Source organism: Arvicola amphibius, chromosome 10 (assembly GCF_903992535.2).
Source record: "Arvicola amphibius chromosome 10, mArvAmp1.2, whole genome shotgun sequence".
Classification (NCBI taxonomy): Eukaryota; Metazoa; Chordata; class Mammalia; order Rodentia; family Cricetidae; genus Arvicola; species Arvicola amphibius.
The window spans coordinates 9,256,619-9,328,707 of NC_052056.1; the positions used below are offsets into that span (position 1 = coordinate 9,256,619).

General features: G+C 37.6%; 6 protein-coding genes across 8 annotated transcripts in view; 4 read left to right on the plus strand and 2 right to left on the minus strand.

The window, feature by feature from the left end:
• Positions 1-46, plus strand: part of LOC119824185 (keratin-associated protein 16-3-like) — a 273-nt gene extending 227 nt beyond the window's left edge. For both annotated transcript variants that reach the window (XM_038344325.1, XM_038344326.1), the window contains one exon: positions 1-46. This exon is cut by the window's left edge. In XM_038344325.1, coding sequence (XP_038200253.1) covers positions 1-46 — 46 coding nt within the window.
• A 3,363-nt stretch (positions 47-3,409) lies between these two features.
• On the plus strand, positions 3,410-3,661 carry LOC119824485 (keratin-associated protein 16-3-like). 2 transcript variants are annotated; one of them, XM_038344627.1, is made up of 2 exons: positions 3,410-3,473; positions 3,543-3,661. In XM_038344627.1, exons 1-2 carry the CDS (start codon positions 3,410-3,412, stop codon positions 3,659-3,661), a joined length of 183 nt encoding a protein of 60 aa, XP_038200555.1. The 2 variants fall into 2 exon arrangements, with proteins under 2 accessions (XP_038200555.1, XP_038200554.1); XM_038344626.1 differs by having other exon boundaries at positions 3,410-3,661.
• Positions 3,662-50,366: 46,705 nt separating this feature from the next.
• On the minus strand, positions 50,367-50,813 carry LOC119825024 (keratin-associated protein 15-1-like). Its single transcript, XM_038345624.1, has one exon. It carries the CDS (start codon positions 50,811-50,813, stop codon positions 50,367-50,369), a length of 447 nt encoding a protein of 148 aa, XP_038201552.1.
• A 2,928-nt stretch (positions 50,814-53,741) lies between these two features.
• LOC119824520 (keratin-associated protein 14-like) lies at positions 53,742-54,248 on the plus strand. The gene has a single exon (XM_038344699.1). The coding sequence runs from the start codon at positions 53,742-53,744 to the stop codon at positions 54,246-54,248; it is 507 nt and encodes a 168-aa protein (XP_038200627.1).
• A 3,319-nt stretch (positions 54,249-57,567) lies between these two features.
• LOC119824432 (keratin-associated protein 13-1-like) lies at positions 57,568-58,077 on the minus strand. The gene has a single exon (XM_038344549.1). It carries the CDS (start codon positions 58,075-58,077, stop codon positions 57,568-57,570), a length of 510 nt encoding a protein of 169 aa, XP_038200477.1.
• A 7,090-nt stretch (positions 58,078-65,167) lies between these two features.
• On the plus strand, positions 65,168-65,854 carry LOC119825025 (keratin-associated protein 13-1-like). Its single transcript, XM_038345625.1, has one exon. It carries the CDS (start codon positions 65,168-65,170, stop codon positions 65,852-65,854), a length of 687 nt encoding a protein of 228 aa, XP_038201553.1.
• Positions 65,855-72,089: the final 6,235 nt, after the last annotated feature.

Sequence of the window (72,089 nt, forward strand, 5' to 3'; positions counted from 1 at the left end):
CCGCCCATCATGCTACGGAAGTTATGGGTTCTCCAGCTTCTACTGAAATCCTGTTCTAGTAACTCAGCATTTGATACTTTGACTAGATGTTCTGAGAAATCCTAGTCAAGTAGCTGCGACTGACCTAAGCCAACTGGGCAGGTGAAATCATAGAATGGTAAAGACTCCATCTATAAAATGTGCCCACATTTTAAGTTTGAAGACTAAGAGCGTATTTATGTTCAATCGCCAATAAATGATTAAATAAGAAAGTGAAATTTGATTCTTGTTTGGCTCATTTCATTTAAATGTTGATATCTGTTAAGTACAAAAAATGTATATAATAATATATATGTAAATAAATACACAAACACAAAAATATACATAGAGAGATAGATAGATAGATGATAGACAGACAGACAGACAGACAGACAGATAACAAGAGAGAGACAGAAGGGATAATACTTTAATATTAATGAAATCATAAGGAAATAGAAATATGATCACCTTGACTTAACCAGCACATGCTAAACACAAGTCCTAAAGCAATATTACCATCTTCCTAAGTTTGTAACTTTTCTCAGATCATGACCTGTGTAGACACTTGCCTCATTAAAAAGTTTATTTTGTTGAAATGGAGAATTGAATTAACCAATCGACAGGTTATCTACTTGGGAACGTAACTAACCAATCAGCAATGTTAAAACCTATCTCTTCAGTGAAAACTTGCTATGACCTGAACTTTCAGTTTATGCTGTTATAAGTCAGAATGGACCACCACTGTGGGCTGAGCCAATGAAATGGCACTCAGCAATGCTGTTGAGGGCTTAGTTGGGTAGCCTGTTCCAGTATCATAGAATTTCCCAGGAGACATTTTCTTTCTAAATAGGATAATACCCTCTTTTGAATAGTTACCACAAGGCTGTAAAGAAGAAAAATAAATTATTACTAATGTTGACATTCTTCATTTAGTCAATATTATAACAATTCTGTTTTCTTTAAGATTTATTATCAGTTTCTAAGTTGAGAAGAAACATTTTGCATTTTAAAAGATTTAACACTTCTACAAACAGTGATAGTATTTTTCACCCTCTATTCATGAAAATGAATATAAACTTATGTAAGTCAGGAGTTGATACTTCTAAACAAGTAATAACAGCATAATTATTCTTTTGATCCAATGAATGGATAGAAAAAGTATCTGATTCTCAACAAATATTGCAAAAGGTATTTCTCTTATCTTGTGTTCATAGGAAAACAGTGGTATATTTTTATAATTTCTTCAAAGTACTTTTATTGTTTTAATGGAGAAATAAATTTTGCATAGCACAGTTTTACATCTACTTCCACAAAATATGCTTCATGTTTTTCAAAGGACTGAAGGGCTTGTCATTTGTATCACATACTGTTTCCACACATAGGATGATCTTATACCTCAACATATTGGGAAAGTATATTTAACAAGTTACACTATTAGATAGAGTTCCAGAACAGTGATGTGAAATTCTTAGCTGTGATTTAGTTAGAGTTCTAAACCATCACATGAGTTAGCCTGTCATAAAATTATAAACTTACTTAGAACATTATGAAAATAAAGGGGAGAGTTCATAACTCTAGTATGTGGTTCATGACCATGAACGTGAGAGATGTCACTATCTTGCTGTCGTTTCAAAAGGCTATACCTGCCTTAGAATGAGGTTTGGCTGGAGTGGCTCATACACTAAGAGAAAGGTTAGTGTTGGTGTATTGCTGGGTCAATCATGGAAACATGGGTGGAGTTCATGCTTAGCTGAAAATATTTCTCAAGTTACTTGAGTTATTCTTTGAGTGGTCCATGCTTTATCATGGATAGTCATATATTCTATTCATATTGATCCATGTTTTGATGTCACCAATAGTCATATTCTCCATTCATATAATTTTCAAGTGCCAACTGACTATGAAGCTTTAACACTAGGTAAGGTCAAATAAACATTCCTACTAGAACAAAGAATGTGTTCCTTCATAAATGGAATAGTACAGTCTTAAAAACTGTGTCATTCAAAAATTATAATAAGTACCAAGAAAAATTTAACAGTGTAATTATAGTCATAAAATAAATTATACGAGACTCAGCTTTTAAGATGTGGCTACATGTGGGTGAGGTTTGGGAAACTTCAAATTCAGCCTTGGGCATTGCCACCTCACTGGGATGAGCCAAAGGAAGACTGAACACCAAGCCTTCAACATTCTTAAAGAGTATCTTATTACACACTCCCCTTTTCTGGTTGAATCTTAGTTATTGAATTTAATACCTTTTTGAGTTTGACATGTCTTTTTAAATGTTCAGAGTTTTATGTGTTAAAGTATGCTTTAAGTAATAAATAATTATTAATATTTTGGAAAGGTTCGGTTGCTATTGTAAGAAACATTACCTCAAAATAATACCTAAAAGCAACTACAACAACAGAAAAACACAAACAGGGAAAGCGGTGTGAAGGGTGCATGCCTTATTCTGAGTGTGGAGAACTAAGCAGTATTGACTTGGGCGAGTAGGCTATAGCCCAGCCCATTTTACCAACTCATTCCTTAGCCTGGGTAGAGATAAACAGTGGGAAATTGAAGTTAAAAGATATTTGAAATGAGACTTGACAACCACAAATCACAAATAGCAGCTCAAGGAAGAAAGAAACAAGATAATAGAGCAGACACATATGTCATCTGTGGGGCACCTGAAGCTAGATTTCCCATGGAGCGAGGTGAAGGAGTTAGGGGGAGTTTGCCAAGAAGCTCAGTGGATTTTTAACCACTGTCACTGGAAGCTCAATTGTGGTGTGTTGCTAAACAAAAATAAATATTGTATAATTGATTTTTATAAATCCTCAAATAAATATGAAAATCACACATACTCAAAATCTTATGCTTCTAGAAATCAGGTGACAATTCATGAGTCAAGTTCTTGCCTCACATGACACAACATATGTTATTCTCTTGAAAATGTTACATTTCAATCTCGATCTAAGCTATTTTGCAAATTTTTTAGACTTAAAATACAACAATGCCCCCCCCAGAAATGCTCTAGAAAAATTTTAATTTCTATTCAAGAATACTTAATGTGTTTGGTATTGTCTAATAATAGCAATTTTTCTTATGGTCTATTTTCTTTGTACTTGGAAGGTATAATGACTCTGTCTAATAAGGTTAAGGCTGTCAGTACTGAGACAAACTCACTAGGTAGCCAAAGAAAGCTTAAATATTCTTAACAGATGTTGGTCAGATGACAGGGATGAATGCGCTGTCTCAGCTAATTACAATTCATGGAATGGCACAAAGGAGGGGCACATGCTTTTGCAATCCTCTGCCCAGAGTATATAAGCTTTGCTGTAGGTGTTGTTTCTCACATCCACAATCCCTCCTTAAACAGCAGAACAAACCTACTACTCCACGCACCATGAGCTACTACAGCGGCTACTTTGGAGGCCTGGGCTACGGCTACGGAGGCTACGGCTGTGGATGTAACAGCATCCGCAGACTGGGCTATGGCTGTGGCTTTGGAGGCTATGGATTTGGCTCTGGCTACGGAGGCTATGGATTTGGCTCTGGCTACGGAGGCTACGGATTTGGCTCTGGCTATGGGGGCTACGGATATGGCTGCTGCCGCCCTTCATGCTGTGGAAGATATGGGTTCTCCAGCTTCTACTGAGTGAATTGATGAAATCAGAAGGAACCAGTACACTTCCAAGTACATGTCGTCATGTTCTTGGCTCTTATTCGAGAAACATGCATCCCATTTTCTCTGACACCAATAGGACTGTTTAAGAAGTTTCTGTGACCATTTTTTTAATCTTTAACCTCTGTAACCCATTACCAAAATGCATTTTAGTATGGATTGTCCTTTAATTTACTCTTCTTGCTTTGGTTTGGTTTTTAATTACTATTGCCATGCTATCTTTCTAGCAAATTCTTCGAGAAACTTTATGCTTTGTTGTCATCTAATAAATATTTGAAATGTTTGCCATTGCTTCAGCATCTTATTTTGCAACTAAAAGAACAAATTTTATTGGGAGGTGTTGATATCTAGCTGTACACTATGTTTTGATGAAAATGGCTCTAAGCCTCTTTGCTACAGAAGCATAAAATATACACAATGACTACTAAGAATGAACAGAAATGACTTTCTTCCTTGGTCATTTAAGACATAAACCCTCTCAAATGCCTCTGTTAAATAGAGTAGCCTCTTGCATTCTGCTATGGAGTACTGTCATTTGCTGTATCTTCTTTGGTAATGCTGCTCTAAACAATCACAACATTGCCTTTTCCTATTTTTTGTCTTGGGGATTAGTAGGCATAAGTGAGTCTTCCTTCCCTTGGTGTCTGCTGAGAGCAACAATGCCCGTGGCAAACACACTTTGTCAGAAGCACAAACAGTACCAGAACTTCTTACATTACAGTAAGGTCACATGGTGATGGAGATTCAGTGGCACTAATTTACAAGATAATCTGCTTTTCTTGGGTATTGTGGTGGAGGGGAACACAGATTCTCTATGTTTAAGATTTATCATTTTATTTGTGTCTATATATGGCTGTGTATTTGTGTGTCTTCTAGTGAGTACACGTAGGTGAGTCAATTTACCACAGAAGCCAGAGGCTTCTGATTCCACTGGAGTTGAAATTATTGGTGGTTGTGTGTTGCCTGACCTATGTGCTAGAAACTGAACCTGGGTCCTCTGCAAGATCAGTATGAACTCTTAACTACTGAGCCATCTCTCCAGCCCCATGAACACAAGTTCTTTTTTTAACTCCAATGGTAATTACTAATATTAACTCACAAATCAAACATCCATGCTCACACACATGTGCACACGAAAGCACATACATGCACACAAGGATATGAACACACTCATTTGGATGCTACAAAGTGAATGTTATGAGTAAAAGACAGAAGTTTAAGAAGTCGGCTGATGGAAATGAAAATTGTACTGATGGAATCAGGGAAGGAACTGAATCAGCTTCAAGGTAGGAGCTGAAGCAGCACTTGTTGACATGAGTGTTACTTGTGTAGGAGTTGAGTGCAGGCTTGCTTTCAGCTGTAGAGATGGGAGGACCGAAGCCGGTTTATATCCTTATTAAAGGATAGAAGGCAGTTCTACATTTATAGACAGAGAGGCATAAATGGGGCCAAACTAGGGTGAAGCTCAGGGATAGTTCTAAGTTCTCTGCTTCTTGGTCTTTGATGCATATTCCAGGTGGTCAAGTGACAGGTCTCTTGGAGTCAACACCATCAGACTCCTAGGGGCACACATTTGCTTTATATGGTGTTTACATGAGGTAATTATACCTTTTCCTTGGTATGGTATGTCCAATACTTATGCCTGATTTTCTTTGATGTAATATTAATAAGCACACATGCCCTTATGTTTTCAACCTGTACCAATAAAGTAGCACAATGGCATTCTGCCTACTCCTAGGAATGATTTATTAGTGCTACACGAGTGGATCCAAATGTATTTCAAATGCCCATCCAGGCTTAGAGTTGTCTTCCATCCTTAAAATGGAGCCAAAAGGTGTAGGCAGAAGTTTCTGTCCCACCTGCAGCTCTCAAACAAACACACCAAGGCTTAAATTAATTATAAATGCTTAACCAATAGCTCAGGCTTGTTACATTTAAATTAACCCTTATTTATTTGTTGGAGGGGGCCTTTTGTTGGCTTCTGGCCACATAGCCCTGAAATAATATCACAGAAACTGTATTAATTAAATCATTGCTTGGCCCATTAGCTCTAGCTTCTTATTGGCTAACTTTTACATATGAATTTAACCCATTTCTATTAATCTGTGTATTGCAACATGGCTGTGGCCACATGGCCAACTAAAATTCACTTACAAACCTGAGAAAGCTTACAAAGGAATCCTAGACACAAAACATGGTTTGGTAGTGGCATTTTCTTGAATGGGCTCTGTTTGCTAGAAGCAAGCAGAGGCATGGCTTCTTTAAGATAGATTTTCCTGATTCAGCCAAATCAGGAAAAAAGGCATGATTTTGAAATGCCAGCTTTCTGAGTTGTGCTGTCAGCATGAACTCTGATGAGGTCTGGCTATCAAGCATTTAAATGGGTTTTGTGAGTAGAGTGTTACAGCTGTTCAATGTAGATGTGCTGCATACTTGGAACTGGGGCAAAGTGCACAGCTTGCAGAGGTGGTGAACGGACCTTTTCCACCATGTTGTACTGGGCAGAGCAAGCAGACAAGGCCATATTTGACCTAGTAATGCGGCACCTTAATGTAAGCCACAGTCACATGGCGATACATAGATTAATAGAAATGGGTTAAATTAAGATGTAAGAATTAGCCAATAAGAAACTAGAGCTAATGGGCCAACCAGTGTTTTAATGAATGCCATATCTGTGTGGTTATTTCGGGTACAAGCTAGCTGGGCAGCCAGGACAAACAAGGGGCTGCCTCTCCTTGTAACAATTGGTGGCCCAACGTGGACAACTAACTCCACATAAAACCTAAGAAGGCCGGGTGGCGGTGGCACACGCCTTTAATCCCAGCACTCGGGAGGCAGAGGCAGGCGGATCTCTGTGAGTTCGAGGCCAGCCTGGTCTACAAGAGCTAGTTCCAGGACAGTCTCCAAAGCTACAGAGAAACCCTGTCTCTCAAAAAACCAAAAAAACCAAAAAAAAAAAAAAAAAAAAAAAAAAAAAAAAAAAAAAAAAAAAAAAAAAAACCTAAGAAGGCTGAAAAAGGAATCTAGAAAAAAAAAATTACAGAGTTTAACACAGATTTTTGCTGTTTGCTGGGAGCATGCCAAAGAGAGATTTTCCTGACTCAGCAGTAGCAGCAGAAAAAAAGTCACACCGTTTTAAAACAAGGCTTCCTGGGCCCTGCCACTGGTGCAAACTCTGGCTGTGGAGCATTTGTGGATCTGGGTGTTTGTGTGTCCAATGGGGGCCTGGAAGAAAGTAGCTGAGACCATGCTCTTGACCCAGCTTTTCCTGCCTGGGCAGGTGGTGGGATCAGGTCTACTAGGCTTGGGCAGGCGTGGCCTATTCCTGCCTTCATACAGAGAGACGTTTCTAGGCTGTACAGTGCTCTGCATGGCAGATTTGGCAGTAACTCAGATAAGAAGGGTTTATGTGCTACAAGCTCATTCTCAGGGTTGGACTGCTGAGCGTGGCTTCTGCCTGGCAGCCCCAGAGCTAGCACTGGTGGTACTTCTACCATTTTAAAATTGGAGACAGGTGGAACTGTCTTTGAAATTTCCTGTTTCATGGAAAAGTCTGTTGGATACCATGGGCCTGTTGGCTGAAGATGGATGCCCCAACAGTACAGAAGAACTTTGAGCAAGATATCTCTGTCAATTCTAGAGTTTTGGAGGTTGTTTATAATGCACTTCCAGTTCACATAGGTAATATTATATCCTTCTGGAGTCTTTGATGATATTGAAGAATTGATACTTATATTTTTCCTTAGTTATGATAAAAGATAAAGTAGATATAAATATTATAACTTTAATTCTTGCTTGATAACTGTTTTGTTATATGTAATTTTACTATGCTAAAGTTAAAACCTTCCTTTTTGTTTAAACAGAAAAGGGAAATAGTGTAGGAGGTCCTTCTGTTCATGTGTTGCTTTCATTGGTAAATGAATAATGAAACTTTTGGGGGCCTGATAGGGCAGAACTTAAGTAGGCAGAGAAAACAGAATGGAATGCTTGGAAGAAGGGCAGAGTGAGAGACACCATGGATCTTCCTGAGATGAACACTGGTTAGAATCTTGCCAGTAAGCCACAGTCACGTGGCGATATACAGATTAATAGAAATGGGTTAACTTAATATGTTAACAATAAGAAACTAGTGCTAATGGACTAAGCAGTGTTTTAAATAATCGTTTCTGTATGGTAATTTTGGTTCTGGGTTGCCAGGATGAATAAGCGGCCACCTCCAACATTTCTTATCCACGTTTTGCCGTGTGGCTTGATACCTTTTTCTCAGGATAGCCTGCCCATCTCTCTTTTCTCTGCAACTGTTTGTGATTTCTCAGGACTCCTCTAACTCCACCCTTCTTCCCAGCATTCTCTGTTTGGCTCTCTGCTAACCTTATCCTGTCCAGCTATTTGCCAGTCAGCTTCTTTATTAAACCAACCATGGTGACATATAATTATACTGTATAAAGAAATATGCCACATTTACCCCATTTTTTTCTAACTTAAAAGAAAGGTGTTTACTTTGGTAAAATTATATATGACAAACCAATTATTAAGTAAGAATTACTGTTACAATATTAAGTTCATTTGTATTTGGCAAATTTAGAGAAAATACTCTGTATTTAACTTATCTTTATGACTCTAAAGTTTTATACATAATTTACCTTTTATCATAAGTAAGGAAAACTTTAACTGTGACTATCTAGTCTTCAACTCTGTCAAAGACCCCAGAAGGGTAAAATGTTACCAAATGACAGGGACATCTGGCTGTCTGTACAGTCACCCTAGGTTCTTCTGTAATGTTGGGGCATCCAACTTTGGCCTAAAGGTCTGGTACATCTGACAGACATTTTTTGAGAAGCAGGGCATTTTGAAAGACTGTCCTACCTTTTCTTGACAGTTTGACAGTTACCTTTTTTTGCATCCTATTGGTCAAGTTTGGACAGTATACTGTTAGCAATTGAGGCAAAGGCAATTTCTTTGCCCAAATGGATAGCTTGTGCTGTAAAGAATGCAAACTCCCAGAACATAGTGGACAATGAGGGCTGCTGAGAAGCCAAGGACAATGGTACTGGGTTTTGATCCTACTGCATGTACTGGCTTTGGAGGGGCCTAGCCTGTTTGGATGCTCACCTTCCTAGACCTGGATGGAGGGGGGAGGAACTTGGACTTTCTGCAGGGCAGGGAGCCCTTACTGCTCTTCGGACTGGAGAGGGAGGGGAAGGGGTGTGGGGAGAGAGGGAGAGAAATGGGAGGCGGGGAGGAGGCGGGGAGGAGGCAGAAATTTTTAATAGAAAATACAGTATGTTATAACAAAATTAATCTCGTATTTGTATCAATATACAAAATTTGTATACAATACACAAAAAGTCCAATCCTCCCAAAAAAAGAATGCAAACTCTATATGGAGTTTCTTAGATACTTATTTTCTTCTCTGAAGTATATTGGTGCTGCCAGGAGCAGACATGTCTTACTGTCATGAAAATACTTAGGTTATTAAATATATTAAATACCATATTCTATAGATTTTTGAATTATTTGAAGACCATTTATCTATCTAAATATATCTGTGTATGACTTTGAAAACATACCTAATATGACTGTAAGTCTGACTATTATAGATGACTATTAATCTGTATTTCTTAATTATATGCAATAATTTTTAATGAGTTGAAAAAGAACAGTACCTCAAAGAAGAGTATATATATATATATATATATATATATATATATATATATATATATGTGTGTGTGTGTGTGTGTGTGTGTGTGTGTGTGTAGTATAGGAAAAGTAAGTTTAAATTTGTATCCATAAACTGAATCTATACTAATGTAAAATATTTTGAGATTAATATTTTGGGGGTTAATGTAGATTCAATAATCTACTCTTTTATTCTTTCATTTCCATATCTCACCTTTTTCTTTCCAAAATAAGATTCCTGAAACTAATCTCTTTTGTTCAGCTAATCTCTTTTTTTCTGACCATTACTAATAACAACTTGTAACCAATCCCCTTAAATGATAACAAACATCTATAACCAATATTTTGAGATTGTGAGTGCCATTCTTGATACTTCTTCCTATTGTCTAGGGGTGCCAGTATCTATCGGGAAACATTGAGAAAACTGGGATAATAATGAAATCCCAAGTGGAGTAATCTATGAGGTTGAATCTTCTGAGCCAGTAGCCATGAAACTGTTTAGGATGCAGAATTTTGAAGAGACTGTAACAGAGGCATTTTGAAATGCTTAATCACCTTGGCCATCCGTTTTCATTGGTGTATGGTCCACTTGTTCATAAACTTTATAAGTAACATACATAAACTTTTAAAGATAACATACCTTACAAATAAACACATTGAAGCTTACATTAATCAATATAAATGCTTAGTCAATAGCTCAGGCTTCTTACTAGTTAATCCTTTCATTTAAAATAACCCATATTTCTTATTTATGCTTTGCCACATGGCTTAATACCTTTTCTAAGTATGGCATGCTCATCTTGCTTCTCTCTGTGTCTGCTTGTGACTACTCTAACTCTGTCATTCTACTTTTTAGTATTCTCTACCTGGCTTTCCCACTAACCTTGTCCTGTCCAGCTATTGGTCAGTCAGCTTCTTTATCAAACCAACCACAGTGACATATATCCACAGTGTAAAGGATTATTCTACAAAAAGGATTTTTCAAAATAGTCTATAAGCAATGTACAATCTGAGAAACCAGCATTTCATAGATTACCAAGTAACTTAGAGTTGAGCACAGCCTGTTTTCAATGGTCCCTAATAGAGACTATCTATTTGGCACCACCGTTAAACAAGAAACACAAGGGTCACAACATTCTTCAAAACATGGCAGGGAGCAGGTGTGCAGGAGGAAGCATTTCTTATTTGTTTATCATTTATTGAGAAACATTTAATGTTCAGTAGAAAATTCTACATTGGAAGACACAAAGTAAAATGTTAATAGCATGCAAGACTTTTTTTTTTTTTTTTTTTTTTTTTTTTTTTTTTTTTACTGATGAGAGCTTTTCGTGGTTGACAAGACTTTTCTTATTATTCAACTAAGACTAGGGACCCTGATTTTTTCTTCCCAGACATTTTCTACCCAAAAATTTCAGGCCATACAGAAAAAAATTGCCTTCATTCTTGCTCTACAATTTATCATTCCTGGTTCAGCACCTAGGATCTCAACAGTGAATCTGGACTGGATATTTCTGCAACAAGTTTATTAGCCAACTTATAAAGTGGCAAGGAAGCCTATTCTACTAGTTCACTGGTCATGAATGGACATGTGTGAATCCAATTAACTCATGTTTGACCCCTTGCTATTGATGTCAGAGTTCTTTAAACATGTCTATACACTTAAAAGAGAATAGTAGTTTTAACAAATTTCATTTTACATAAATTACTTTTACCTATACACACACACACACACACACACACATATATATATATATATACATATTTTTATTTCAAATCAGAAAATTAAAAAAGAATAAATAAAGCAAGACAAGAAGGAAGGATGACAAAGGGAAAGAAGGAGGCAAAAAAAGAAAATGGAAGAAAGGCAGGAAACGTTTTGGCAATTATAATCACTTCACAATTAAACTTGCTCTGGTAACAAAAAATTATTGAATAAATAAAAAATATTTATTTAGAGAGAAGAAAATGGAATAAAGGATATTTTTCTCTTTTAAATGTAGAGGAAGGGCTGCATAACTTATACACATACCCTCTGAATTTTCATAATTAATGGGGAAACAAAGATAATGTGTGCCCAAGTGTTGTCATACTGAAATAAATGGATAGGAAGACTTTCCTGTGAATTCCTTTTGCAAGTAGTGTAATTAATTTTGTCATTGAAAGTTTGAAATCTAAAGTTTCTGGTGTTCTAAATACCCTGGACAGAGTTATTCCACAGCTTATGATTTAACTAGAGGGACCCTAGAATGCTCCCTTTGTATTAATGGCTGTGGTTACCATTCAGTATGATTTATGTCCTTGAGTTTTCATCTTTTATTGCTATCTCTAAAATTTAATGACATGTAAACACACTTTTACATTTGCTCTCTAAGGGATTCTGTTATGTGTGGAGATTGCCCTGTTAACACATTTTTCAAATGGTGGGTGTTTTTATCCTTTAGAACATATAACATGTGATTGCTCACCATAATTTTCTGCAGACAGGCAATGCACTGACTAAACATGACCTTGTCTCACATCTACATTTGGTTTAAATGCTGTCTGCATTTAAAGACTTATTTATTTCTGTTCAGAACTGTACAAATGCTATTAAAGTTGACTTTTACCCTATGTAATTAATGCTTCTGAATGGCATAGTTTTTAGGAACAGATTTTCAAAGCTACGTTTACATTCTTCGTCTCATTGTCAAAAATTTGGAAGCAAGAAACCTGAAATACATTTCCAAATTGTGCTCTTTAAAATAGTTCTGTTATGGGGGCCCAAACTTTAGTGCATCAGTTCTCAACCTTGCTAATGCTCTGATTCTAATATAGCTTCACATCTAGTAACCCCTGACCATAAAATTATTCGATTGTTACTTTATAACTATAATAATTTTGCTACTGTTATGGATTGTAATGTAAAAAATCTTGATTTGAGAATATCTGATATGTGATCTCCAAAGATGTTGCAACCCACTGTGTGAGAATGGCTGATATAGTACACCATTCACAGATTAAAATGTTTCTTCTAATGTGAACAAGAAGGCTATTTACAGATGGAAGGTAAACATACTTCTTTCAGGAGAAGCTAGAACTTAAACAATGGTGTTGTAATGTTGGGAAGGATAGTGTCTTATTGCTTATTAATGCCTTAGTCATGCCATCTACTTCAACTTTAACCTCTTGTTAGGACCCCAAAGAAGCACTAAAGCCATTACTAGACCTCATTTTCATTCTTCTGAGTGTATTTACACTGAATACATCTCCTTTTCTGCTGAGAGGAGGGAGAGAAGAACAAAACCTGCAGGTCATAGTTTTTTATTATTGTTATGGAAGGGTGCATCAGTGTACTTGTGAAGGTCAGAGAACAAGGTACAAAAGTTAATTAGAGACTCTCCTTCCCTTTCCACCAGGTGGGTCTGGGTCTCCAAACTTGATTTAAGTTGAACTAAGGCTTAATATTAAGTGCCTTTACCAACTGACCCATCTCACAGGTGTAGTAAGGAGCTGCGGGCAGGCCTGCTTTTCATCCCGCCCGGCCCCTGCATAGCTAGCTTATGCCCTGAAATAACAACTCACAAACTGTATTCATTTAAACACTGCCTGGCCCATTAGTTCCAGCCTCTTATTATCTAATTCTCACATCTTGATTAACCCAATTTTAGTAATCTGTGTAGCACCACGAGGGGTGGCTTACTGGGAAGATTCTAGCCTGCATCCATCTTGGAGAGGAGAGTTATGGCGACTGCTTGAGGCATCTGACTAACTTCCCTCTTTCCCAGCATTCTGTTCTGTCCACTTTACCTATCTAAATCCTGCCCTATCAAAAAGCCAAGTCAGTTTCTTTTTTTTTAATGTGGATTTTATGTTTATTTTGTATGTTTAAAGCCTTGTAAACATCATGTCTGATGTCCTAAAGTACACTATGATACATCATGCAAGACAGCAGGCTGGGAACAGGGACATACAAGTTTTGTCACTACTCCTCTCCAGACCCATGTTTTTTTTTATTAAAAATTTCTGCCTCCTCCCTGCCTCCCATTAACACCCCTCCCACTTACAATCCCCCTCCCTCTCCTGTCCAGAGAACAGTAAGGGTTCCCTGCCCTGTGGGAAGTCCAAGTTCCTCCCCCCTCCATCCAGGTCTAGGAAGGTGAGCATCCAAACAGGCCAGGCCCCCTCAAAGCCAGTATGCGTAGTAGGATCCAAATCCAATGTCATTGTCCTTGGATTCTCAGCAGCCCTCATTGTCCGCCATGTTCAGAGAGTCTGGTTTTATCCCGTGCTTTTTCAGTCCCAGTCCAGGTGGGCTTGGTGAGCTCCGAATAGATCAGCCCCACCATCTCAGTGGGTGGGGGGACCCCTCGCAGTCCAGACTTCCTTGCTCATGTTTTCCCTCCTTCTGCTCCTCATTTGGACCTTGGGAGTTCAGTGTGGTATACCAATGTGTGGCTCTGTCTCTATCTCCATCCATCGCCAGATGAAGGCTCCCTCATGGTCCTGACTTTCTTTCTCATGTTCTCCTTCCTTCTGCTCCTTGTCAGGACCTTGGGAGCTCAGTCCAGTGCACCAATGTGGAGCTCTGTCTCTATCTCCCTCTATCGCCAGGTGAAGGTTCTATGGTGATATGCAAGATATTCATGAGTATGGCTGTAAGATCTGACCTTTTCCAGCTCCCTCTCCTCAGCTGCCCATGGAACTATCTGGGGGCATCTCCCTGGATAGCTGGGAACCCCTTTAGTGTCAAGTCTCTTAATAATCTTAAGATGGCTCCCTTAATTAGGATATATGCTTCCCTGCTCCCATATCCATCCTTCCTATATCCCAATCATCCCATTCCCCAAGCTCTCCCCATCCTTCCCTTCATGCTTTTCTCTACCATCTCCCCTTGCCCCCAACCCACCCCACCCCAAAAAGCATTTGTTCAACTATGTTCATAGCAGCATTATTTGTAATAGCCAGAACCTGGAAACAACCTAGATGCCCTTCAGTGGAAGAATGGATGAAGAAACTGGAATATATACATGTATATAGAGTACTACTCAGTGGTAAAAAACAATAACATCTTGAATTTTGCATGCACATGAGTGGAAATAGAAAACACTATTCTGAGTGAGGTAACCCAGACCCAAAAAGATGAACATGGGATGTACTCACTCATAATTGGTTTTTAGCCATAAAAAAAGGACATCCAGCCTATAATTCATGATCCTTGAGAAGACAATAAGAAGGTGAAACCAAAGAAAAACATATAGTTTTCCTCCTGGATATTGGAAGTAGTCAAGTTTGCCGGGCAGTTTCTTTATTAACCAATGAGAGTCCTCCATCACACAGGCCTTATACGTCTCAATTTTGAAGGATTTTAAATTTTCATAGTACTAATGATAACCAACCTTCCAGTGAACTGTGATTGCATGGCTTAAGATCTAATACTAATATTAAAGGAAGAAATAAGAATATAATATAAACCTAAGAAACATGATTTTTTTTCTTACCTTCATTCCAAGTTATTTGTAAGAAATAAATCACAGAAACTGCTTTTCATTCAAACTGTCTGGACCTTCTTCATTTATTGATGTTTGGCCCTGTGAGCTCTATGCCTGTCATTTTTCCTAGCCCCTTTGTTGAAAGTCCCTTGTATAAGATGACTCCATCTTATTGGTGTGACAAGTGTTCCTGCTATAAACTGCAGATTTCCATGTTCTGGAATAAAAAAAGTTCTCAGAAAAATTTAACTCAAGTCTAATGCGAGATTTCCTTCTGAATATATGTTGCCTTTATTGGTTGATGAATAAAGTTGTTTCCTTCAGTGGCTTAGCAGAGTAAATTCAGGTAAAATATCTGAACAGAGATGAGACAATCGGGGCAGTGAAGGAGATACCCTGAAGCTGCTAAAAGAGAAGATACCAGACATTACTAGCAAGCCACATCATCATAGCAATACATATATTAATAGAAATGGGTTAATTTAAGTTAGAAGAGCTAGGAATAAGCTTGAGCTATTGACCAATCAGTGTTTGGTTAATTAATATAGTTTTTGTGTGGTTATTCAGGTCTGGATAGCACAGTCTCACTGTTTATAAAATGGAGCTTTTATTTGGCAACATACATCCACATAAAGCCTAAGAAAGCTTAAAAACGTGCTTCTAGACCCACACAAATGGGAGTCAATTGCATCTTCTTGGCAGCTGCTTTTTTTCAGATAGGCTCTGCTTGATGGCGGCAAGCAGAGGCATGGCTCTTTTAAGAGACAGCCTCCTAGTTCCTGCTGGCAACATGAAGAGCTCTGGCTCTTTTGAGAGGTCCTGCTATGGAGCAGTTAAATTGGATTTGTGAGCAGTGTATTACTAGTTGCTTAATGGTGACATAGACGCACTACATCCCTGGAGCTGGGCCAGTGAGCATGGCTCATAGAGATTGCCATGTTGGACAGGGAGGAGTCAAAAGGTAAGGCAACAGTGTTATCCTAGCCACACCTGCTTAGCATTTTAAAAATGTTTCTGGTCAGAAAAAGATTGCAGATACACATTAAAGACAGATTCTGATGTGGGAGATCTCTCTGTGTGCTGTAATTATCATTAATGAATAAAGAAACTTCCTGGGCCTATTCATAGGCAGAAGTTAGGTATGTAGGAATCAGGGAATGCCATGGATCTACTGACAAAGATAGACATGTTGAAACTTTGCTGGCAAACCACGACCTCTTGGTGATGCACAGATTAATGGCGATGGGTTAAATTAATATGTAACAGTTAACCAATAAGAACTTAGAGCTAATGGACCAAGCAGAGTTTTAATTAATACAGTTTCTATGTGATTATTTCAGGTGTAAGCTAGCTGGGTGGCTGGGAAGAACAAGCAGCTCATCCCCCAACAAGATTCAGACAACAAAGGCTTCTAAACAGGCCATAGTAAGTTTAATAAAATGTGCATGGCCTTCAGACTGAGAGATTAAAAGTTAAATTCATAGATAAAAATATAATTTAAGAATATTAAACTGAGGTTCTAAAGAAAAAGGGAATAAAATTTTATAATGGGCCATGAAAAGATGGAAAATACATAAAGAGTCTGGATTATGTATATTATTGTGTTTTATTTAATTTTTTTGACTACATAGAGACATTTGATTCTGTCAGTTGCTAAGCTAAACAAACATATTCATTTTAAAGGTATATTCACTTCAAAATTTGAGTCTAAATACATATTAATATGGAAAAGAGGTTCTGCTTTTGTTTCCACAAAGGATGGAAACCTGTAGATTTCTTCCTGGATAATGTGGTTTGATGGAATCTGACCCTTGAAAGGTCTCATGAACTCTAAAAGTACTTCATCCAACAAATAGCATGAAGCAGTTTGGAAAAAAAAAAAAACTATGCCCAAATTCTCAAATATATTATTTATGTTTGTTTACATTTAAAAGGGGTTGGATATAAATGGTTAATTGTCACAGTCAATCACTTTCTAAAAAAGGGAGGATATGACATAGAAATGAATACATTGTATGGATTTTGGTTTAATGATACAAATTTAAGGTCAAATTTATTCTATTTTAAGGTCTTATGCTTATGCAGCTCTATTACAAATGTAATTTATAGATAAAATACAGACTAATAGATAATTGTCTATAATAATCAAACTTTTGACTATGTTAGTCAGATTTTATAGATATACAGAGGTATATTTAAGTTAGATAATTTTCAACACTTCAAAGACCTACAAAATTTAGCATTTAAAATGTTTTAAGAACTTAGACTTTTCTCAACAGTGAGTCATGTTGGGCATCAAAGAGGCTCCTTATGGAGTCTCCTAGCTATTTGGACAAGAAAATATTCTTGCCCATACTGCTTGATAGTATGCTGTATAAACTGGACATGCAGGACCCACAGAAAAATGACGGCTAAAGTTGTCAAATAAAAAAGTGAGATAATCCTGTGGGGTTCCTGATTCATGAAAGAGTCTGGCAGACATTCTGCAGGACACAGAAGAAAGTGACTGACAGACTGCCAATATAGGCAAAACAGTCTTTCAGATTTCCTGCTTCATAGAAAAGTCTACTGGATACTATGGGCCTGTAGACTTAAGATTGGATGCCCCAATGTTACAGGAGAACTATGGGTGACTGTCCAGGCAATTCTAAAACTTTGGAAGTTGCTTATAGTGCATTTCCTGTTTACTTAGGTAATATTATATCCTTCTGGTGTCTATGATGAAGTTGAAGACAGTAATAATTATAGTTTTTCTTAGTTATAATAAAAGATAAATTAGATACAAAACTTTAGATTCACAAAGATAGATGATAGAATTTATTTTTTGCTTAATACAAATAGACTAAATATTTTAACTGTAATTCTTGCTTGATGTTAAAGTTAAAATCTAGCTTTTTATTTAGACAGAAAAAGGGAGATGATGTGGAATATACTTTTGTATATATGTTTATTGATTGATTAATGAAGCTGCTTCCACCAGTGGCTTAGCAGAGTAAAGCCAGGTAGGAAATCCAAACAGAGGTAAAGAAAGAGAGTAGGTGGAGTTGAGAAAGATGCCAGAACATTACCAGAAAGCCACAGTTTCATAGAGATATGTAGATTAATAGAATGTGCTACTTTAGGATGTAAGAGCTAGCTAAAAATAGGCCTGCACCATTGGCCAAACAGTATTGTGATTAATATAGTTTCTGTGTGATTATTTGGGTCTGGGTGACAGGGAAATGAAAGTGCTGTCTTCGTTTACACAAGTCCCATAGTATTATTACAGAGTTCATGTATCAGATATGATACTCAATGAAAAATCAAATGCAGCAATACATACACTTGCCTAAATGAGTCATGACCACTGTCTTTACATTAGCTTTCTCACATCAGATTACACGCTCCACTTTTGATTTCTCATCTAAGAAGGCGAAGTTAAAGCACTAACCACTGTGTTACGTTCCTGGACCACAACAAAAAGGCAGCACCAGGTACAAATATTACTTCTTCACAAAGGTGGAAGACTCTAGGACAACATTGGTCTCTCATCTCTCAGCTAACAATTTCTTCAAGGCCCTCATCACCACTCGAGGTTATACATTGCCTTACTCAGATATTTTCCATAAAGTTTTACTGTGCTTGCTTAGAGACATTTTGTTCATCTTATCATCTAAAAGACTTATAAAAATGCCTGCCATGCCAACAATATCTAAAAAAAAAACTTGCCCTGAATAAAATTTTTATAGCACATACTGATTGGTTGCTTGTCTACATATAAATCAGTTTCCTCATCTAGAATTTTATTTTTAGCATAATGGAATGATTTCAGTATTGAAATCAAAATCTTTATTATCAAGTTTAAAATACATGTTATGCTTGGGGCTGAGAATGGAGACAAGTTGGCACAATGTTTACATAAAATGTGCAAGGCCCTAACATCAATATCCAGTACTGCAATAAATAAATAAATAAATAACTGCATATATTCATTAAGAATTTAAGATGTGCTGGATACTATGAGCCAACTTCACCGTAACTAATAAAGTAGTCCTTATTTTCTGAGATTTTACCTAGTGCATATGCTATTATTATCTATATAGTAAGTATAATAGGCATGATGTCTTAGAGATAGTTTTACTTACTATTTTGAAGGTACGTTGATTTCAAGGGCTGTTATGGTAGAAAGGTAGGAATGAGGCATGGACTGATTATGTCATACTGTGAGATCTGGCTTCTTAAAGTACCCAGTGTCTTAAAAGGAATGACCTAAGATGTAATAATCACAGTGATGCCTCCCTTGAGACCAGGGGTCAAGTCTCCAAGCTAGGAACCTTTGTGGGGCATTCAAATGAAAACTCAGTTCAACTGTGTCTAAATAACATATTTTTTTTTCTTTTAGGATATTCTTGTAACAGTAGACACCCATTTTCCCTTCATCATCTTCTTGATCATTTGGGTGCTGTGTAATCTACCATTTCTTCTCACCATCTTTGTATTCCCTCATCGTATGAAAGAACCTGGAACTGATCTGCTTGGTACCACAATCTGTCTTCCAGGAAGCTGTACTTCATGCTTTTAAAACCTCATGCAATATTTCAATGCTGCAAAAATAAAGCTGATAAAATTTTAAAAATCATTTACATCAAATCATTTTACAGCCAAACTGTATCTTTAATTCAGGAATCCTGAGAAAAAACAGCATGGTCTTCAGACACAAAATCTCTGTCAAAAACAAACATAAAAGTAACAAGCTTAGACGTCAGATGCACAGCAGTCTGTCCCTAAAGAATTCTCCTCCCCTCTTTCCTCCTCCCTCCCTCTCTGTTTTTACCCTAGAACCTAAGAGAATAAAGGCACCTGTCTACCTTACTTCACAACCCCCATACTTGCATTTCAATTTGGTCTTCCGTCCTCCCTCACACTGCCTCTCAGTTGTAGATGACATAGCAAAGGCTCTAAAACCTTCAACTGTCAAGTCCAGACATGTCCTTGTACTTGTATTGACACACAGTATCATCAGCTGTAGGCAGGAATTGTCTGAAAGAACACTTACTTAGAAAAAAAAAATAAAAGAAAGAACACTTACTTAGGTTAGATGGCAAGCTCTGCCACTTCCCACTGTGACAGTGGCTACGTTATTCAACTTTGTTGTGCTTCAGTTCTATCAGCAGTAAGATTGAGGTAATAGTAAGACATTCACAGGGGCCTTATGGTGCTTAACAGAATAGCACAGCCCTTACTCCATTACTTGTCATATCACATAATATCAGTATGTGTAAATTATCACTCCTTTGATTTATATGGGTTGCATTCAGTTTCATGTCTGTTTCCTACTAACCATGTGTTGCCAGGAAACACAGTTCAGCAAATCTCCGTACCATCTATTGACTATACGATAGTAAAGTCCTTGCTTATTTATATAGTTATCACTTGGGGAAAGCAAGAGAACCTTTCTGGATTTAACCACATTGAGGGTTGTTGAACATGTGCTGGGGTGAACTGAAGGTTGGGATCTGTGCTGTTTCTCTCACTCTTTAGTTAGTCTAGATCATCTGTGTTCTTATGGGACAGCAGTTGCAAGACTGACAAGGATATTTGCACAAGGGCACTCATCCCAGAACTCACACATCAAAAATATATACACTCTCAGGACACACTGTATAACAGAGTGGAGTCCCCCAAAAAAGGTACACAAAAGGGTTAAGGTTTTGAATTCTGCCACATTGCCCACTATTTTATTATGGGAAGCCTGGCACAGAGCAATTGATTATCTCTCCTCTTCAAGTTGATAAAATTCAAGTTTGCTTTGGCAGTCTATATAGATGCTACAAAACAATAAAAGGTGTCCTTCCAATATTAGGTTTCAGATAAATAACAAAAATTGCTATAGCAGAAGAATGTCCAAAAACAGCACACAAAATATGATCAGGTATTGTCGGGGTCTATCCCCAAGATAAACTATCTCTCTGGACCAGCGTGGAGACGTGGGAATAATTGAGATACAGTTCACATAGCTATATTGGAAGGGAGTCTCAGGGTTCATTAAAATCCTGAGGATCATTGGCATTTATTTTGAAAACAGCTTTTCTTTCCCAAGGTAAACTGAGGGGGAAGTTCATTAGCATTCTGTTTCCGGGGTAGCAGGACTAAATTAACATCCGCAGCTCTGTCCCTAGCTTGGAATTAACACCTCTTCCCAGGTGGTCCTCATAGTTCCAAAGAAGGAGCAGAACAACATCAGCATATCCTGAGATGAGGAGACAACCAGTCTAAAAGTGCTTCTAGCACTTCAGTTGCTATTGTGGCTCAAGAGCCTGGCTGCTAATATAAGGCAGAGATATGTGACCTGTATAATATTGTCCCACAAGATATGTAAAATTCAAGTGTAACCAGGCATTCAACAGTTCTTGACGCTAACGGTAGAGCTTCTCACAGTCTGACTTGTCTTCTTATATCCAGTCATCTGATGAATGAATCCAAATGTGTATGGGTGTGACAGCAAGCCTTAGCGTGCTTTCACCAGCAGCTAACTCCTTTCATACAAGTAGCCCTTCTTTCTCTCCACATCCCTACCTTCCCAGACTGCTTGCTATTCACTCATTGCTCTAATACTAAACAGTCAAGCCATAACAATAATTAGCCATTTATTTGTCTCATATTATTCACTGGTTACTAAATTATCTTTAATCTTGTGTTTAATGTTTTTTTAAAAGAGGCCATTTCTGTCATCACCCATTCTCCCTGTTCCCATTCTAGTGTCTCATTTCATCATGTTCTTCTCAACTGAGGGTTTTTAAATTCCTATTTTCTAATTGTTTTTATTGCACTATACATTTTTCTCCTCTCTCTTCCCTTCTTCCCCTCTCCTCTTCTATTGTCTCAACTTTAGCTCATATCCCATCATAAGATGCTGTTCCTCTTGACTAGAGGCCAAAAGTTTAAGCCATACTGCTTCGATTCTAGTATGAACTGGATGCTATTAATACCCTATGTGTCTTCTGCACATTGAAAATAATAATATTAAAATGTGATTAATAATAAAGGAACCAAAAAGCTCCCCTGATACCATGATCTATAAAATACAAATATAAATACATAGTATATCGAGTCCATTTACACACTTTCTTTTTTCACAATCAATCTTGCTGTATAATGTGATATTTTTGAATCTTTCATTCTCATTCAATTATGAGCTCCTTCACTGAGGCCTAAATTTGCTCAGCTTTAATGATTCCAAATTGAAATTCATTTCAGACTCACACAGTTAAATGTCTCACTTCCTTTCTTCCCTCATGGCTGTGATACTGGTTGGCTGTTAAACTTCATGTTCCCATCTTTGCAAGAATTTCCTTTATGCTGAGTTTTCATATTGAAGCATTAACTGAAATATTTTACAAAAAAGATTTCTATATTAAATAGAAAATTGCTTGCTAGGAATATTGTAAAAGTGTAATACAAGTATAATCAACTGTTAGGAGCTTATTCCAAAAGTCACACATAGCATATGAAGAGGTCCACTCCCATACACTATACACCAAGCCTCTTGCATTTTTCTTTCCTTCAAGGCTTAATTCACCAATCTTTTTAAAAACTGATTAATCAATTAATTATATTTGTTTGCACACACATACATGTTGCAATGTACACTTGGAGGTCAGAGAACAGCCCATGAGACTACACTCCTTCCACCTTGTAAGTTTCAAGATCAAATTAATGTCATCAATTTTTGAAGTAAGTACATTTGCCCACTGAGTCACTTCAATGATCTTAAGATAAAAATATTCAAAACTTGAGGAAGTTGTTATTGGAAAGATCATCAAACTTCCTGAGCTGTATCCTTAATTTACATTCATTTTAGAAGTAATGAATGTAAGGAGGAATAGAATATATCAGTTGTGGTTTCTGATGAAAGGGTACAAATCATTGACACAGAAGAGAATAAGGACATGCTAGGAGCTTGGGTTGACACATTTCATGGCAGTCAGCGTTGTCAAGATACCTGCAATTTCATGTAAACCAATGAAACAGCAGGAATATGAGTAGAATATTATTTTTGTCATTACTGCCATTGTTGCTTCTTGCTACCATTGGAATAGGTTGTGTTAACGGTAGTAACAGACCCTAGGACCCATGTCCTTTACTTGTGGAGACCTCCCTTCAAACTACCCTATCATTCTCGGGTCATTTTGTCCATTACCCAACATCAGGTGCAATACTTTACCATAACAATCTAATTCACACACTGAAGATACTACTAGTGAGAGAAATGTAAGAAACTATTTCAGTCTCCTGGAGTTCTGCAGTCGGAAGTATGATATTCTGCCCTCTTAAATACAAACAGGGCAGAGGTACAGGCATACATAGACACATGGAAAAAATAGATCAGTTAGCCAGAGCTGAGTAAGACTAAAACTATCTTTTCTTATATACCAAATTCAGTACAGAATTCAAATAATATAAATACATGCTTGGCCACCTTAGCTAAGTGATGTGATAACTATTGAAGGTTATTTGTCTATTTTTACTCTTAAACAGTTCCACCAGTTTACTAAAATGATGAAAATCCCTTGAACAAAATCTTCCTCCAGTACTTAGGGTAATGTTTATGTCTGTGGTTAGAAACTAAATCCATTTCTCAAGGAATGAGGATTAGATTTCTGTACATTGTTGCTATCTACTCTAAAATATCAGACACCAGAAAGTGTAGTAAGGAAATGAGATGGGGGATAAAGTGAAGGGATTATTTGGACTCAGAAATGTAGTGTTGAAGGGAACCAGGTCACTGAGCAACACTCAAGAAGAACATCAGCTCTCTGGAGGTATCACGAAGTAGTGACCTGTAGAAGATACATGTGATATCAGGGTGAGGCAGAAATCCAAAGGGACCATGAAGTCCCCAAACAGCAAATCACAGGTACAGCACTTGTGCCACCAGCTTTTAGGGGATCTAAATGTACGAAGGCAAAGATAGTCACAGGGTGTCTGACCACCTCTCCTTTTTGGGGTAGCTTTCCAAATCCACAGTGCAGTAAGTGGAGAAAACACAGGACCTGGGGTCAGCTTCCCTTTGTTCTAGTGCAACTTGTCCATGTGATAGATGTATGACCTTGAAGAAGCCTTTGATTTTAGCAGTCTGCAACATCTGGAAAATGAATTAAATACTGGAACACAGTATTGTTCCAGTTCAACACAGAGTGGTTGAGTTTGGTAAATGAATACATCTAAATTCCCTGGTATGTAATAACTTTTAATGAACACAGATGATTCTTACTATTATTTTTGCCAAGTTGAGGGATTTGTGTATTCCAGCCACTTAGTTCAAGTGGTTAACCATTTAATGGATGTTGGTTTTGGATAATGGTGAACAAACCACAATGTTTACATAAAATGTCTTCTTATGGGGAATGTCAGAAGCTTCCGTGTGTAATTAGTGAACCAAAACAATCTTTTGAAATTCAGTTGGAGTGTTACCTCATGTCCTGGAGTACATTTATGAGAATTTCAATCAGGATCAGATAAAAGCCAAGGCTTTGAGGATGGAAAAATTACCTCTAATAGGCACAAAGGTGATTAAAGGTTATACTAAATTAAAACATGTTAATATACAAGAGACCGCCCTTATTGGGACTAGAGAATATTAAAGGGCTCAGGGGGCTCCAGTGCTTTTGAGATGTAAAGGCTTTGGGCTTTGCCAGCCCCACTTCTGAGGGTTTGTAAATTCTCTGTGCAGAGAGTGTAACAGGTAACACAGCTTTTACTACCGGGCAGAATTCATGCCTTTGTAGACAGGAAGCAAGTGCTGTGACCTTCGTGGGGAAGTCACCATTCTTGTTTTCCTTAAGGGGATGAGACTTAGAGAAAACAGGGTAAAAACCCATATTTGCTCACAATTCTGTCCTGGGAGGAAGATAGTCTCAGGAATCATTTCAAAATCCAAACAAAATATTTTTAGACTGCATTCTGTCAAGGTTTGGAATATTCTCAGCTGGGATTGTTAAAGCATGGTATGAATTTTCTCAGACTGTTTTGTTTGGCTATATAAAATTTGAATCAACTCTTAGGTAATTTTGTTTGTGTTCATAATTCAGAGTTACCACCCTTACCATCCACTCATATCTCCTATTACCCTTGTCCATATCCCTTCCTACCCAACATCTCTCTCTCATATCCATGCCTATGGCTTTTGTTTTGTTATTCACTGTGTTTAACCAGGGATGCCTGTATGAATTTTGGTTTATAAGTACCCTTTGAGCTTCCCCCCACCACGGTGGGTCAGTCAGTGATGGATATACTATTAATCCAGAATCTTTTAGCAGCCTATAGTTCAGTGGTGAAATTTAGGTTCCTGTGAGTGTTTCTCCTTCCCACTAGTGTTTATTAGCAGGCCCAGTATAGACAACCACAACTGTGAGCAATGATTACAGTGGTTGTATTGGGTCCAGAAGTTAGCATTTTGCCACCCTTCAGCCTACAGTGGATTGTTATTTCTTTCTCTTTTCTTTTTGGTTTTTTGAGACAGGGTTTATCTGTAGCTTTAGGGCCTGTCCTGAAAGTAGCTCTTGTAGACCAGGCTCTCTTCAAACTCACAGAGCTCTGCCTGCCTCTGCCTCCCGAGTGTTGGAATTAAAGGCCCTACAGTGAATTTTTACAGTGGTTGTTTTTGTTCTGTGATAAGAGTAGTTCCTTACTTTTTTTTTTTCTTTTTTGTTTTTGCTTTTGTTATCATTGTTGATCCAGGTGAAAATACCTATAAAACACCAAGTAATAATATTAAAATCAAAACCACAAGTATAATTAATAACCAATAACAGTATGTAAAGCTACTTCGTAACTAATTTTGCTGTTTTGTTTGTTCATTTGTTTGGATTTCAAGCCACGGTTTCTCAGTAACTTAGGAGCCAGTCCTGGAAATAACTCTGCAGCCCAGGTTGGCCTCAAACTCACAAAGATACACCTGCCTCTGCCTCCTGAATTTTGGGATTAAAGGCGTACACTATCTTCACCCAGCTGAATGAAACTAATTAATCAATCCAAGTAAATGATCCATTGCACTGATGTTGTACCATGTGTAACAATATTGCTATTTATGTTAAATTTTCTCCTGTATTTTGGATATATGAAAGCTTCGATATGTAGCAAAACAACAACACTCCCATTTTTATTTCAAAACACTTGGATGAAGAAGCAAATCAGTCTGAGAAAAGGTTGACAGCACGACGGTCTAGCTTGTGTTGTCTCAGCCAGTTTGGCCATTGTGTTATTCTAGTTCTCTGACCTGAAGAATCAGTCTTGTTCAACAGTTATTTTCCCCGGTGGTCATGCATCTGACATCATTTCCATAAACTTTGCTAAGTTTTGATCCAATTTTCCATTCATATCTTGTACAATAGTATTGTTTTTCCCTATGTATTTTTGCTTTGAATCTAGTTAGTGTAGTGTTAATGAAGTGTGATTTCTGAAAAATCCTGCTTCTCAGAATCATCAGTGATTTTTGTGTTGTCTTTACTAAGATATGGTGTTTCCGTAGACACCTGATTGTAATGGCTGAGCATGTTTGTTTTGCCTAAAGAAGAGTTAGATAGTCTTTGTAACTCTTGACAGAAACATACCCCTTCCTTCATTTTAGAAACATCAGCAAACAGTCTAATGTCATTAGTGGTGACTTTATCTTTGGCTTTCCACTTGTAACCATTTATTCCAGAGAACAGCACAGTACAGACATTACAACTCACTCACATAGCACGTGTCACTCTTAGGTTCTGTGGTTGATCAAGCTCACACTCTGCCTCTGTAAAATGTGTGAACTCAACAAGCTCTGTGTCCAAGACACCTTTGATGAAGTGGCCCTGCTCTTACTGTCACTGCTGAGAACTCTTTCTAAATGTTTACATTATATTTGAAGAATATAACTCCTATTAGATAAGACAAGTGGCTTAGTAACTTCATATTTTTAGTTTCTTAACCTAGTGCTGCTGTCTATGGCCGATTTTTCTTACAGAATATTTATTATGAGGATTGTCTATCAATAGTATTTATATAGCTAACTGGTAGGTGAATTATGAATCAATAGGGAAAAATGCTCCAACATTATAACAAATATGATGCTTCCAGGATCATGTAAAACCCAGAACCTTAAAAATAACAATTAGTCAATAATCCTTAGTTTCCAGTGAATGTTTGCATTCACAGCTTGAAAATCCCTTGGAGCTTCACTTTTAAGAAGCTTCACTTATTTACTTATATACCCAATATATTTTTTTCTGCATCTAGGTTACCTCACTGAGGATACGTTTTTCTAGTTCCATACACTTGTCTACAAATTTCATGACTTTATTTTTTAACAACTAGGTAATAATCCATTGTGCAAATATACCATATTTTCTTTATGTATTCATCACTTGAGGGGCATCTAAATTGTAACCAGTTTCTGGCTATTATGAATAATGAATAATGCTGCTGTGAACATAGTTGAGCAAGTGTCCTTGCAGTAGGATGGAGCGTCCCTTGGGTATATGCCCAAGACTGACATAGCTAGGACTTAAAGAAGACTGATTTCCAGTTTTTTGAGGAACTGCTACATTGATTTCCATAGTGGCTGTTCACTCACGCCAGCAGTGGAGGGGTGCCCCCCCTTACTCCACATTCCTCACCAGCATGAGCTGTCATTGCTTTTTATTGATCTTGGCTATTCTGACATGTATAAGATGGAATCTCAAAGTAATTTTTGATCTGCATTTCCCTGATGGCTAAGGATATTGAACATTTCTTTAAGTGTTTCTCAGCCATTTGCAATTCCTCTATTGAGAATTCTGTTTATCTGTACCCCATTTTTAAAACAGGATTATTTCACTTTGAAATCAAGTTTCTTGAGTTCTTTCTGTATTTTGACCTCTGTTGGATGTGGAGTTCATAATAATATTATCCTGTTCTGTGGGCTGCTGCTTTGTGCCTTTTGCCCTACAGAAACTTTCATAAGATCCCATTTATTAATGGTTGATCTTAGTGCCTGGTGATAAGTGTTTTGCTCAGAGAGTTGTCTCCTGTGCTGATGTGTTCAGAGCTATTCCATACTTTCTCTTCTATCAGGTTCAGTGTATTATATATCAGATTTGATATTGAGGTCTTTGATTCTCTTGATCTTGAGTTTTGTGCATGGTGATAAATATGGGTCTATTTGCATTCTTCTGGGAGTAGGTATGTCTCTGAATCTGTCTGCTCTTAGGACTCTTTCCCTCATATTGGGTTGCCCCTTTCCAGCCTGGAAAGGAGGTCTCTTGCTTTGTTTTGTTGTATGTTGTACCTTGTTGCATCATGTTTGACTGTTGTCTCTGGGAGGCCTGCTCTTTACTGAAGATAAATGGAGGGGGTGGATCTGGGGAAGAGGAGAGGTAGTGGTGGTGTACTGCATGAGAGAAGAACATAGTCTCAATTTAAAAACAATTATTTTCTTTAGTAAAGTCATCTTTATTCCTAAAATTAAAAACAAGAAAACATGTTCATTTTGATTTTAGAATTATAATTTAGCCTATCTAGACTCAAGCACCTAGAATCTGAATAAACCTTAAAATCATCAACTTTAATTTTTAAAATCCCATGTTTCATTGTCATTATATATAATTCAGGTTGCTGCCATAGGTTTTTGTGGAAATTTATGTTAGTTCTAAACGCTTCGTTAAACACTATTCCTCCTCAAACAAAAATCTCCTTCTAGCTTGCATGCCTGCCTCTCTAAACATGTCTTATACTGTAGCCTCTAATTGGCAAAGGATGACAGAGGAAGGTACACATCTACAAAGCATCTCTCTCAGGAAATTACACAGAAGTATGAGTGCTATGAATGTCTTTCATCATTAATTCCACCCAGGGATCTCTGCATGAACAAATGTTATGGGTGCTTGTGCATGAATTTATCTTTTTCTAAATGTAAAGAGTGCCCTTGTGTGGTATTTTGAATAGGTATGAGGCCTTTTTGGAGTAGGTGTGGCCCATGGAGAGAGGCAATATTAGGAGATGTGGCCTTATTGGAGGAAGTTTGTCACTGTGAGGGTAGGCTTTGAGATATCATATATGTTCAAACCATATATATGTGATACACATTTCAGTTCCTGTTGCCTGTAGATCAAGATGTATAACTCTCAATTCCTTCCCCAGCACCATGTCTGCATGCATGCTGTCATGCTTGTTACAATGATAATAATGGGCTAAACCTCAGAAATTGTAAACCAGCCCCCAATTAAAGCTTTTCGTTTATAAGAGTTGCTGTGGTCATGTTGTCTCTTCACAGCAATAGAAACCCTAACTAGGACACATTGCAAGGCACTTAGAGAATGGGTATCAGTTTTTGTTTGCACTAGCACTGAAAGGAATAGTTATTAGAAGACAATATTGCAGCCTGTGCAATTTTAGATACCCTGACCTAAGAGAAAACTGCTCCTTATAGGAGACTATCAAGCATTAAATTTGACTGTTTGGTTGAAGTGTTCATTGGCTTTTGCCACAGAAAACTTGCAAACAGTTTCAGACATATATCCTCCTTTGTGGACCACTGTGCATCCAAAGAAGGACAGTCAAATCAAACTGAGAACAGCAGAGAAAATAGAAGAAATATTTTTGCTAACTTGCTCTCTTTTTTATGGCACATTGTCTTCACATAGGGTGCTGTATAGTTTGCCATGTACGTCTGATTACTTACTGGAGGTTAATAGCCAAATTTATCATTGCTGGAGTGAAGAACCCAGCATCTGGTAAATCAAACAAGGATCTGCTTGCTCATTCTAGCATAAACATCAAAGTGCCAAGGCCAGGGCAGTGGAATGCTTAGTCGTTCTTAGACATGGGTCACTTTTGTATAGTTGAGTCAGTTCTTATTTGATATGAGAATTTCATTACTTTCTGCTTCTATTTTGAGAGGAAGGTATCAATATTTTGTCAATGACTTCACAAAATCTTGGTCCTACAACAGAAAAACACTATGGAGGAAGATATAGTTTCACAGACTCTCAGAAACATGACTAAATATAAGTAAGGCTATTAGGTCCTCTCCAAGTGGTACACTTAGGAAAGCAAGTGTTCCACACATCGAAATATCTACAGTCATCATTTACTCCCTTTCTAGGTTGAGGCAACCCTGATAACCTTACAGAAATCTCAAAGGCAGAATTACCTTCTGGGCAGGGGTATTAACACTGAATCTGAAAGATTAAACAAGATTCCAAAGTGAGTTAGTGGTAAGATTTTAGTCTCGATTTCAAGCCTCTCAAACTCTTCCTGTTGTGGCAGCAAACGAGCATCACCTGTGAGACTAGGTTTACACTGTGTGCTGAGAGGGTGGCAGTGGAGTCATGAAGACAGAATGCAAGCTGATGGAAGTCCATGGAGAGTTGCAGAATCCAGAATAACTACAGAATGTCTTTCATTGTATCTAGTCTTTCAGTGTATCTAGCAATTACAAGTTTTTGGTTGTGGCTATTTAACAAGACTCTGAATTCTAAGTAGGAAATGGACATAAAGATCACTCTTTAGAGGAAAACTGTTGTGTTCATGACTATAGCAGAGAGCAAAGACAATACATTTGGGCAAACAATAGCAACTGACTAACAAATAGCTCTCATTTTCTGTCATTCACCTTTTATGTATTTCTCTTTCTCTCTCCCCCCACCCCCATGTTTGTTTGTGTGTGCTGGACCATATCCTTTCTGGGTAAATGACTGTGGGAATGGATCACTTCTCTACTACTACCATATGGATCTCTAGTACTGAAATCAGGTCATTAGCCTGGGCAGCAAGCATTCTATCTGCTGAACCATTGAGGTTGTCCTCTCGCATCCTTTTGTGCTCCTATACCTCTCCTGGAATGTTACCATTCCTCAAATCCCATCTGAAACCTTTTAAATAAGGTGAATTGTGAAGTAATGTCTAAGAGAGAACAAAGCATTTCATTAAAGGTAGACTGTGTGTTAGGGAAGAGAACATGTTTAAAGGTTATTCAGAAGAAAGGTATTTCCAAAAGTAAGGGGAAAACAACCTTGCCTTCACATAATGTCTTTCCGAATGTGTGGTATTATTTAATACATACTAGCCAAATTCTGTCTGTGTTAAAAGAACTTGGGCACACTAGAGGAAGCCAAAATATTTAGGATGGACAGGCAACTTACAAACTGCTAAAGAAAGCATTACTTGAGTTTATAAACAGTCATGGATATGATAAAAGATAGATAATTTCTTTTTAATTCAAGTGTATAAATTCTAGGCAGAGGTGTGTTACAGTTTCTGCATCATGAGATGCAGTTACAACTTCTGAACACAAGGGGGCAGGTTATAGTTGTTCCTATTTTGTTTTTGAAATTTTTGTTTATTTATTTATTAAAAATTTCCACCTCCTCACCTCCTCCCATTTCTGTCGCACTCCCCCCCCACTCCTCCTCCCCTCTCCCTCTCCAGTCCTAAGAGAAGTCAGGGTGCCCTGCCCTGTGAGATATCCAAGGCCCTTTCCCCTCCATCCAGGTCTAGGAAGGTATGCATCCAAACAGACAAGGCTCCCAAAAAGCCAGTACATGCAGTAGAATCAAACCCAGTGCCATTTTCCTTGGCTTCTCAGTCAGCCCCCATTGTCAGCCACATTCAGAGAGTCCAGTCTGATCACATGCTCGTTCAGTGCCAGTCCAGCTGGCCTTGGTGAGCTCCCATTAGATCACTTACACCGTCTCCATGGGTGGACGCACCCATCGTGGTCCTGACTTTCTTGCTCATGTTCTCCCTCCTTCTGCTCTTCATCTGGACCTTGGGAGCTCAGGTTATATTTGTTCCTATTCTTAAAAATTAATGTCCCATCATTTATTTTGTGGCTGGTTTTCCAGACTGTTTATATTTTTCTGTATTTTTATATACTGATATATGTTTTAAATATTCATATTTATTCTATTTTATTATATTTGTGTTTATTGTATTATATATTAATTACAGTTATCATATTATAGCTATATATTTATATATTTTATATAAATAAAAATATTTATACTTTTCTGTATTTTAATATATTTATAGATATTTATATTTTCTGTATATTTTTACATATTTCATCTTTATATTTTTTTATCTTTATATTTTTTTGAAGTTCAAACCTGAAATCATTTGAAAATTCCCACTTTAAGGTTCACTTATAGGGCCACTGAGAGCCATTTTAAGACTGAAATTAAATTCTTCCAACTTTGTATTCACCACATCTAAGCATAAACTCTGTTCTTTGGAGCCTGACAACTTCTACTGAGGCAGAGACAAAGTAGGCTGGGCGGGACCTAGTTTTCCAAGACTTACGTCTCCCTCTGAGTGTGCTTAGTTTTGTCTCTAAGACAGTTCCCATTAAATCAGACAGATCGAAAGCAACTACAGAAGCATGGGGAAAAAGAGTCTTAGAACACTGTTCATTTGGTCTACAAAACCATTCAGATATTGAAAATGTTTTCCTTTAGTTACTAACATATCTAAAAATTTTGGAACCACTGTAGCTTATACCTTGGTGTCAAGAAGACACATTGTAGTATTTCTACCTTAACAAGAATCAGAGAAAGAAATAAACATGGAACAGTTTTAGACAATGTGACACACACAAGCTGAACACAAGGACGCCTCTTCCTATTCATCTTGAAGCATCATGTCAGTTTTCCTGTGAGGTAGCAATAGCCCAGAGAAAGGAATTTGTCAACAAGGTGTCTTTTGACACTTGAACTTGAAGGAAACAGAGGTTGTGGTCTCAATAATAGAAATCGTGTTCTGCGATGAGCCTTAAAGAGCCCAGCCACTGTAAGATAAGTACTTCGCACAGGTCCAACAACATAAAGAACAGAAGCTGATGGGGCCTCTCAGGTGTGTCATAAACCACCCTCTGCTTACATTTAGGAACTGCCATCGCTAGCAATCACCTCTGTATATGGGGGTCAAGTAGAATACTCATCTCCTATTAAATTCAGTGCAAACTACAAAGTGATGCTCAGCGGCTCTGTTGTGGTTTCTTTCTCAAGAGGCTCCAGTAATTACAATTGAAAAAAAAAAAATCCAGCACTGTTCTCACGTTAGAAGGATTTTAAAAGAAATATATACGTTCACAGAGTTGCCTAGCAATGTAATTTTCAATGGGGAAATACTGTAGAGTCTCAGAAAGTCACTGTGTTATACATGCCACATTCACATTCTCTCCTTACAGGATAAAGAGCTGGCATCAGGGCATAGATGCTATTAGCCCCACCACAAATGCTAAACCAGTTAATGTCGATGGTTAAATTTCAGTATCGTGAAATGCTGAAATAAAGACAGACACTTCCTCTTGGCACTGTTTGTCAAAGACAGAGCCCAAATTAAATTCTCCACTTCAATCCCTGTGTCTTCCACCTGTTTGAAGTCTGTGGTTCCTAGCCTGTCTGGAGTCTTTCTGTCAATCATTCCTGTTGCCTATCCGACCTGTCTATGTGCTGTGCTGTGTGTCTTTGGTGCCCATGTCTCCCTAACAAAGGGCTTTTCTCTGCATGTATTGAACAAACCAGAAACCATGGTACAAAAAAGGAATAAAGGACTCTCACAGAAATCCTTAATGGAGTTCTAAAAGGAAGGAATTCACTTTGCTGGCCCAGAAGAGCACTCAAGCTGTGGATGCTATCAACTTTCATCCATGTGGTATTTTCAACACTTATGGGATATTTGTTTTAAGGTTGCTTTTAACCTGTTGGATGTTTTAAACAAATGGTTACCAAAGCAACACAGACATGCACACACAGACACACACACATACACACATAAACACACACACAAACATAGATGCACAGACACACAGATAGACACATACACATGTGCATGTGCAAAGAGAGGAGAGGAGGGAGACAGGGAGAGACAGAGACAGACAGACAGACAGAGAGAGAGAGAGAGAGAGAGAGAGAGAGAGAGAGAGAGAGAGAGAGACAGAGAGAGGAAAAACAGAAACAGAGGGAGAAACACACACACAGAGAGAGAGAGAGAGAGAGAGAGAGAGAGAGAGAGAGAGAGAGAGAGAGAGAGAGAGAGAGAATGAGAGAATTCTCATTTCTCATTCTGGGCCTGTATCAAGGGCAAGGAAGAGCACATGATGTTAGACTAAACATTGTTTAAACATTTTTTGTGTTGTAAAGCTGATTACATGGGAAATCCAAGTTGTAGTGATGTTGGTTAAATTGTTCTCTTAAAGGCAGGTTAAACATAAACAGGCTGAGTACACAGTAGATCAACAGGCAAAGTACACAGTCTTAAATGATCTAAAGGCATATTAATAACTTGTCCTCAAGGTCTGCAAAGGTTCAGGTTCTTAGAAATACAAAGAGATTTTAAGAAAAATGTACCACGGTACACACAATATTTTTGCAATAATTCATGTGTTATTGAATACCTGCTACAAACTAAACATGTATAGATAAAGGAATATCGTTACTTCTCTAGAGATTTTTATTTTAATTTCTTTTTTTCTAGTTTTTCTTTCAATTCTTAACTTTTTCTTTGTCCTTGAGAATTTTGTACACATACACAATGAAATATGAAATATAATCATACCCCAGTTACCTTGTCAAACTCTCATATATCCCTCCCAGCGCATCCCAGTACCAACTGTATATCCTCTTCAAAATTATTCGGTAAGTCTAGTTAGTGACTTGTTTAACCTATCCTAAGATTTTCATATCTGTTAATGTCCATAAAGGTAAAAAGACGTTCGAGATGGCAGGGTTCACTGTTTGGATTTTAATCAGGTGTCTTTCTACGGTTGTAGCAAACGCTATGTAATATAGTTTAATGGACTACTTGGTAAACAACAAAAATAATTATTGATTACACAGTATATTAATTTTTTAAAAATACCATCTGTCCAAAGCAGAGTTCCAGATTTATTGACATTCATCCTCCCGAGTTAGTGAACAGACATGTGATTCCCGGAGGAAACTGGCTCTTTGTCTGATTGACGCTCTTCTGAAACACAAAACTGCTTCCCTGGCAGTCAGTGAAGAGCATCTCCAGACCACAGTTCAACATATTCACCACTAAAGTATCGCCACCGATTCCCCACACTTTGGCGGTCCTCTCTCTCTGTCTAACTGCCTTTCAGGAGGTCCCCTCCTCTGCGCAGGACAGCACTGGGCTCTTTACCAGTGTTTCTCTCACAGGTGAAACCAGGGAAGTGGAGGGTCAGTGAAGCAGGAATGGAGTTAGTTCTAGAATATATATATATATTAGATATATATTTTTTGTGGCCAATCCTGGGATGTTTTCTACCTGGTTTGGCTCACAGATTGTCAAAACAGATTTTAACTGAGTCTTTTCTGCCACTCTTGGAGTGTGTCTGTTTTGTTTTGTTTTTCCTTCTGGTCTCGTGTTGGTTGGCTATAAACTTGTTATTTATGTGAATGACTCACCAGTGGCGGCCCAGTTGGATACTGTCTCTCCCTCGTTCCCATAATCAGTTCAGCAGTGTGTAGTCGGGCCCTCCAGACCCGTCACCATCCACAGGAGACTGGTGATCAGGCTCAGCGACAGTAGACTTAATTGCCGTGAGCTTGTGCTTGTCATGACCGTGTCAGTATTAGAATGGATTTTGCAGCCCTTAGCCCTATTTTCTGACTCTTACAATCTTACCTTCTCCTCCTCCTCAACATTCCCAGAGAAGTTAGTATAAATATCTGGATTCGCATCTTGTGTAGCTGTGGGTCTCTGAATTCACCTCATTTCAATACAAATAAACTTCTTTAGTTAAAGCCAAGAGTAACCTTTTTCTGTTGGATTTAACATCGAAACTTTGGAGATGGTTTGATGTAGTATCAATTTTGGTGACCAGCAGTAACATACTCCCCATAGTGCCCAGGGTATCCCTGGGTAAACTCAGTGGGACCCAAGACAAAACAAAAGGACATGAATACGGGAAAGAGATTAATCTGTAGGGAAGAAAGTGGGGTGCAGACAGGGGTGGGGGAGAGGAACAAAAAGGCATGATCTACATATATAAAATTGTTCAAGAATCAAATTTAAAACAAAAAGATAAATAGCTAAAGCAAAAGCAAAGTGCTTAAAAGAATACACAAACGGATGATTTAGACTCAGTAAGAAAATATCAATGCAGCTTAAACCCAAATCCAAGGTTTATCAATTTTAGTATCAATTTTATCAGCTTTCTATCATTGAACATGTCACCTCTTTTCTTCTGTCTTTATGTAGCTGCACTCTTTTTACTCCAGGTCACAAAGTCAAACTATAACAAGAGCCAGGGAGTTAAACCAATAAGTAAACAAGAGCTGGACACGGGGACTTGGTACAAAGTGTTTTCAGGGATCTTTAAGTTGTACTTTTAGCCACAGAGATTCAAAGAACTGTGTAACCAATCCAGTATGTAGAAATCATTTTGTTTCACCATTACTCTCCCGGTCATGTATTCGACAATATTTATTGATGTAAAACACAGCTCTAACCTCAGTGAATATGAGATAGTATGTTCTAGAACTACATGTGACTACAAAGCAGATGCACAGATTCTTATTGCCCCAAATGCCATATTCTAGGTTGACAGCAGTTTCACAAAGTCTTATAGCAACAGAACAAAGTCAGTAATAAATCCAGACACACTTACAAAACACAGATGAGTACATGTAACATCTCTGTTACAAACCTCTGCTAAAGGTCTCAGATTCTATTTGAGGACATCCTTAGCTTTATAGTTGCTCTAAATTAGGAAACCTGTTAACATTTCAAAAAGACTTACCTAATGGTCATAAAGATGTAAGGACATATGTATAAATGGACAATGACTCAAGGGAGCTAAAGATAGCCAGAGAAAATGTGTTATTAGCTCTGGGGATGTACTATCCATCCTCTCCACAATCACTGAAGTTCTAATTAGGCAATCAGCCTTTGAAATGTGTTTAATATAGGGTTTAGGAACTTCAGTTTATGCATAGCTCACTCAGGAATTATTTTCATTTTCCACAAAGAATAGGACTTAAGAATTGTATGGATGCTATTTAAATTTTGGGATGGAAACAGTGTGAGTTCGTTTATGAATTTCCAAAGCATCACTCTTCAGTTTGGATGACAGTGGTAGACTGTAGCAAATGGGAGGCAGCGACTAAGAACAGGAGGAATTGTTTGTAAATGCCAGAATCCCTTCCTCTAAGACTCAAGGAACACTGTGGATAAGGGAGCACTATAGGAAAGGAGGATGGAAGAAGACAGAGAGAAGGGCCCCCGAACTCCATCCTCTAGAATTCTTACAGCTTTTATAATCATTAACTCACATCTGTGGACGCCAGCATTGTTGGTCAATGTAAAACTGGCCCACTAGTAATCACTTGTAGAAGGGAGAAGGTCCAAGTGGCCCCAACCATTGCTACTGAGCTATTGTCTACTCACAGATCCTGAGAGAAAAGGATTTATTATCTTTAGTTGTGAACCAACTGTTGAGCTCGTCAGACTCCACATCATAGCTTCAAGCCCACAGACTGTCCTGTTTAAACTCAGGTGGTCACAAAACAGAACTAATAGACTTGAATATAAGAGAGATTTATGGGGAGAAGACAGGGGTTGGGAGTGAGAGTTGTCAGTGAGTTTTGGTTTAAGGACAACTGTACAAGAAAAGGGGAAACCTCTGCACTGAAAGAGCTAAATTAGGGTCAATGTCATCAGTTCAGGGAAAAATGAATGGAATGAGTGATTTTTATAAACTTTCTACCTGAAAATCTTGAAAACATATCCAACTACACGTAAAAGGCCCATGTCAGTCATCATATGCCAGATAAGACGACACAAGAGTTACTGTCAGACTCGGGCACTCAGAAACATTCCCGGAGTCAGTCATGAATGAATGAATGCAAGTCTGCTGTAGCCCAAAGTACAGCACCTGTGATGTCTCAACAGTTCCCAGCTGTCCCCAATCACTGTTGTTACCACCAGAGCACTGAAAGCCTTGACGGGAGACGGGATTTGTTAGACCTCTTAAGGAATGCAATCTTGTTTTATTATTTCATTCTGGTTTTAATTTGCTGAAGAGTAAAACTGTTGCAAAAATAAATTAGGCAGAGGGAAGTTATTGCAACATGAGAGAGGGTAACATATATATATATATATATATATATACATATATATATTACACACACACACATTATATATATATATATATATATATATATATAGAGAGAGAGAGAGAGAGAGAGAGAGAGAGAGGGACATAAGAGAGGGCAAAAGAAACAAAGAAACCTTTGGAGTAAAGATTAATCAATATTAGGTATGGGATGTTCTTAGAAGAAAAGTCAAGGTTTCACATGAGAACTTTTAAATAGTCTGGCCGATTGAAAGTGACAAGAGGAAATGTAGAAGCCCACACTGTGGGAGAGAACGCAGAGATTAGTATGGGAGGAAGCAGGGAGATGCCCATACTGTAGGAGAGAATGCAACTATTGTGTGGGAGGAAGCAGGGTTCTTTATTTGTCAAACATGCTGTGCTTGAGGACTGTATAGAAAAGAAGCAGACAGACAGAGCGTATCTCATATGAGGCCAGAACACATCAATGGTCTCACAGGGAGGTCACAGGAAGATAAAGGATAGGAAAATGGTCCAGTTTAAAGTAAGCAAGAAATAGTTAGATTTGGCTTTTAGGATGGCAGTGGTGACCTCGAGCCAAGACTTTCAGTGCAGTGGAGTTAATGGTGGCCCATGTGGGTGAATGGACAGTGAGTAGAGTTTACTAGTCTGTGTCTGCGAGAAGAATAGGGATGGAGATGATTGACAGGTAGGATGGAGGCAGCACATACAGATTTACAGACGCACTTTCTGGTTCCGTGCGATTACTTTTCCCTTATTCATTACTTGTTCATCTGGCACAAGATGAACATGATTTTGATACTGGATCATTTCTATTTGTTATAAAATAATGGGTGTTATTGTAAGTTGTTTTTTATTTAATTTTCAACTTTGTGGCTTTTCCTTATTCATTGATTTGTTGAAAAGGGGGTAAGATATTCTGGGTTCATCTATGCTACATCCAATTCTTTAATTTTTTTAAGATTTTTTTTCTTAAAGAATGAGAAGAGGGTTTGGAGGCACAGAAGGTGATTTTTCAAATTATGGGGTTAAAATTAAAGGTTTTTTTTCCTCTGGATACTAAATTCTAGAACTAGTTTTAGTATGCCTAAAAAGTCAAGAGGAATATGGCATGAGTTTCGTTGAACATCTCTGATTCAAAGTATAAGCTCTGTTGTTCACTGATAAGTTTTAAATATTTCCAATCAAGTGCATTTCTAGTGATAACCCAGACATGGGGCAGGGCTGAACATAATTGCTTTTATGAAACTAACTTTAAATAAGCCTAAAGATTTATAAGAAACCACTGTATTGATAACTTTCTCTTTTCCTTTATAAGTATGTTGAATTATTCAACCATGAAGGCTTTTGTTTTTTGAATATGCAATTTTGTCTTTGATTATACTCCACTAATGGGTCTTTAGGGTTTTATTAACCATAGACAGTCTGCTTGGTGTTATGAGCAAAACGACATTATATAGAGTGTGATTTTTGTTTAAAGCAGAAACCTTATAACAAATGATTTTTAAAACCTGCAAAACCAACTTTAAACAAAGTTTAATGAAGTAATATTAATAATAATCTGATATACTCATATATTTTCCTGTGAGACTCCTAACAGCACGGGCTGTTTCTGACAATCTTCCCTGGTTTTGGAACCCATTCCTCCTATCAGATTGCCTCATCCAGTCTTAATAGAAGAGGAGGTGGCTAGTCTTTCTGCAACTTGATATACTATGGCAGATTGACATTCTTGGAGACCCATCCTTTTCTGAAGAGAAACTTAGGACGAGATGGGTTGATGGAAGAACTGGGAACAGATGAGGGAGCAGAAACTTTGGTTGGGATGTAAAAGCAAAAAAAAAAAAAAAATTAAATAATTAAAACCAAAAAATCACTAAATAAAAACCAACAAAAAGAAACAAGTGGTATGTTTAACTCTATCAAAGCAAAATGAAACACTGCCCCTATCACTGCTGCCACCGCATTCTGCTTGTCAAGACAATATGGAATTAAAATAGTTTATATATATATATATATATATATGTATATATATATGAATGGATATATATGCTGCATATTTACATTTGTATGTTATGTATCTGTATATGATTATAATTTAAGATTATCAACAATCTAATATCAAAAGATATTCAATTAAAAAGCCAAGCTTACTCTTCTACCTGGGCTAATGTCTGTTAGTCCATCCTCATCATTTGAAAGTGAACTGTGTGTATTTATTTCCCTGTTTACATTGTTGAGCTCCAAATACTGTGTCCAATTAGCTTGGTCCCCGCTATAAACCTTTGTTCTATATCACATGTACATCTAGAAGATTCTTTCACTCTGAGTCTCCATCACTCATTTATTTATGAATTCAGAGAATTGTTTTGGAGGGCTGATTTAAGCCATGTGCAGACAGACACTTACTTACAGTAATGAACTCAACAGACACTGAGGGGGATTTCTTTTTGGTCCCATTACCCCTGGATTTTCTCTGTTGTTGTGGGGGTCAGGCTGCTTATTTGTTTAGCAATCCACTCAAAACACACACACACACAAAATCTGTCCAAGCTTTCCACTTTGAATTATGAAGCTATTGATTTTTGCAAGAGTTCGTTTTGTTTCCAATTAATATATAGTAGAGTATAGGGTGAAAGGTTAGGTTGAAATGCCATAGATAAGAAGGGGCCAGGGTTATGGCATGACTTTTCTACGCTCAAACCCATTACCTGAGTCAGTGGCTCTGTGTCCAAAATTAGAACAGGTGAACAGCTCTGGCTCTTACTGATCTAGACTGGGGAAGCCACTGGGAAGGAAGTTCTGCCTTTTTCATGACCCTGTGCTCTGTGTTCCTGACACATAAAAGTTGTTCAGAAGATGTGGACTGACAGATTGATTGATGTACACATTCTTTCTGACTCACTGCTTCTGTGGTTCTATGTACATATCCACCATTTTCCTAATTAGACTCTTAGGATCTTAATGGCAAGGACTGAGGGCTTTTATCTACTTTGTCTTCCCTCAGTTCCTTTGAATGTGTGCAACACTTTTAAGGTAATTAAGAAAGTCGAGTGGAAATTAGCTTAAATTACAGTGATATGTAATCATATTATTAGAATATTTTAAGGCCTACTTAGATGGTATGCACCCCTCTTTGTCTCATACATGTTCTACTCATATGTTCAGGCTAACATTATATTATAAAATGTATTTTAAACGCATAGAATATAGTTTTACATATCAAAGTTATTTTGATTTCTGACATATACACAGGATTTCCTCACTACCAACTCACATAAAGCTCAAATAATTCAAGTATGTCTGACATATTTCTATTGGTCATGTAAACAAGGTAAGTGAATTTCAACGTTGTGTGTAGTCAGCACATTCTCTGAGAGGACATCTGGGGTCAGAGTAGAGGAAAATTCACCCAAACAAAATGTTCTAGTCTCTGACCTGAAAGCTTCTCTTCCGGAAACTTCCTTCAAATCCAGTGGACCAATCCCTCTCAGTCTTTCACTTTGCTCTCCAAGAAGCCTTCATTATTCTTCTGTCAATACTTCTGCAGTTGCTACCTCGATGGCCACCACCATCCTTCTGTTTCATCGAGGTGACGGACTAGAAGCACGACTCACATCTCGCTCTCCCATCCCTGACAGTGACATCAGACCTCAAGGACTGACAGCAGGGACTCCTGTGCTGGGGACAGAGCATCCCTGTATCCCCACCTTTAAGTGCCAGTGGAGACTGTTGCATTGTACCCCTGCAGAGGTGCTGGCCACACTACTTTAGATTCATAGGCATCCCAGATTAACTGATACCTTTGGGGAAAGTCCAAGCAATGTCCTGGTACTTTTATAGGAAAGTTATCAAAATTTACTAACTGCCAATTCTCTATGATAAAGATTTCACCCAATATTTTGAGGATAATTGTGTATTCATTGCATAATACCTTTCGCAAGATAATAAAAATCATGTAAACCACAAAGCATTTTTAGAAAATGGAACTATGCTGATATTATTCCTGAAGTAATTTGAACATGAATAGCTATTTGAGTAATATTCTTCTTAGTAATGCAAGCTAATAAGTGGGTTATTTTATGGAATACTGAATTAAACTTGCATCAATACCGTTTCCTGATTTTCATTGACATTTGTTATTTATTATCTTTCAGTCCAAAGTTTGCAGTTTTATCTGGGAACGTACCCAGGAATCTAATATTTCATTTGTCTATCTAGGGACCACGTGATTGACTCAGGTTTCATTAAGAACTGTGCTGCACTCATGGAGAGGAAATGTGAGATTCTTTATAAAGGCATGGAAACCATCAAGTAAAGTGAGACATGGGATCAGTTGCCTTAATAAATTCTGTTCAAAATATTTTAAAAATGCGAGACTTACACTGCTAACGTACAATAGAGTATGTTTGCTGACCATGAGCAGAACTTTTCATGGAAATAGAGTAAAATAGGATAGGATAGTAGACGATAAAATACAAAATTCTAGGTTTTGAAAGCCTAGAGGGAAAGAAGAAAAGAGAGGAAGAGGGATATTTATCAGTAAGAGTCACTGCCACACAAATTTGAATTCACTGGGTAGAGAACCATCTATAGCATCACAAGCTAGATGCCTCTGTCACCAAAGCAGGGTCAGTCACTAGTGATTAGCTCTCGCATAGAACACACACAGTCTGGGAGGTAAGAAGTCCCTATGAGAAGTGTCAGTTGTGAGCTTATAATAACACTCAGAAATGAATGTCTTCAAGAGTTAAAGAGGCTTCCGTATTTATAAACAATGAAGTTTACAGACTTCAATGTTCATTTCACTTACCTAGTGATACTAGTCTAGAAAATATTTTCTGAAGGCAAATACAATTCAAATGTAAAAAAAAAACCTCACATTTATGACGCTTAGGATATAAAATAGTATTTGCGACAAAATGCCTACAAATATAAAGTGAATATTTAACTACTAAAATAGTATATTTCTGACTCACAGGACAGTGGAAAAACAATAAAATCAAATAAATTCAAATTCCCCTTTACAAATATATTTAAAATTGTGATTTATGGAATGATTCCAAAGAGACCGAATGAAATCATAGTCTATTGACCAGAGCTTTATTTTAGCAGCCCGCTACTGGATTTTCAGCACAGAATTTATTGCTAGAAATTTCTTTTGCTGTTTCAATGTACATAATATTCTATGAACAATATAAAATATTAAAAATTATATATTTTCATCTTTAAATTGGTCTTTGGTATTTTTTTATAGTTCTGTAAAATTCACTTATATGGCTTAATATTGAAATAGTCACTTCTTAGTAGACAGGAAAAATCCATGCTCAAACAGGTTTAGTAAGAATGCATTACCTCTCACATGTAATTCTGTGGTATCAACACAAGCAACATTAACCTCATGAATTCTTTTAATTTATATATTTGGAATTGCGTCCTCATGTCTGTGGAGGGCATGACTATATGGTGTATGAATTGTGCACATGTCAATGAGTGCTGTCCTATGTTTCCCCCAAAAGGAAGAGAACAAGGAATGTTCTTCTCTTTCTCTCTCCACATTATTCCTGAAAGGCAGCCTCTATCTGAACCTTGAGCTAGGATGACTGCCAGCAATCTCTCATGAGTCTTCTTTTCCACACTCAGCAATGTGGTGGTTTCAGACATTCAGGCTATTGAAGTGGACGTTGGAATCCATGCCCAGGTTTTCAGGCTTGCTCAGAGAGGGAATGCGCTCACCCTCTGATTCCAGGCCTTTCTTCAGCTCCCTGTACTGTTGTTTTCAACACCAGTGTTCTTTCATTTGAGCTTCATTGGATTAAATCAGTATTCATAAGGCTTTGTCATGTGTGCTGCTGGATGTGTTAGGAACAATTTTCAGCATCCACATTTCTTTTTAACAACTGTAAAGTGACTGTTAGTGGCACAGAGACTAATAACTAAAAATTGCTTTAGTCAAACATTTTTGAAAAAGTAATTCTTAATATCTTCTTGATTTCAGATGGTTAAAATTGTAAGTAAGGATCTGGAGAGATGAGTCAGGCAAATAAAAATGTATCATGTACATTTTTTAAAATATTAAATAAATTATTTAAAAATAATCCAAATTTAATATATTAATGACTCCAAAGTTCATAAATTTTATTTTAATCCACAGGACGAATTTTAAACATTTGTATCTTGTTTTTACTTAGTGAACAAAGCCAGAAATGTAATTTGGTGGAACATTCTCGGGACAGCTAAATTTGGTTTGTTTATGCATAAAAGTAATAGAAACTGTGAATAAGATCCGTTTCTGATTCTGGGTTAAAAATATCATCTCCTCCGACAGGGCTGCTCTGCAGATATCCCTAGTTCCCTCTCCCCAACCAGATGGAGCACACAGGAAGTATGGCCCAGTTGGCATAGCTAGACATAGCATCTGGGGCAGGAGAGATGGCTGAGTAGTTGTGTTTACCGCTGCTGCAGAAGGCCCCCGTTCGGTTCCCAGTACACACGTTATGGCTCAAAACTGCATGTAACACCAGCTCCTTGGCTCCAAAGCTTCCTTCTTACGCCTTTCTGCACCTGGCTACACACATGTGTACACTCACATAAATAAAAAGCACAATTAAACTTTAAAAAACACAAAGGACTTTTCCTACAGGTGGCCATTAGTACAGAAGATGCGATCCTCCTCCCAAAAGAATGCTTCTTTTAGGAAAACTGGTAAGACTTGGAAGCAGGATTTGTTGCAGAAAACACAAAGTGTTTTTAATGGAAGTCTAGTAAGAACTACTACAGATGATAGAACAGGGGGTACTGAGGACTTTATCTTAAACAAATCTTTACTGAAAAAATAAATTAAGAATTTTATTAAAATTATTCACTATACCCTCCACCTCAGTCTATGTTACATTTGGGTATGAAATTGCTACTTGGAAGTTTCTACTAATATCTTTATAGCATAATGTCATATTAAATAATCCATATGTTACTCATAGAAACTGAATTTGTAGTTCAAGACCCAGCTCCTTTCCTCATGCGTACTGTGAGATGACCTCACAGACATCCCCAAATGTTGCTTTCCACAGTGAACAGCCATCTCGTTCTTCATGGTGATATTTCTTCAAAATTCTTTAGGCCATGAATTGAGTTTTACCCTCTCTGGGAAATCACTTCCACTATTTTTCAAAAATTTATTTATTCATTTATTTATTTATTCTAGGTGTTTTAAACAACAAGTATCTTGATCCCATTCATTCCCCATCCCTTTGCATCCTCCTTCTGCCCCTGCAACCTCTCCCTCCAAAAAAAAAAATTCAAGAGAAAAAAAGAAGATGAAATGATTTCATAAAAAAGAGGAAGGGAATTTTAAAAAATCTCATCATAGAAGCTGCAGTGTGACTCAACAAGTCTCACCATATACCCTTCGTCCATACTTTTCGATTTGCAAATGTTCATTGCAAAGAGTTTTTTTTCCAGTTTATTTATTTTTTATTAAAAATTGCCATCTCCTCCCCTCCTCCTCCCCCTTCCCTCCCCTCCCCTCCACCCACACCCCCACTCCCTCCCTCTTGAGGCCAAACAGCCATCAGGGTTCTCTACACTATGTTGAGTCCAAGGTCTCCCAACTCCCCCCAGGTCCAGGAAGGTGAGCAACCAAACTGACAAGGCTCACATAGAGCCCATCCATGTCATAGAGACCAAGCCCATCGCCATTGTCCTTGGCTCCTCGGTCAGCCTCCACCATCAGCCACCCTCAGAGAGTCCGATTTGGTCGTATGTTCCATCAGTCCCATTCCAAGTGGACTTGGTGGTCTCCCATTAGTTCTGTCCTGCCGTCTCAGTGGGTGAACGCATCCCTCATGGTTCTGACTTTCTTTCTCATGATCTCTCTCCATCCGCTCCTCATCAGAACTTTGGGAGCTCAGTCCGGTGCTCCAATGTGGGGCTCTGTCTCTATCTCCATCCATCGCCTGCAAAGAGTTTTTGATCTGGTTTGAAGCCCCTGGTCTCCACTACACACTTGATGTTGGGCCCCACCAGGACTCTTCCTGTACATCCACTGCTGACCTTCATTTGTGTGGATCCTGCAGCTTTGACTCTGCAGATCAAGTGCCTCCACTTGCTCCAACGGATCATAGATGAGATGGATGTTGGGGCAGATCAAATCATACCCCTAGGTCTTGGCCTCGACTTTTCCCATAATATATTAATATTATATAATATATTTATATATATTTTCCCATAATATATTAATATATATTTTCCCATAATATATTAATGCATAATATTAGTCAAGGTTCTCCATTTATATAAAACATATTTAACATATGGCTATAACTCTATCTATCTGTCTATCACCTATCTATCTATCTATCTATCTATCTATCTATCTATCTATCTATCATCTATCTATCTAATTACCTACCTTCTAACTATCTATAATCCATCAATCTATAGATCTAGATATTTGATATCAGGAATGAGCTCCCACAACGAGAAAAGCTTAGAAGTCCCTTGATCTGTCTGGAACCACAGAAGAGCATGTGGCATTCTTGATGTCTAAGCTGAGTCTAAACACCTAAAAACTAGGGGATTTCAAAGTATAAGCCACAGTAGAAGAGAGAAGACATACAAAACTGATCAGGTCAGCAGGCGGGCAGAAAAAGGAGTGAGTTCCTCATTCCTCCTCCTTTTCGCCTTCTTGTAGACTCCAAAAGATTGGAGGATTCCTGTCTTCCTAGTCATTCCTTGAGTCTACAGATTCGCACAGTTGTCTTATGCAGAGGAACTCCCACAGGCACATCTAGAAAAGATATTTAACCACATATATGGGCATTCCCCATACAGACGAGCAGACATAAAACTACTGCAATCATTCTAATTAAAATTATAGTTCATCTGTGATATGAATGGTATCTGTGTATCATTATTATTACCCTACTTCCTATTTTAAATTCTATTTTGGTAAGAATTAAAGATGTTTATAGAAATCAGCTTTAATAGATTTTAATGAGATTTAAATATTTTAATGATATTTAAATCTATTTGGATTTAATTGATTTTTAATGAGACACTAAGAATCTTATAAGCCCATGGCAATAACCATGATGCTTAGAAGGAAAACTGTAGTTTATGATCAATTCCATAACTTTTAGTCATGTCCTCAAAATACCTTAAGTCTTGGTTGTGTACAGGAAGTTCTTGTAACTCCTAGGAGAGAGTTAAATTGTCTATGAGCTAGTACCTGGTCTCAATAGTTTTGATTCTTAAAAGAACAATGAGAACCCAGTTTGCCTGCCTATCACTGTTATGTCTATAATAACTGTGCTGGGCATGACCCCAACAGAAAGCATTTTAGAACAGACAGGAGAATAACAAGATGCTATTATTTTCTCTAATGTAGTACCATCAGCAAATAAGTGTAACTATTCTTTGCCAAGTAAACATCTTGTTGTTATTTTAGGTTTATGTGTACAAAGTTTCTTGTATCACTGTAATTTGGATTCCTTATTTATAAGTATACTGATATTGTGTTGCATTCTTAATATTCTGTTCTCATCTTCAATGAGGCCTGATTTCAGTATACATGCACCCACAAAATTCATTCTTTGGACATAGATCCAAAGTCATGGCTCTTCAATTATGAGAAACATTACCTAGACCAGTGGTTCTCCACCTTCCTAATGCTGTGACCCTTTGATTAATTCTTCATGTTGTAATGACCACCAACCATAAAATTATTTTTATTACTGTATCATAACTGTAATTTTGCTACTGTTATGAATTATAATGTAAATATCTGTGTTGGTCTTAGGAGACCCCTGTGAAAAGATTGCTCAATTCTCAAAGGGGTCGAAATCCATAGACTGAGAACCATTGACATAGAGATAATTTTAGCAAAATTCAGGACATTTTTGATTGTCACAACTGGACATTGTTACTGTCATCTAGAGGAAGAGGTAACCTTACATCTTCATATTGGACACAGAACGCTCAAATTCTAACATCTCTAGGTCTTACCACCTCTTAGGAGAACATGAGGGGGGGAATGCAGGGAGGTAGGGGACAGAAGAAGGGGGAAGGGCTGGTATGTAAAAAGAAAAAAAATAAATTTAAAAAAAGTATTCAGTGCAAACATGCATAGAGGCAAAACACAAGGAATGAAAAACAGCAAATGTTTGGTTAAATGGCAAGAATACATCTATAAAAGGCAAGTTTTGGAAAAGTGGGATGTCACAAAAGAACAAAATACACATGAAAAATGTGTTGGCCAGAAGCAGCAAATAGGTCCAGAGTCTAGAGAGCATCCTCTGTTCTAGCATGCCTCATACATGCAGCTTGGTTTCCATGCTCTGCTGCGTGCTCACCAGTGCTTCACTGGAGAGTACAGAGGAATCACTGGCACAAAAAGTCTGCTGTTTGAATATGCCCTGATATTTTGCTGAGAAACTTACAAATTCCACCGAGTACTAGTCAAATGATGCTGAAAATCTATAAATCTCACATTAGGATATAAGCATCTAAAAATCTATGAAAATAAACTTTAGAAAGTAATAGGAAGATTATGAGTTAAGAGTTTCATTTGCTTCTGTTTCTGGTCTTTTGTAGCCATCTAGATTTTATATTTATGAAATAATTTCTAAGAAACCAGGTGTTTTACGAAATGAACACTGATGGTTAATTTTATATGCCAATTTGGCTCAGTTGTGCTGTTTGTCTGTTTGATTAAACACAAATTTGAAGCCATTATAAAGGCATTTTGTAAGATTTAATTCCAATTTATGGTTGGCTGATCCAACCTAAAGTCAATTGTCATAATGAAGACTTCAGTTAAAGGTCTGAGAAGAAGAAAAAAATCATAAAAAATGTAAAAGAAAAGGCTATAATACAAACTGCTTATAAATTTCCAGGCTTAGATAACCTACAATCATGTGAGTGACTTTAAAAATCTCTCTGGAACATGATAGATAGAAAGACAGATGAAAGAAAGGGAGAAAGGGAGCTAGCTAGGTATGAAGAGAAAAGAGGAGAGGGAAGGAGGGAGGGAGGGGGAGAGAGAGAGTTTAGACTACTACAATAAGATATTATAGATTATATAGGTTAATGAGTACATATTTCTATCAGTTCTATATAAATGAGATAAAGCAAGGAAAAGGTATGAGTTAGTTGAGTTCTTGCTCTTAGAAAGGGTTCTCTCTCTGTTTGTTGATGGGCCCTTGTCTCTGTATCCTCAGAATGCCATCTTGCCTTCAATGTGAATACTCATCTCAAAACAGGGATTGATTGATGGAGGAGGTCTCTTTTTCCCCCTTGTCCCTCTGAGTTTAGACATACTTCCGAGATACCTTGCCATTTCTCTCACTGGTACTTTTCAATAACAAACCCTTTCCTGTCTAAACCTCTGTGTCAGCTGTTCTTCAATAGACCTGAAGTGGTGTGACACATCAGTAAGATTCCTTTGATTTAAATGAAGTAATTAACTAACTAAATAACTAACGCTTTCTGCATTTAATGAGTTTACATGACATCCTTGTCTCTTTGTAAAGTCCTTCTTAGTGTTTTTAATGAATTTTATGCTTTTATCCCATTATTGACTTGTCACATGATGGTAAGCTAGAATTGTACTTATTTTTTATAATTTTTAAATAATTTATTTATTGTTATTTTATGTGCATTGGTGTTTTGCCTGCAGGTAACTTTGTGAGAGAGCCAGATCTCCTAGAACGGAGTTTCAGACAGTTGTGACCTGTCATGTGAGTGCTGGGAATTGAACCTTGAACCTCTAGACGAGCAGACAGTGCTCTTAACCTCTTGAAAGAAGAGAATCCATATCATTTTTTTCATCACAGTGTTTGGTGTATAATATGAACTCAGTAATAGTTTTCCATTGAATGCCCCCACTGAAACAAAATGACTGAAGCAATCGCATGGACAAATGGGCCTATGAGGGGATATAAACCTTCCAAAATATGAAAGAAGACATGAGATAAGACACATTTAAGAAATTTTTCCAGTGCTTCTGCTTTTCTATCAAACACAATGTTGGCAAAACAGAAAGAAAAAAAATCTGAAAATAGTTAAAGTATCAGATGCATTGAATAAACATGTCATTTATAAAACAAAAACAAACTAGAATGCCAAGATTCATGCTAGAGATGTAAGTTTATTTAAAATAAACTTGAGTGGAGAAAATGATGAGGTGAGAAATTTAGAAGGATGGATGGTAAAAGAAGTGATCCAAGAATTTACATAATATTTTAATTTACCAAATAATTTAATGCCAGCTCTCTCTTGCAGTAGATTTGTAAGGTCAAAGGTCCAAGTTACTCTTTCCTCAGAAAATTGCTGCTTCCAGGTAGATTATGATGCTGAATTCTAGACGACAAATGCTCATCTATCAATCTTAGACGTTGGAGGAGATGTTGGAATTCCACAAAGTGCAGAAACCATCCCTAGACAATGGGAATGTTCAGAAAGACCCACAAAAGCGAGAGCTAAAGCCTGGCTGGTAATAAGATGACTGAACACTCTTGGTGGAGAAGTAACCTGGGCGGTAGAATCCGGACCCACAGCCCTGAGAGCGAATGCCACAGCTTCCATACCCAAAAGATCCAAAACCGGAATTGCCATATCCAAAAGAGCCATTAAAGCCTCCTTGGCAGGGGCTGGAGAAGTACTGCTTGGGTCGGAAACAGGATGTCTGGAAGTAGCTGGTGCCGGCACATGGTGAGTGGTCTTCAAGTGGCTCTTCGAAGGTTTCCTGCTGTCCGTAGAAAGAGGAGCCCAGCTGGAAGTTCTTTGGAGAATAGACTACATTGCTGCTGGGGTAGAAGGAGCCATAGGTAGAGAATGGCTGCCTCAAGAAACCTCCACAAGACTGTGTGGAGAAGTTCCCAGAGTTGCAAACGTAAGACATGCTGTCAGGAGTTCTGGTTTCAGTTGCGTGGCAGTGATGAATCTGCGTCTGTGAGTGCCAACATCTAACACGGGTCCTTATATACCAGAGAGATGGGTGTAGCAGTCTGTGTTCATCTGAATGAGAATGCCTAATTAGGCCCCAGTAAAAACCGAAACACTTTAACCTTCAAAGGACGTTTTATGAATGCGCACTTCTAAATGAAGGAATTTCATTAGTTTTCAAAGCAATTATTCATGAAACAAAAATGCTATTTCTCAATATCTACAATAAGTCGAACGAAAGCCGGTATTAGTGATGACTTAAGATAGATACTTCAAGATGTGTTCAGAAGGATGGTGCAGCAATAATCCTGCAAGGTTCAACACTCTACCAACGTTTCTATGCTTGAATGCTAGAAAGAGAATTGCGACACTCCAAGCTTAGAAACTCGGTGAAAAATAAACAAAAAAAAGGTAAATCCCCATTTTATATTTCTTTCTCCAAGTGTTGTGAACATTATGAAAGAAACAATACAATACTCATCCTCAGGAGGAAAGAGATTCAAGGTCAGTGTCTTTTATATCATTCTTTTTCAACTTACGTTTGTGCACATAATTCTAGAAGGCTGAGAAGACCGAAGTATGCTTGAGTGCTTAGAACACTGTATTTTAAAATGTTTGTCAGAATCAGAATCCCTTTGTTGTCTTCTTCTCTTCTCTTCTCTTATTTTCTTCTACCGCCTTTTCTGTTCTTTCCTTCTGGGTGACACGTTCAGGGCCTCATGTAAGCTCGGTGGAATATGCTGTCAACCCTTTCATTTTTCATAAAAGTTAGAATCCAGTGTCCCCCACCTTCGCTGCTTCATGACAGAAGGCATCAATAAGCTTAACAAACTTGCTGATCAAATACCCTCATCGTCTTAAACGTCATCTCCCCTCTTGGTGGCACTGCTGTCACTGGCAGCAAAGTAGCCAGCCCTAAACATTATTTTATGGCCATACAAGTTTTCCTTTCAGATGATGGGGCTTTTATTGCAAAACTGTTTTTAAAAATTAAGAAAGTGGAGAGTATCTGTCGCATGCAGGTGTTAGAGAAGGATTAAGAATCTGAGGAATTCACGGTTATACAAAAGACCCTTGTATACTGAAATGTGAACAGGAAAGGGTATCAAAAGTTATGACAATGTGGATTGGAGAAGAAATAACTTTGGGATTGCTAATGTTGTGTATCTATCAATTAGATTATATATCCCTCCTAGAAAACTGAGCATTGGGAGTTTTCTATACGTTTCCATTAGGTGCAGCATAATTAACAGCAGAGATGGTACATTGGTACAGGAGTAATAAATAACCTTGCGAAAATGGAAAAACTTTGTATATCATTCAGCCTCAATATAAATTATATTATATATTGAGAATGAGCCAAGACTAATTTTATGAAGAATTATAATTACTTGGTCTATTTTTAAGGACAAATCCAAAATGAGCTGCTTTTGTAGGTAAAGAAACTTCTATCCTGAGAGTTCTGGGAATATTAGATGAGGTTGCTATAACTAGAATTCCAATTTGATTTAAAAAAAATAACTGGAGACAGTTGTGAAAATCTCTTCCAAAGTCTAGATTTTATGAGTCTGTACATTGTAAGCTAACAAAATAAAGAAGAAACAGAGGAAGAAGAAGGAGAAGGAGGAGGAGAAGAGAACAAAGGAAAGCAAATGATGCTCTTTTATCCAAATAAACTCACTATTGTTCAGAACTTAAAGGAAATGTTCTACAGTATGAAACAAATCAAACAGCACCTACAGCACACCAGTACAGCCCTCTACGCTTCCTCCTCCTCCCCCTCCAAGCATCAGTCTTCATTAGACTCCCGCACTGAGGTGGAACACAAGCCATGGAAATCAAGGAAATATGACCCTCACACTGGACAGTTTGCAATACTTGTCAGAAGCACCTGAGAACAATTTAAGTCAAAGTGATATATGTTGTCTTCAGAGTGAAGGGAGCATCTTCTGGCTATGGTTCCTTTGGCCTGACACCTCAAGGCAGTTGCTTTATAAGCTTTCTTGAGAATGAGCACCTTTAGCAGGTTATGGGGACTGTTTTCAGGGGGAATTGATGACCATGATTAGAGATAGAAATATATTGAACATTCAAGCTTTGTTTCTTTTAATACACTTTATCCTCTTAGGTGAATAACCTTTAGCATTCAAACTAGCCCAGCTACAGCTCACAGCACAATTAACCGCTCCCATCCTACCCCACACCTACCCACCCATACACATACACAGATAAAAGTTAATGCTGGCATTTAATATATGGAATCTATTCATAGGCAGATGCATGAGAAATAGGGATCTCCCTATATTTCAGTAAAGCCGTTCAAACTGAGGTTTGATTTTTAAAAAAGTCCTCATACGTCTTGCACATCCGCATGTGGATGACTCTATTCATCACATAAGCTTGCCATTTTGCAGCAGCAATCAGTGTGTGTTTTTGTTTCAAGGAAATGACTATGAGTGGATGAGGGAACAACCTTGCTAGCCAGATGGCAACAATTTTGGACAGATTGTGCAACGGTATCAATTATTTTTAATTAAGCTAGCTTCCCTCAGCCACGACAGTCTACCTCTAAAGCAGATTTCTGAGTGATGTACAGGGTGACCTTTGGCTGATGGAAGATGAATGACAGCTTTGAAGATTGAGCACTATTACCTGAATTCCAGGGCCACAGACATCACTGCTCTGTCCAGTTGTGAAACCACACGAAAAGTAAGTATGCATGACTGTGATGGCATTTTCAATTCAATTAAAGCCACAGGTAACTTGCGTTCATGCGCCATGGGGATGACACACGCAAGGACGGGGTATATAAATGCCTGTGTGTCCGAGCAGGAACATTCAAACTCTGAACACGCTTCTCTTCAAAGACTTCTCTCCTTTCAGCATGTCCTGCCAAAGCTGCTCTGGAAACTTCTCCTCCCAGTCCTTTGGGGGCCACCTGCAATACCCAGTCTCTTCCTGTGGCTCCTCCTACCCCAACAATGTCTTCTACACCACTGACCTCCAAACTCCCATCACCCACCAGCTGGGCTCCTCTCTCCACAGTGGGTGTCAGGAATCCTTCTGTGAGCCCAGGAGCTGCCGGCCATCCTTTGTAACTTCCAGTCCCTGCCAGAGGCCTTGCTGCCACCAGAGGATTCCAGTGTCCTACAGACCCTGCCACTCAACTTTCTCAGGATCTCTGGGCTTTGGTTCCAGGGGCTTCCAGTCTTTCGGTTGTGGCTACCCAACCCTGGGCTTTGGATCCCGTGGTTTCCAGTCAGTGGGATGTGGTGGTCACACATTCTCATCCCAAAATTGTGGGTCCAGCTTTTATCGCCCAACCTGCTTCTCTACTAGAAGCTGCCAGTCCGTTTCTTACCAGCCCAGCTGTGGCAATGGCTTCTTCTGACTTCACACTGGGGAAACTAGAAATGTAAAAGGTACCTTCCACCTACTGTGTTAAGAGCTACACTGTCTTTTGATCTTCTGTGTATGCTAGGAATTTGACTTCTACCCACTCTCATGAATCCCTGTAATCAAAACAAGTATTTCACTCGAGAAAGATGCTAACAGGTTTTCTTATAAATATATAGACATGTAAAATTCAAATGTAGTTCTTTCCTCGCGTATCTCTTAGTAATTTCTAAGACTGCAAATGCCTTAACTTTTATGAAGAAGAAAGATGTAATTTTAAATAAAAATATGCATTGGACAGCTGTGTATCTTGTGAATACCATTATTACTTTCGTCTTCTTGTTGTCAAAACTACATCAAAATAACTCCTTAAGCCTTTCTATATCTTGCACTTACTATTATAATTTTAAAAAGGAAAATCACCCTATTGTATTTGTAGAATAATTTTTCAATTTTTGTTTTCTCCATCTGTTAAAACTTTCACACAGAAAAATGAAGAAAACATATCATTAGGATGGAAGACCGACTTTCTGCTATGTAGGGAATTATAAATCTGTATTTTGTGCAAAATATTTAATTTGGAAGGAATATTAGGTAGACTGTGCCATATAGTACTAGAAGAGATTATCTAAAAAAATTCTAAAATATAAGCAAAATTTCAGGTAAATAAGACGTTGCATGATCATGAGTTAGGTGAAAAATAGGGTGCAGTCACCCCACTTTGACTGTCAGAAAAAATTCTGAATGAAATCTCTAACACACAGAATAATCCCATACAAGTATAATAAACATTGTTCATATATTAGTTATGTATTTTGGGATGTCCCAGTCTGACTTTGTGTTTCTGGGATTTGATGAAAAATCTTTTAAAAAAAAACTATTAAAACCCATGAAAATGGCATAGAAGTGGGAAATCGTATTTGAATAATGGACTGTGTGCAAAGACCTCCTAACTTAATTCCAGGAATCACTATGAAAGGTGGAGATGATTCAGCCCCCAGGCTCACCAGATGCTGGTTTTATTCTGGTTTTGCCTCAGCATCCAGTATTGTTTGCTAATTGTCTCACAGTTTTCCATTTACAGATAATCAGCAGTAACTTCATCATCAGCATGCATAATGGCTGGTCTGGTGAGCCAGGAGTTTATTTTTGCTATGTGTCCATCTAGTGGGGTTCAAGACTGATGTAAAATTAACTATTTTTTGGTAGACTTAGGATTCAAGAAGTCTTCATTATAAAAACATTCTTCTAAAAAAAAGACCACTTTTCATTAAAAGATGGCATGCATAAAGATCATGGTGAGAGAAATTATTGTTATTATAATATACAGGACAGTATGCTCATTTAAAAAGAGGACCTACATAAAGTTGGGTCTTTCTTGTTCCTTTCCAGGGTTTATTATGAGCAGGTGCACACCCAGCAAGACAGAGTAATACCCATTACCAACCAGTAGGTGGAGGTAGTGGGGAAAGTTAGGTGTACTTGAAGTGCAGACATGAATTTATACTGTATCTGAACACGTATGCTCACCTTCCTAGACCTGGATGGAGAGGGGAGGACCTTGGACTTCCCACAGGGCAGGGAACCTTGACTTCTCTTTGGCGTGGAGAGGAAGGGAGAGTGGGGAGGGAGAAGAAAATGGAAGGAGGGAAGGAGGTGGAAATTTTTGATTAAAAAATAAATAAATAAAGAGTAATCTAAACCCTCTAGCTATGGTAGTGTGAGTATGCCTCATGTCCTTAAATACACAACTACTTATTTTATTATTTGGAAAAGTATCTAGAACTTGAAACTTTGAGAAGTGATTCTTTTCAAAAACAATCAGTTAAAAATGTATCTTTAATGTAAAGAGAGTTATATTTATATTACCAGAAGGTTTCTTGCATAATAATTGGATGACATCCCCCTGACAGTAGGTGCCATCATTGGAAAGTTTAACATGTAATTTTATTGAAGACTCATAGTGTATGTGTCAACCGGATTAGAATAATGGGCCTGGAGAATGCTGCAGGGCTTAAGAGAAAGTGCTACTCCTTCACATTCTAGAACAGTTCCCACATCTGGAGACTCATAATTGCCTGTACATCCAGGCCATCAGACCCCTCCGAATGTGTGGTGCCTGCCCTCACGGGCACATAGCTATATGCAGAGCCTATATCTATCTATCTATCTATCTATCTATCTATCTATCTATCTATCTACACACACACACGCACACACACACACATATGTATGTGTGAGTAGGTGTGTTATAAATATTTATTTGTAATTATATAAATGTCTTTATATTTAATTATACATATAATTTAAAATAAAATAAATGTTTTAAAAGAAAGAATAGCAATTAAATAAAAGGTCAATTTAAGCAGAATGTGCCAAACCTGCATAAGCCCAAGTCAGAAAAAAATTAAGGCATGGGGAAGATGTGTAGACACAGTTTTTACCCCAGTCATGCAATGATTGCCAGTTGTTAGCTTTATGAACACAGAAAGGTCAGATTATTTACTTATTTTTTTAAAGAGTGTAACCCCTGGTCAGTTGATCATACTTCAGTGGTAAGATCAAAGATTTGGGGAGCACAATTTGCTCTTGGATATTTATTAAGGATATAAGGTGGATGGGTAGGAAAGAAGGTTGGATTTTGGGACAGTTGGGGAATGAATATGATCAAATAAAACTTTGGAGGAAACAGTCTGAAGGAACTAATTAACAGATGGTGGTTGCTCAGTTTGGGGAGACAAAAGGTTTTGTTTATGAATAAACTTTGTGACGACTTTACATTTGTTTTAAAACATTTCCCCTAACATAAAATTAGTATTTTATGCTTATATTTAAACAAATAAACAAAAAAACTAATAAAAGATGCAAGCCCATGAAGAAATGCTTTTCCCTGTTGGACTGACCCTGGGTAGACAACTTTGAAAGTCAATCCAAACGTCCTTGAACATAAGGAATACAAGTAAATATAGAAATGGATGTTCACAAACAAAATTAAGGAAGCAGTCTGACATGTCATGAGCTCCTTCAAAGAATCCAAATCTATGAGCAAACTAAAAATAAAGGATACAATACATTGAGGTGTCAGTTTGCACAGGTTTATTAGATTGAAATTTTAATTTTCAATAGCTCTTGGATGAAAACCAAAGAGAACATACATAATTTTTCCAAAGTGAGGAGAGAAAGGAAAAATTTTAATTTATTCACAAATTACAGAATCTCCCAGAAATTGAAAATCTCAGAAATAACATACAGAGCAAGAATGGGTAGGTAAGAAAGCAATGACTGCAGAGCATAGATAGATTGTTTGAAGATACTCAACAGTAGACTCCATGGAGGATATTACCACAGGTTGGTTTATAACAAGGGTGGCAGGTACTAGCAGGCAGGTGATCTGGACAGTAGAATCTGAACCCATAACTCTGGAAAGGGATGCCAGAGACTCTGCAATACAGCGATTCAAGTCTACTGGGTCCACAACCCACTATGTAGCACCTACTAGATCCACAATCCAGGGAATGAAAACTGGGCCCAAAGTTCAGAGACCCAGCATATGTCCCCTGGCAGGGAGTGCAGGGTGTGGAGCTCCTCGGGTAGTAGCAGGCTGTCTGGCAGGGACTCAACACCACATAGGATCTCTGGCAGCTCCTGGGCTCAATGCAGATCTCCTGACAGCCACTGTGTAAAGAGGATTCCTGCTGGCAGGTGCTGGGAGAACAGCTGGTGGTGCTGTAGACCAGGTTGGAAGAGGCACAGGAGGAACCAGAAGAGGGCACACATCGCCGCGGGGAGGTAGAGAAGTTTCCAGAGCAGCAGTCACAGGTCATGTTGAGAGGAGATGTAAACTCAGCTGGATGTACCTGAGAGAACCCTGAGTTTGAATGTAATCTGTGCAGAGCTGGGTTTATATATTCTCAGCAACAGGTGTGGTACTCAACAGCGTGATGCTTGTCCTGTGTGTTTTGTCCTTTACAAAGTGCAACTCACTAATTTCTCTATAATTATAGAGGCATCTGAATATATTTTCTGCACAGTACATTTATGGCTGTTGTAATTTCACTGGAACAAAGGACATTGAGCTACTCCTATTTCAGAAATGCCCTGATTATTTTACATTCAAAATTATTTCGTCATGTCCAGGAAAATCCCTTTTCCTCTTGACACACTTTTTGTGCATCTTGTCACAGATGCTATGAGGAAAACATTTTTCTTTACAGGGAATGGAATGAAAGTAACCACCTTACATTTTGTTGGTGACTTGGAAACACCGCTTCGGGCTTAATGTGGGACCTATAGAAGATGACCCCTATAGTCACCATCCTTTCTCATGTTTCAAATTATTCTCTGTGATGTAAACAACACAACCCAACAAAACGATAAAAGGAAAAACAGGGTAAAATAGACCCTAGGAAGAGAGAGCGAAAGACTGATTGGATGACTGGAGCTGTGGTAGCCAGGGACAAACTAAGCCTCACAAGTGGGAATTTTGGACCCATTGAATGGAATTCATCTTGTAAATGCCCAAAACATAAGACAAGGAAATAAATTTTAGATCCAGCACACGTGACTTGTTGCTTGATGTATCACTGGTGTGACTGTGGAGATCTCACTTTACACTGGTGGGACCATGGTGATTTCACCCCTGCCACCAAGAGACACAGAAGATTTAGTGGAATGTGAACCTTTCTGCTGTTTTTTACAGTGTTTTGGGCTATGACTGAGCCCAAGAAAGACAAAGGAATCTCAGGAAACTCTGTCTGCCAGCTTTAACACATGGTACCCCAGTGGCCTTAAGCAACAAACTGAGCTTGTATAACTCTTGGGGAAATTGTCTCTTCCTACTAAGCCCTCCTAAGGAAAAATACAGAAGGAGAAATACAGAAATATGAATATATTAAATATTGCTTAAACTATTTTGACTGTAAAATTTATTATTTTATGGATGTCAGAGATTTCAGAGGGATCCTAATCTCTGACATATCTAATATGGCTGACAAAACTATTTTAGTTGGTTTCTTATTTAAAAACTCTGTGAATTTTAATTTGGACACTGGTCACTTGGTATCTAAATAATGTCTGATAAACAAATTTTTAGCCCCTGAAAACTTTCTAAAGAATAAAAATAAAATAATAGATGTTATGTTCATTGTATATCAATAGAAAAGAAAGATATATTCATATGCTAATTTTGACACATAAAGTTTTACTTGTTTTAAATCATTTTAACTTATGTCAATACTATGTTTTATATATATATTTGAGATAGAGAGCACTTTTATCTGTGAGCAGATAATATGATGCTCCCTTAGAAAAATGAAGTGTCTCTAAGAGTGAAATAACATCAGTTTTACAGCAAATTTTCCAATTTTATATGTAATTAATTCTATAAGTTTAAGTTAGATTTTACAAATACACACACATACAAACACATGTATTCCATATGCATAAAATATACGTAGACATAAGCACACATTTAATAAAATGAACTTCCTATGTTACCTTGTTTTATAATAAATCATAAAGTCCTCATTACAACTTTTTGTTTCTATTGTTTGAATAATAATAAAATATATAAGTCATGATTAAGTATATTATCATATCAAATATAATAAAGTGAAGAACTTAAGAAGCAAATTTTTGTGACTATGTTAGTCAGTAGATTTTTAATAAATAATAAGATATTTTTAAAAGTGTATACCATCTATACTTCCAATAAAAGTCTTTAATTACTTTGTCAATAATTTTATTTATCTCTGCCTTTTATATTACTTTTAAAAAATGTTGTGTATATGTGTATTATGTCTTTACAATATTTACATACCTGGTGCAGTTTGAGGCCAGCAGATGGTGCTGAATTCCCTGAAAACAGAGTTACAGATGGTTATGAACCACCATGTGAGTGTTGAGAATTAAATCCAAGTCCTTTCGAAGAGCAGACGGTGTTCTTAGTTATATTTCATGATTACATTTGAGTCTTTGTTTGATTGACTTTAATTTATAATTGTAAATTTTAATAATCCAAACATGTGCATGTAAGCAGAGGACTCAAAGAAACAGCAAATGTCCGTGAGATCTATTAAGAGTAAAACTGGCTGCCTTGGTCAGTGGGAATATCCTGTGTTAAGACTGGCCATCTGCATCCCTCTCCTTTTATTTTCTCTAGGCTCAGTCGTCCTTAGAGTAGTGGATCTTAATCTTCGTAAAGCTGTGACCCTTTAATACAGTTCCTCATGCTGTGGTGACCCCCAACTGTAACATTATTTTGTTGCTTCTTAATAGCTATAATTTTGCTATTGTAACGATTCATAATGTAAATATATGATATGCAGGATTACTGATATGTGACCCCAAAATGTCACAACCTATAGGTTGAGAAACACTGCTCTAGAGAGAGTTTATCTACAATATTCTAAACAAAACATGTGCAAATTATGTCAAGAGTAAAGAATGGAGATTCTTCTGGAAATCATAGAATAAATATTAGTGTAAATCAGTCATGACATTCCTGTCATAGGAACAGCTTATTATATTTGCTATTACAACAATCACAGCAGCCACAAATACACTGTACAGAAACATGCTCAAATTCAATTAAATTAACAGATTACTTCTGAGTTGCACATTTAAAAAGTTGAAAGCACAAAAATATGACAAGAAAATCCTGCTGGGTACTACACCAACTGCCGAGATTATACAGATGCATCTCGCCACTAGGTAACACTAAACTTGGAATCTTCTCAGTTGTATCCAGCTGTGTTCATATCCCTATCGATGTGTCCTACAAAGGCTTTTTTGGAATATTCACTACTCGCTTCATTGTTATCTGCTCTCCTTGGGTTCCTCGTGTGTCTCTTGATAGCCCATTAATTGTCTACAGCACTACCAACTATTCTCTCAGTACCTGTCAACTCAACTCCTCTCTGTGCAATGATTATTGGATGACCTGTAGTGAGCCAAGACGCTTCCCAAAGTCTTATACGCTGTCTACCCCTGTCATATGTACTGCTATTACTATAGAACGTCATGACTTACAGCCCCTGTGAGAAAACTTATGGTGGATTTCTGAGCTTTTGTTAAAGGAGCTGCCATTCCAGATTCTATGGATCTAGAAACTGCCACTCAGTTGGCTGTGAATCTAGTAGTTTCAGATCTCTGAATTATGGAATTCCTGGCTTCCCTTCCACTAGTTGTATGTCCTATGATACCCATCCTATATGACTTTTTGTGCTAACAGTCTTCTTATTACAATCCAACATGAAGAATGGGTTGTATGGCATCAATTACTAGGTCTTTATAGTCTTACAATATTGAAGTCAAAGTCTGTAAACCCTTAACTAGTGCTTCCACAATTATCCCTACTGTGAACAGTTTCTTTTTCATCTTTACTTTCTGTCAGATTCTAAAACGAGATAAGTGAGTAACCAAATTATGCCTTATTTTAGGTACTATGGATGTATGCCTGTGCTATTTTTCTTTAATTCAAGATTAAGTTAAGAAATATCATTGAATAATTTGGCACAATTGGACACCACAATATACTGCTCCTAAGGTTATTAATATTTTGCTCATAGCTTTTGAATTTGCATATTTGAATGACTAATTAATTATAGGTAGGATTGTCTAAGTGGGTTGAAAAATACATACATTGTATTGTGGTATATTTCTTATCCATAGTAGCCAGTTCCTGGAAGACGGTCCTTTGTTTCTGTAGACATTACTCAAAGGCAGTGAGTATTGCTCAGATTTGAGGACATAATTTCTGCTCATCCTGAGAAAATAAGTAATAAGGACACAAACAAGCAATAAAAAATAAGAATGAAATATAGAATTCTCAAGATGTTGCTTAAACACAGGGAAAAATTAATGTATTATGTAAATGTAGATTATCAGCCAAAAAAAAAAAACTAAAAATTTTTAGATAGACAAAGATTGTATGTGAGAAAACCATAGTTAGGGAGATTATGAGAACCTCCTAATACTTCTCCTAGGCTCTGCATTCAGCAGCCTGAGAGAGCAACATTTCCTAGAGACTTTGGTGATATTTTATTACTTAGTCTCAAATAAGAATTTAAGTCAGAGACATGGAAATGATTTTTTTTTTGGACTATGATCTCGGGCAGCAGGTGTTACTATACAAATGAATAAAAAGAAAGAATAAAGTAACATTGTAGAGTCACTTATACAAGGGACAACTGGGGTACAATACTCTAGAGATTTTCAGGCACGTTCTGGAGAGGCTCTTGGAACTTTCTGCTCAGAGATCTGATGATACAAAAGGAAAAACATTTCTTTATCAGCTTCTATCTTTTACTGGTTAAAGTTGTGTAATTTCCTGCATTCCTAAAACTGTGTAATGGAGGAAGAATAGGTGAAACTATTTGTTTTCCTAGTATGACCTTTGAGATACCTAAGTCCAAAGCCAAAAAAGCGTTGTGAAAACTCTAGGAAGACATTCATAATATGTTTGTAAACCTGCAATAATGTGGTCGTCATATCATCTATGGGAATGTTCTACATGAAATAAAATTATATGAGACAAAGTTTTCATGTAGCTTCAAGACACATAAGAGAAAAAAAGATTATTAAGAGTTTCAGACTGAAGAAAAGGAGGACTCAAAAGAGATCTGAAGCTTGCCTGAGTTTGTGCCCCAAAGCCTAGTAAAAATGGAATTCTTGAAGTTATCTCCATTCTTTGTTCTTTCCTGGATTATTGTTTTCTAAATATATTTAATTATTGGTGTAATCAAGTCTTTTGTATTCTTGCCATAATGGAAATTGACTCATATAAATACATGGAGTCAATTGTACCTATCTCATTATCCTCATGGAGAGAATTCACAATAAAATATAAAAGAAGAAATACCAAAAAATAAAGAAAAATATACATAGGTAAAGAGCTTTAGGGAAGTTAAAAATTTATTTCAAAACAATTTTTGTAAACTATCATATTAAAGGATTGATTGGTAGGAAAATGTTTGATAAAATCTTAAGATAAAATTTCAAGAAACCTTGAGTGATACTCTCCAATTTATGATTATTAATGTCAGAGCATTCAGATTTAAATTCAGTGCGATAGACATTTAGGCTGCCTCCATTTCCTGGCTGTCATGAATAGCACACAACTGAAAAGGATAAAACTTACCTCAGTACGAGGATAGAAATAAAGCACATACAGCACATATGATATAAAATACATAGGGCACGTACCCAAGAGTAGTATAGCCGGGTTACATGCTAGGTAGGTCTATTTACCACTGTTCAAGGAACATCTGTAGCGATCTCCACAGTAGTTGTACCAGTTTGCAATCCTAACAACAGTACATAAGTGTTACCTTTCCACAAGAACCATGTCAGCATTATTGACATTTTTTAAAAATCTTAGCAATTCTGAGTCATATAAGCAGAAACTTCAAAGTATTTCCAATTTGAATTTCTCTCATGGCTAAGGATGTTGAAAAGTTTTAAATACTTTGCTTAACCATGAACATTCTCCTGTTGAGACACTCCATTTAGTTCCTTTCTGCATCTTTTATTTCGTTTTTGTTTCCTTGGTACTTTTTGTTCTTCTTCTTCTTTGCATATTTTCAATACTACCCCTCTGTCTAATGTATAGCTAGTAAAGACGTTCACTCTAGTCTGTCTCTTCTTTCAAACAATGGTTCCTTTGAAGGACAGAAGTTTTTTTATTTAGTTTTAGGAGGTTCTATTAGAAAAGCTGTTGGTCGTCATAACTGCACTACTGGTGTGCTATTGAGATTGAGTCCAAAACTGAAACATAGCTCCTACTTTCTCCACTAACATTCAAGAACTCAAGTCTTAGGGTAAAGTCTTCGATTCACTTAGATTCACATAGTAGCAGAAGGGGGAAACTGGGTTAAATTGGTTTGTCAAAGTCTCCTAGAAATCCTTTTATATCTCCTAGGCTTAGTCGCTGCCTTATAGTAGTCCCTGAGGAGCAAGTTCTGCATAAACCTTAGCAGAAAGATCCATATTCAGTTAAATATCTGTAACTTAAGGTGTAAGAAATAGAATCCCAATGCTGAACAGAGGGGAATTCAGGGCTACCTTAAGCAGCTTGTCGGATGTACTGGATTTCAAATTTATTTAATCCTCCAACTACTGGCCATTTACCCTCTTAACCCCCTTCTAATAGTGCAAAACATAACACTTGTGAGCTACCTCAGCTTCTCCCTTACTACCCCAGTCTTTCTCTCTCTACCTACGTTCACTGTTATTCAGCTTTTCTTCTTTTCTTTTTCTTTTCTTTTCCTTTCCTTTCCTTTCCTTTCCTTTCCTTTCCTTTTATCCTCCAACCCCCCCTCTCTTTTTCTCTATGTGTGTTTGTCCCTTTTTACTAGAAGAGGAAAATCAAACGACAGGGTAGTAAGGAGTAAAAAACATGGGATATGTTTGAAAATTTTAGAAATGATCATGGTGGTAATAGGGTTAGTCTTCAATAGGTTCCAGTCAAGCCCAATGTGATGCTACAAATTTGTGAACAAAAAGATAAGTTGCTTTTGCTACACTCCACCTGAAGAAAAAAATGTTCCTCAAAAAAAATCCAGTGACAAAACACACAATAAGTACATCACGAGGAAAAAGAACATGATGAAATGATCTTTAGTGTCCAACAATCACGGCACTTACGACACAGCAGTAGCTGATGGCCTTTTGCTCTAACAATGAAATTACAACAGCCATAAATATACCTTGAGGAAACTATTCATACGTAGCTGCTATTACAGAGAAACTTGCAAGTAGCACATTTTTAAAGGACAGAACACACACAGGAGAGGGAAGATCATGTTGGGTACCACACCTGTTGCTGAGAGTATATAAACCCAGCTCTCCACAGAGTGACATCCAAACTCAGAATCCTCTCAGTCACAACCAGCTGAGCTCATATCTCCTCTCAATATGGCCTACAGCTGCTGCTCTGGAAACTTCTCTACCTCCTGTAGGTGCAGCCTGCCCACTTCAGGTTCATCCTGTCCCTCTCCTTGGCCCAGCAACCTGGTCTACAGTACCACCCGCTGCTCGTCCAGCACCTGCCAGCTGCACAGTGACTGTCAGGAGACCTGCACTGAACCCACCAGCTGCCAGAGGTCCTGCGTGGTGTCCAGACCCTGCCAGGTGGAATCCTCTCTGAACACCGGCTGTCAGGAGACCTGCATTGAGCCCACCAGCTGTCAGAGGTCCTGCGTGGTGTCCAGACCCTGCCAGGTGGAATCCTCTGTGAACACCAGCTGTCAGGAGACCTGCATTGAGCCCACCAGCTGCCAGAGGTCCTGCGTGGTCTCCAGGCCCTGCCAGACAGCCTGCTACTACCCGAGGAGCTCCACACCCTGCAGTCCCTGTGAGGGGACATATGCTGGGTCTCTGAGTTGTGGGTCCAGCAACTTCCATCCTTTAGAAACTAGAAGCTTCTTCTCAGGGGACTGTGGACCAAGGGGCTTCAGATCTCTGAATTATGAAATCCCTCTATTTCCTTTCTTGAATGATGTGTCCACATCCTGTTACCCAACTTACTTGCTTTTTAATACTTACCAGCCTTCATTTTGTGTTCCAACATGTGGGCCACGTCTCTCTGGAATCAGCTGTTAGCTCTGTACGTTCTACAGTATTGTGGTCAATGTCTCTATCCTATACCCATTTTTCATACTTATCACTTACATCTCTCCTCTCTTTCTTCTAATAGCAACTTATCACTTTCTGGTAGGACCTGGGATGGGTGTATAGCCACAGCTATGCTTTACCAACAGTAATGCTGATATAGAACGTGATGTTTTGTTGTTATCCTACAGTATATGAAAGTAAAAACTTATTATAATAAACTTGTGCAACCTGACACCTCAGTATATTGCTCACATTATTATTATTCTTGCTGTTACTACTAATTATATTTTCTTTTACAGATTTGTCACACTAAATTATATATTATGATTGTGTGGTTAGATCTTAGGAACAAATAACTCTGTATTTTTTGTGACCCTTGTTTGGAGTAGTTAATTCTAGGAAGATTTCCATTTTTGTCTGCACACTAGGCACATTGACAGGGGAACTGTGTGAGATTTAGGAACTACATTTCTGCTGATTAATGAAACAAAGTAATTAAGCCAATGTCTATATAGAGAAAATAATTGCCTAAATCTAGTATTTAAATGTAAATTATCAGCCAGGGTAACAGTGAGTCTAAAATAACTCTCAGGACTGACACTTTATTTTCATACAAATGCTGGTTTCAATGCCCCCATGGTTGGGTTATATCTAATCTCCACATGTACATAAGCACAATCACAGTGATCCGGCATCAGGCTGTGCTGGCAATCCCTTGGTGCTACTCCCAGGTGCAATGTCAATCAACCTGAGTGATACATCTAAGCAATATTGAGTAGCTTTTATTCATTAGTGTAAGCCAGATTTTAAAAGAATGCACATCAATGTGTTGGGTACAGTTTGTTTTGCATTGGGTTGTAGAAAGCGTTATCATAGGTTCTATGGCATTTTAAGGAAAAGAAAACATTAAATGGGAAAAAATCTCTATTAGGAAAGAGAATATTTTACAGGGAAATAAACAGGATGCAAAATTCCAGGGACTTTCAGAAGCATTTAGAAAGACTTCCAGAAAAGTACACCCCAGTATCTGATTCCGAGGTAAAATCATTTCTTCATTGGAGTCTCTCTTTCATTGGTAAAATCATATAATTTTCTAGCTTCTCATAACTATGTGAAGAAAGAATTACAGTGGGGTCCTTCTATCAGCCTAGGATGATGTTTGAGATACCAATACATAGCCAGAAATATATTGCTTATAATGCAGAAAATTCATTGTTTAAAGAAGGAACTTTAATCCACCATTAGTGCTGTGTGCGGTAGCCTTCCCTAGGATCACTCATGGCAGAATGTTCTAAGGAAGGAGGTAATATGAGACTAAGAATTTAATGTCTAGACACAAGACAAAGACTAAGATTATTAACTTTTCTGAAGATAGAAGGGTGGGGGGGACTCAAAAAAATCTTTGTAACTTGCTAAAGTCTGCATAGCAGTGCCCAGTAGACTATAAATTTTTGTTTGTTTATATATATATATATATATATATATTCCATTCAAAAATTTCCACTTCCTCCCCTCCTCCCATTTCCTTTCCACTCTCCCACTCCCCCTTTTCCCTCCCCCTCCACTCATAAGAGATGGCAGGGTACCCTGCCCTGTGGGAAGTCCAAAGCCCTCCCTCCTCCATCCAGGCCTATGAAGGTGTGCATCCAAATAGAATAGGGTCTATAAATTTTTAAAACAGTGTCGGTTGTTTTTTTTTTTCTTGAATATCTTTTCAAAAATTTACAGCTCTAAATGTAATCAAGAAGTCTTTTATATTTCCATTAAAGAATCACTTCAGCCAGGCAGTGGTGGCGCACGCCTTTAATCCCAGCACTCTGGAGGCAGAGGCAGGTGGATCTCTGAGTTCAAGGCCAGCCTGGTCTACAAGAGCTAGTTCCAGGACAGGCTCTAGGAACTACAGGGAAACCTTGTCTCGAAAAACCAAAAAAAAAAAAAAAAAAAAAAAATCACTTCATACAGCAGTTTATTTAATCTATTACATTTATATCATTACTCTTAAGTAAAAGGACCTTAAGAATAAAAATAAACTTATTGATTTAGAGAAAGATCTACATGTGACTTAAACTAATTTGTTTCAGAAAACATTTTCTTAGTTATTATCTATTATTATACATAATGACTGGATGACAAGAAAACAGTTGACATCTTAGCCAGAAATACCTCATAAACTTCAGCAGTACTATGAAATGTCTTATTCACTTACATTATTATTATTGTCTTTATCACTCAGGTTTTATCAACAGTATGACAAATAGCATGTGTTCTTTTCAATAAAATTGAACATGAAGGAAAAATAAATATGCTAAGTAGGAATATATATTTGATGATTATTTTGATTATGTTAACATATATTATTTTGATATATTCATTATATTATTATAGTACATTTACAAGTAAATTTTATTTTCAACTCAATTGCACTATTCCAGTAAAGATCAATTTTAAAACAATGTAAAAAAATTATATTCTATGTGTTGCCCACAGATTTTGTTTTCATTAGCAGCTTTAAAGGTCAGGCTTCACATGGTTACCAACCCTTTGCATGTATGTTACATTGAACTTATATTCAGAGAGAAATGTGGAAAATGGGTGGAGCATTTAAACGTTATTCTGGGGCCGGGTGGTGGTGGTGCAGGCCTTTAATCTCAGCACTTGTGAGGCAGAGGCACGTGGATCTCTATGAGTTTGAGGACAGCCTGGTCTACAAGAGCTAGTTCTAGGACAGGCTCTAAAACTACAGAGAAACCCTGTCAAAAAAAGTTATTTGGAGTGAGGCAATCCAGCCCAGAAAAACAAACATCTCATGCTCTCACTCATTGGGCCTTAGTGTTGGATCTTTAGATTTGTGTGTTTGATTTAGTGCATCTGTGGAGCTCAGCAAACTAGAAAGGGACCAATAATGGGAAGAGGGAAGAATGATACCAAGGGAGGAATCAAAGTAGAAGACAGGTGAAAGGAAACAAAAAGAAGAATAATGGGGAAGGGGCATTAAAGTGAAGAAGGCTTGAGGGTTGAACTTCCCTAAAGGTGAGATGATCCTTTGGGGTCTCTGCTTCATGAATGAGTCTGCCAGACATACTGCAGGACCCAGAAAAATGTGACTGACAAACTGCCAATATAGGTGGAACTGTCTTTGAAATTTCCTGCTTCATGGAAAAGTCTGCTGGATACTATGGACCTGTAGGCTGAAGAACAAAACAGTACAAAAGAACTTTGGGTGACTGTCCAGGCAGTGAGATGTCTCTGTCAATTCTAGAGTTTTGGAAGTTGCTTACAAAGCACTTCTTGTTTACTTAGGTAATGGTATATCCTTCTGGAGTCTTTGATGGAGCTGAAGAATAGATAGTTATAGTTTTTCTTAGTTATGATAAAAGATAAAGTAGATATAAATATTGTAGCTGTAACTCTTGCTTGATACCTATTTTGTTATATATAATTTTACTATGTTAAAGTTAAGGACTTCCTTTTTATTTAAAGAGAAAAGGGGAAATATTGTGTCAAGTCTTTCTGTATATGTATTGTTTTTATTGTTTAATAAATAAAGAAGCTGGCTTAGCCTGTGATAGGGCAGAGTAGATCTAGGCGGGGAAAACTAAACTGAATGCTAGGAGAAAGAAGGAGGAGTCATGAGACATCATGGATCCACCAGAGGGGAAAGATACAAGCTGCCAGCTGGAACCTTGTTGTTAGGCCAAGAGCCTCATGGTAAAATTATAAAATAATGGAAATGGGTTAATTTTAGATGAAGAAGCTATCATATGCTTAAGCTATTGGCCAAAGGAGTATTTCAAACAATAATAGTTTCTGTGTGATTATTTCAAGAGTCTGGGTGGCTGGGAAGCGAACAAGTGGCCTCATACAAGAATCAGCAGATTGTCATCACCTCCAGAAATCAGTTTTTTCCCACCTTCAATGTCTGCAACTCTCCTTGCTTGTACTGGGGATGAAGTGTAGAGATATTCCCACAACTGTGGGAAGAGGAATACCACCACTAATCCAACCGGAACATGTGTGTCTTTGAGGTGTTTAAAGGTCACATTTATCATGGCTGGAAGTTACACCTCGATACTAAACTCATACAAATTTTTTTGTCTATATAAAGACCTAACCTTGTGAACTATGATGTATCTTGTTATAAATGTTTACATTTTTACCTCAAATACTAATTACTTTGTTGTCCCGTGTTGTTAGAAATACAAGGCCATGAATCTCGGGCAATTCTGATTCCATTTAGTTCAACCTGCAGATTCAAAGGGAAATAATCCTAGACTTGAATAATCCTAGTAAGAAAATAAACAAGTACAGAATTATATATTCCCAGATATAGTTGCATAATCATATGGTAAATAACTGAATCCCATAAAACCCATAAAAATAGTAAAGTGGGAAATATATTGAGGTATCAGATTACAGAAATTTATTAGATCAAAATTTTATTTTTAAAAACTCTTGGAAGAAAATAAAAATCACATGTACATATAACTAGTATAGAGAGTAAAATAAATTTATTTTCAATCTTACAATTCCAAGAATCTTCCCAAAATTGATAATGGAGAAATTTTTAATGGAAGAATGAAAAGATATAGTACATGGGAATAAGCATCCAAACAATGGCTACAAGACATACAGACTGGCATGCATCCTGTGAGAAGATATTTTCTGAATCATAGAGGCCTGATAAACAGGTTTGCCTTTAACAAGAAAGTTGATAGGAACTTAGTAGGCTGGGCAGCAGAATGTGATTCCATAGCTCACAGTAGGGAAATCAGACACTTCATAATTCAGTGGTCTGAGGCCCCCAAGAAGAAGCTTCTAGATCTATTGCCTAGAGAATAGTAACTGCCAGTCTAAAAGTCCAGAGATGCAGTATATGTCCTCTGGCAGGAGATGCAAGGTGTGGAGCTCCTGAGGTAATAGGAGGGCAACAGGCAAGAGTTGAACATCGCAGAACCTCTGGCAGCTGGTGGGCTCAATGCACGTCTCCTGACAGTCACTGTTCAGAGATGTTTCCAGCTGAAAGGTTCTGGGAGAGCATCTGTCAGGGTTGTAGACCAGGTTGCTGGGGCAGGAAGAGACACAGGAAGAACCTGAAGAGGGCAGGCATCTCCTAAGTGAGCCAGAGGAGAAATTTCCAGAGCAGCAGCTGCAGGCCATGCTGAGAGAAGGTGTGAGCTCAGTTGGATGTCCCTGAGAGGACTCTGAGTTTGGATGTCACCCTGTGGAGAGCTGGGTTTATATACTCTCAGCAACAGGTGTGGTACCCAACAGGGTCACCATCCACACAGCTACAAGCTTCCACCTTTAGGAAGGTACAGCTCAAGAATATCTTTGTAATTACAGTTACATTTGCATACTTTTCTGTGCTGTATATTTATGGGTTTTGCAATTTCCTTGTTATAGCAGAAGGCAACGAGCCACAGATGTCAGAATTGCCATGGATGTTTTACATTAATGCTTACTTTGTCATGTCTGGGAACATCCCTCCTTTTCCTCTTGAAATAATTTTTGTATGTGTTGTCATAGAATATTATGAGGAATACATGCTTGTGTTTCTTTGCGTAGAATGAAAGTAGTGTACTTTTTCCATTTATTAATAAACTGTACACATTGCTTAGGGTTTCATTTGAAATCCACCAAAGATTATCCATACGTGTCGCCATTGCAATTTTTCATAATTATTCTGAAATTAACTACACAGAATTCACTATGTGTTTTACCTTCTAGTAGCAAGGAAACACTATAATCCAAGATGAAATAAATAATAATGAACATAATAAGAAAACAAAGTAATGGTTAAATTTCCTCGATGGTAAAGGACAGAACTAAGATAGCCTCACACATGCTGATATTTTGGACCATTATGAAGATTCAAGGCTTAGGGATCCATTCAGAAAATGAAGCGGAAAATTGTGAGAGTCAGAGGTGATGGATAAGTGTAAGGAAACACCAGGATACAAACACATATGAGTTCACCCATAAGACCTACTCAGGTCCCAACTAGACAGGTTCTCATCACTGCGAGGGAGAAATGGCCAAAGGCTCCTACCCCTAACTAAGAATCTGTTTATAACTGGTACCCACTGGCAAAGGGAAAATCACCTTTCTTCAGTGGAACATTATTAGTTATATCAACTGCAGTCCAGGGCAGGATCCATGTACATTGTGTATAGGTCATAGTAAGCCAACACAAAACCAATTCCATGATTTTCCGTGAGCTTTT

Bases quoted from the DNA above. Each gene is read 5' to 3' on its own strand.
- LOC119824485 (XM_038344626.1), top strand. From the start codon at position 3,410: ATGAGCTACTACAGCGGCTACTTTGGAGGCCTGGGCTACGGCTACGGA.
- LOC119825024 (XM_038345624.1), bottom strand. From the start codon at position 50,813: ATGTCTTACGTTTGCAACTCTGGGAACTTCTCCACACAGTCTTGTGGA.
- LOC119824520 (XM_038344699.1), top strand. From the start codon at position 53,742: ATGTCCTGCCAAAGCTGCTCTGGAAACTTCTCCTCCCAGTCCTTTGGG.
- LOC119824432 (XM_038344549.1), bottom strand. From the start codon at position 58,077: ATGACCTGTGACTGCTGCTCTGGAAACTTCTCTACCTCCCCGCGGCGA.
- LOC119825025 (XM_038345625.1), top strand. From the start codon at position 65,168: ATGGCCTACAGCTGCTGCTCTGGAAACTTCTCTACCTCCTGTAGGTGC.